At 41.6% G+C, this 72089-nt stretch overlaps 1 long non-coding RNA gene across 3 annotated transcripts; it reads right to left on the minus strand.

Annotated features, from left to right (window-relative positions):
- Nucleotides 1-9923: 9923 nt before the first annotated feature.
- Nucleotides 9924-41826, minus strand: LOC138762082 (uncharacterized). 3 transcript variants are annotated; one of them, XR_011356747.1, is made up of 5 exons: nucleotides 41721-41826; nucleotides 40030-40292; nucleotides 39381-39493; nucleotides 36078-36216; nucleotides 9924-10382 (listed from the first exon to the last, which is right to left on the minus strand). It is a non-coding gene; the product is annotated as an uncharacterized lncRNA (long non-coding RNA). The 3 variants fall into 3 exon arrangements; XR_011356745.1 differs by having other exon boundaries at nucleotides 39381-39526; XR_011356746.1 differs by lacking the exon at nucleotides 39381-39493.
- Nucleotides 41827-72089: the final 30263 nt, after the last annotated feature.

Raw genomic sequence — 72089 nt, forward strand, 5'->3', positions numbered from 1 at the left:
ATGCTCTTCTCTGGACCCAACACACAAATGGCATTGTGAAGAAAGCACGTTAGCGTCTCTTCTTCCTCTGGAGTTTGTGGAGGTTTGGCATGACATCGGAAACACTGAGAAATTTCCGCAGATGTGTGTTGGAAGTGTGCTGACTGGCTTCATCATGCTCTGGTATGGGAATATCAATACCCCTGAGCATAAAGCCCTGTAAAAGGTAGTGGACACAGCCCACGACATCACAGGCAAAATCTTCCCCACCATCGAGAATATCTACAGGGAACACTGCTGTCAGGATCCACACCCTGCACCCCAAGCTCTGCTCTGTTCTCGCCACTACCACTGGGAAAGAGGTATGGATGGCACAAGACTCACGGTCAGGGTTCAGGAACAGCTGATACTCCTCCTCAATGACAAACTCAATCAGGGACTTAATTAAGGACTCTTATCTTTGCTTTCATGATTTTTTAAAAATCTCTGTGTATTGCACAATCAGTTTATTTACATTTCATTATTTCTTCACTTGTGTATGTTGAGTCAAGTTTTTTTTTGCGCTGCTAATAAGTGGCGATTCTGCCTCGCCTGCAGGAAACAAAACGTCCCAGGGTTGTTTGTGATATCATTTATGTTCTCCGACAATTATTCTGAAATCTAACTGTGACATGGGAATAATTTAACATAAGTGTCAGGTCAGAACATGAGAATGCTTTCATTGTCACATGCAAGGGCCCATAGCTCTGTATGCAGATTTAAGCATATTTGGGGAAAAGCACCTTCAAAGTAATATCAAGCTTAAAACAATCCTTTGTGCAAAAAGAACTGATTACTTTATGCAATACTATCCTACAGCCAGCAAAAGACAATGCTGAGGCCATCATCTGGGCCAAAAATAACCCCCAAGCATTATGATGCTTCAGTTATGTCTCAGTATGATCTAATATTGCATGAGATTTTTAGCAAGAGATAAACAAGAAAATTAGCAAGTGCTGAATCTAAGCAAGTGGTGGAGAAACTCAGCAGGTCACACAGCATCCAAGAGAATTATTGCATTAGATATTTTGCTAATCTTATAACATTGATGTTGATTGGTCAACTGTTCAAACAAGGCAGAGGATGAAACGGAAACCAGAGGTGAATGATCTTTGAAAGGCGAGTCTCAGCAGCTGGTCTCTTCTGCGGCAGCAAATGTTCATTGAAACTTGCTTTGAGCCAACAAATTGGGCTACTGAATAGCTCTTATACTGAATGTGAGAAGCTGACTGCTTATGGATTACACAGAGTGACCAAAGTGAGAGGAAAATTACATTCAGATCAGAAAGAGGTAATAACATTTGCAAACTTTCCCCTATTTTTTCTGATGATTAGTTACAGATCACGTCTTTTAGAATAAAAGTCTCTTTCCCACAAATGCTGCATCAATGAAAGAGGTAAACTATCTCATTATCTCAAGACAGCCAAAATATTAAGGGCATCATGTCCAAACATTGTGTTCGAGTGAGCTTTGTGGAGATTATCTAATGAAGAAGCCACACCATCTGTAGAAAATGCTCTTTATGAGGAAGAAAACCGTCTTTTTTAACAGTTGTGAAAATAGCTCAATCAAAATAAATATATCCAATTTCGTAGCATGCACATGAGCAGATCTTATGCATGAACTGATGCGAACCCAAGTCTAAATGAAGGCAAAAGCAATTTCATTATACTACAATTGTACTACAATCAAAATTGCATGGTAATGGGGACATAAGGTGGTGATACTGGGAGATTTGCAAAATGACAAAACTCCAGGGAGAACAATTTAATATAAATTGATATAGTCAAATCAAAGGTAGTAACATGAGCCTTTGTTCATTGGCTTGGCAGAGATAAAGGTGTAGATTAGCAGGGCGCAGTCTGTCACATTGGCATTTACACAAAAATGCTGGAGAAACCAGCAAGTCATGCAGAGTTCTTTATGTAGCAAAGATAACTATATAAAACCAACATCTTGGGCCTAAGCCCTTCATCAAGGTATTAAAAAAAAGCAGACAGGCACCTGGGGGGAGGGGTGGGGGAGGAGCACAGGCCCACAGGAAAGAGGTCATCTATGGATGGGAGAGCACAAGAGAACAATGCTGAGAAGTGATCAAGGAGAAGATGGCTGTCTAAATGGAGAGGGATGGGGTACAGAGCTGGAGGAAAGGAGACAGAAGGATGTGGCAGAGACCAACAAACTGATAAATTCTTTTAAATTACTATGAAAAAATATGTACATTTCAATATTAAGTAACAGCATTTCCATGTGAAGTCACAGAATACACAACAGAAGAAATGAGATTCATGTCTATCACCAATGGTCCTCCAGAAGACATCACACAAAAATATGGTCCACAAATTTGATTGCTTGTACAATTTATGAAAGCAATGGATGAAACACCATTTTGCCACCTTACTATTCAGTTTAAAATGGGGAAGCAAAAAGCTCAGTTCGTGTGGTAAAAGAGATTGAAAATACAGTTAATGAAAAGTCAATCTATGATAAATAGTAGCAGTATTATAGGAGGCTCGATTGGCATGGTGGTTAACACAGTGCCTTGACAGCGCCAGCAATGAGGACTAGGGATCAAATCCTGCACTGTCTGTACGGAGTTTGAACGTTTTCCCTGTAACTCTGTGAGTCTTCTGCAGGAGCTCCGGTTGCCTCCCGCTGCTTGAAACGTACCAGAGATATAGATTAATTGGGTGTAAATTGGACAGCACAGACTCGTGGGCCAAAAGGCCTGTAACCATGCTGTATCTCAAAAATTTAAATTAAAAAAAAATTAAAATTATTTCTAAGCTATGCAACCATCTCACTAAAAGATGTTCGTTATAGATCAAAGAATGGCAGTGGTTTGGTATCATTAATAATATACCTGTGATGCATGAAGGATCAGGATAAATTTGAGTATAGTTCCTGCACAATAGAGCCAATTATGGTTACAGATCAGATTTTAAATGAACTGAATGGTTTCTTGTTATGTGTATCCATATACAGTGAAACATTTTGTTTTGCCTGCAATCCAGGTCAACCTACAGTATATTTAAATACAGAGGAGAGTACAATTATAATAATAATCATGGTGGACTCTGGCGGGACACTCTTTTGCTTCTCTCTATCTGACTGTAAGTCTGACTGAAAGAGGCGCTAAGGCAATTCCTGCCAGTGGTGAATCTGTCTGCCTTGCAGCAGGCAAAAAGGAATTTCATGTAATTTGACACAGCTTTATTACTATGACAATAAATTAAATGTTGAATCTTACGTGCAGAATATAATGTTACAGTAAATTCAAGAAGTGCAGGGCATAGTATTATTGGAGCAAAGTCCAGTATGTACAGATAGACCCTTACTTACAATGTCCCAACACATGATATTTCAAAGTTACGATGGTTCTGATCTGCCATTTTTTTGGCAAAATCTGGCTTTTTTTAAGCGAAATCTCGTTTTTCAGCAAATCTTGCAATTGTTTGGCAAAATGTCACTTTTTTACGGTGAAATCTCGTGAGTTTGTTTTTCAGCAAATCTCACGGTTTTTTTTTTCCCAGCTATTCTCACATTATTTTCCCCAATTTCAACTTACAATAATTTAAACTTGCACTGCAAGCCCCGGAATGAAACTCCATCGTAAGTAGCGGTCTACCTGAGAGAAGTACAATTGAAGAGTGCATGGGCATCAGGTTTTAGATATTTTAGATCCTTTCAGGAGTCTGACAGCAGCAAGAAAGAAACTGTCCTTCAAGGTCATTAGATATAGATACAGTATATTAGACCTATATGATCTATAAATTCATGATGGGCAAAAATGCCACAAAATGCCTATGTGGAGCCACCTAGGGGCCAAAATGCTCTTCAATGGACATATAAATACTTCTACTGCAAATTGCAGTGGCTGTACTCTAACAATCTCTGCATGGTTCTCTAGCTTTTGAGGTGATTGATGAGATGAACATGAGGCAGAAGGTGTCCGATAGGTCAGACAGGAGGGCAGTTTGTGTGATGGTCGCCTCTGATGCACAAGCTCAAAGTTCTCACAACATTCAAATTGCTTCTACTCCACTTTGAACGGTCGTGGGCATGGAACTGCCCGTTATCAATGAGAATGTCTCTTTTATTTCACGGAGGCTTTGAGCCCAGACTGCATAATTTTTTTCTTTTCTCACATAATCTCTTCCCATTATAAAGTAATGAACAGATTTTGTTTCAGCATCTGGGGACACGTAAGCAACATATTTTGTCCAATGGAACCAGCTGACCATAATTATGGCTTCTACGCTGGTGACGTTGGGCTGAGATAAAACACTAACAATGATTTCCTTATCCTTCCAGCAGATTTGGAAGATTCTATAGAGATTGCAATAATATCTTCCGAGAACCTCGAGGCAACTGCTGTGGTACATTAAAGACATAAAGATGGCCATGGGTCAGATGTTTGCCTGTTTTGGCTTTTTTTGCGTTTACCTCAAAAGGGGTGCAGGCCTGAAATGTTGATAGCATAGGGGCACTGTGAAACCAGCTGAGTATCTCCTTTCTGTGTGCTTTTACAAGGGTTAATGTCATCCAGTCTGGGTTCACATTTTCAAGATCTTGATGTGAACCTTTATTGTCAGGATGCAAAGTTTTACTGTGGGGACAGGTTGATAGAGAATCCTTGTTTTGAAGACATTAAGCATAGGACCATTCTCTTACATATTAAAGTGAGCAAATTAACACTGGTTTGTAGCTTGACCTGACATGCATTTAAAGGCAGGAGTCATCTGCACAGAACAGCTTGGCTATCAAGGTTCAACTGGCCCAGGTTCTGGGCAGGAGTAACTTTAAGTTGAATAGTTCACTGTTAGTTCTAAAGAAAAGTCCATTCACAAAGGACACTTAATGTTATTTAATGTAGTTACTTAGTTTCCCTTCTTGAGCTTAGTATTGATAACATTTCTGATGTCCCCTAATATGGCCTTCTCTTACAAGATGTGCATGATGAAACTGTGGATTTAAGTCTAAAACTCTCCAAAAAATAGTTCATGTGAGATACCTTTTAGTTCTTGATATTTTAAAAATGGAGCATTGCCTTTTTAAATTGATTCTTGTAAATTTAATGAAGATATTAGCCCATTATAATTATGTGGTGGTACATCGCCAGCCTACGGCAGGGGGGCGATCTCTGTACCTGCAGGAGTGGACCGCCGGCCTACTGCAGGGGACGACCTCTGTACATGCAGGAGTGGACCACCGGCCTACTGCAGGGGCAACCTCAGTACCTGCAGGAGTGTAAGGGGACAGGACAACACCTGGCCGGCTGTCAATCAGTTGGCCTGAAGGGATCAAGCCCCACCTAGTCGGGTGTCAATCACCCTCCAGGATATAAGCCTGTGCCGGCCTCCCGAGACCTCACTCAGAGTTGCTGCAGCCGCAGCCAGCCTGGCTCTGTGGAAGTCTTTGTGGATTAAAGAAATTATCTTTGTGTGTGTCTGATTCTGGCTAATGGTGCACCACAGATTAAAGCAACCAAAGTGCTAGAAGAACTCAGTGGCTCAAGTACCACATGAACCGGCTAAGGGACCGTATTTTAGATTGAGACCATGCATCAGAAGCTAGCCAGTAGAAAGAAGTCGGTGGGAGGGGCAGGGGCTGGCAGGTGAGAAATGGAATCAGATGAGGTAGGGGATGATAGGCAGATAAAGCCAGGTGAGTGAGCAGATGGGTGGAAGTTTGAGAGAAGGGCTGGCAAGGGATAGATGGAAACAGAGGATGGAAAAATATGGGCCAATGGAGCCAAGTGGAGAGGAGGAAAGGGAACTATCAAGCCAAAAGCTGGGAGATGATAAGTGGAATTTATCACTACTACTCCAAGACGAGACGACCACTTTGTGGACCATATAGTTGTCAACTGGTTGCATGTCATTTCAACTCCCTTCCTTATTCCACCAACCCATCTGCCTTCAGCCTTCTCCACTGCCACAGTGAGACCAAATACAAATTAGAAAAATGACAATTCACATTGCATTTGGGTATCCTACAGCCCAATGGTGTGGTGTGTAGTGCTATCAATTAGACCCGACTGACCAGAAGTTGAGATTAATAGACATTAATCACTAAAAACTTGCAGTCATATTTTACCTGCTGTTGGCCCGATTTCAAAGCAGAACTGAGGGAGGAGATTGGGCAATGCCACCTTTATTAGGAATCCAGGAGGGAGAGGAGTTACAGTATCAGGGGCAGGCCAACCAGTACAATGTCTGCAATACATTGTTCCACCACATGGTTTGAATATGGAACTTTCCAGTTTCAAGAAATCAGATTATGGCTGAGTTGATCTAATACTTACAAGTATTTTGTAAACTGATGCTTCAGTTTACTGTATACTCTCTTAATTTCACGGAGCTTAACAGACAAATCTCTACTGTTCATGTCCAACCAGAAGTCCCTTTTGTGGGCTGTACAGTTTGCATAGCAGTTAGCGCAACGCTGCTACAGCACCAGCGATTGGGAATGGGGTTAGAATTCTTCGCTGTCTGTGAGGAGTTTGTATATTCTCCCTGTGTCTGCATGGGTTTTCCCCTGGGGCTCTAGTTTCCTCCCACCATTTGAAATGTGCCAGGGGTTGTATGTTAATTGGGTGTAATTGTGCGGCATGGGCTCCTGTGCCAAAATGGCCTGTTACTGTGCTTTATGTCTCAATTTAAAATGTTTTTATTTTAAAAAAAGTTTAAGTTTAAATATAATTATCGCTCCTGTCAAGCAAAATCTCAGTTTTAAAGTTTTCATAATTCTCTTCAAATCCTGTCGTAGTTTTGTCTCTCCCTATCTCTGTAATCTATTCCAGTCCTATATTCCACTGTTCAAGACTTTGATGACTGCCAAAGTTAATAACCCTGCCTTGGTGGCTGTGCCTTCAGCTAACACAGAGCTCAGGGTCTGAAATTCCTCTCCTCGTGCTCTCCATCTCGTTATCTTCTTTCCAGTTTGAACATTAGAACATAAAAAATAATACAAAAAGGAAGAAATCACTTTGACTCTAAAGCCTGACCCACCATTGAATGTAATAATGGCTGATCTTCATCTTCTCTTCGACATAGCCCCAAGTCCTTGATCTTTCAAAAAAATCTACTTCCTTTTTAAAATCCCCTCGGTGATGCAGTCTCCACACCCAGAGATTAATGACCTTTACAAGAAGTTCCGACATGCTTCAGTTTAAATGAATGATTGCCTCCGGAATTGAGATTCAAGATCTTAATTCATGATTCAAGATTATTTTATTGTCATGTAATAAAACAAGTAATAATATTACACAAAATTTGCTTTAGACTGCTGTAGGCAGACAGATTTGCCCTCAGGAAAAAAATTCTGGGCAACTCTTACAGTCAAGTCTAGGACATTTTGGCACCCATATTTTGACCTGGGACATTTTGGCCTCCACAGTTTGGCATTAACAATTTGGCGCCGTACATTTTGCCACCCACAGTTTGACGCTAGATACTTTGGTGCTAACAGTTAGGAGATGTCACCTCGGAGAGAGGGGAGTGAGATGACAATGTTGCTATCACGATCTATATTGCATAAAGTGGGGAGATGGGAGTGTAGAGATGTCACCACGAGTGAGGGGAGTGCAGAGATGTTGCCACATGTGAGGGGAGTGCGGAGACACTATGCCATTATATTTAATTAAAATTATATTAAATTAATAATTTTATATTTGTTATATTTAATTAAAAATATAATAAATTAAATGCCCCATCCATCGTCAATGCAAGTGCCAAAATATCTGGTGCCAAATTGTGGGTGCCAAAATGTTCGGTGCCATCGGCAACCCGAATTCCAGATCGGAACCTCCAACACAATAAGCAAGCCTCCAGCGCCTTCGGCACCCTCTCGCATCCAGGTTACGATACCTGGTTCCTCTTCAGCCAGTCTCCAGCAGTCCACAGACTGGTACGAGTCATTTGACTGCATCACCAGTAGCCAGCATCCTGCGTGGGTTCCTCACCTCAAGTCACCAACAGCCTACCTGTTCTGTGTGTTCACAACAGCCTGTGTGTTCTTCAGCAAAATAACCTCTCACTGGTCTGCCACCAAGGTTACCGTCTCATTGGTCATCTCCTCTGCTTTTCCTTCTCAAATGTGGGGTGGAATCCCCATTTTCCAGTGCCCTGCACCAGTCTTCTGCTTCCCTGGAGTCTGAAACCCTCGTGGCTGCTGCCAGACACAGGCGCCGCCATCTTGGTCCAAAACCCCGCTGTCAGAGGATTTTAAAATAAACACAATCAGGTACTTTAATAGGCTGTTTAAAGTCCGTACTGAGCCATCAGCAGGTTGCACAGAGTGTTATAACCCTTGGGGGGGCGGGGGGGGGGCTGTGTTTCCTTCCTCTCGGTGGATCCTCACCAATGGCAGCACTGCGTTGCAGTAACTCCCGCAGCACCTCCTTTTTTTAAAAAAAATTCTCCTTATTTAAGGCATGACTATGCCTTAAAAATAATTTCCTTTTGTTAAATATACTGTATAGTCTTCTGCTATAGTATGACCCCTCGCATTTGTGTGCAATTTTCTATCACATGGCTTCCAGGAAGTGATGGAGCTTTTTTACTACCTTAAAAGTGCTACATAAATGCATGCTTTCACATTAATGGCATTAAGCAGTTCCAAAAATGGGCTTTCTGGTGATTTATCTAGACAGTCAATAGCAGCATTGGCTACATGCTGAAGATACGACAACGGGAAAGCACTACAAGTTGGCCAATTTTTGGTTGCAGGTTATAATCACTCATCCCCAGGTCCCCGATTTTACTCACTGGTGGGTCCGAGCAGCTTACCCAACAATGCTGTTAAATGGGAACTGGATTCTACCAGTACCAGATGTTCCTAAACACAAATCCTTTACTAGATATTATAAGCTGGGGATCAGGAGTGTGGCCTGCTGATTTGAAACATCTTGAAGGAATAAACAAGCTCAGCTGATGAAAATTTGAAACAAAAATAACTTTCCAAAAATTTAACAGATCAAACAACAAATTTTAAGAACAAATGGAAGTAATATTTTGCAAAGGGTCTTTTGCGAAAACCCACACTCTCTCATTTTTCAGAATCAGTCCTGATGCATTTTTTGGTCTTGCTGGGGTTTCTTTTTGATCCGTGCTGTAGAGTTCCGCATTGAGTTTAACAGTTGAGTTACCTGAGTGTTTTGTATCAGCATTTCATTATAAAACCAGTTTGCCGCATTGTCGAGTATGACCATTGGGATTAAAGATAAATTTGTAACTTCATTACTTTTACATTAAGTGATCTATTTTCTTATTCTGTAAATACATCTCACCACCCCCATCTAATTGTGTTTAATAATTCAAGTGAAATAAATTTAATTCAGGAACTTAAAATATGTTACAATACACTTGATATAAGGTTTTACCTTTGATTAATGCAATAAATAAGCCACACAAGTGTGTGCAACGAAACGTTCATGTGATGACCCTTAATTTCTACATCAGGCATGTGGAAATTAGAAATAAACAACCATTTGGATCCATTCCAGATGTTAAAGGTAAAGTCTCCAGGAAAGACCTGACTACAAATGACCAGGAGATAAATTACAATCATTCTTTTTTTTGTGCCTTGGGTTTTAATTTAGTCTAATTATACTAGTTTCTCTGTGAAAAATAATGGGCTTTTTCCCCCAGAATGGGCTGAATAATGAAAATATAATTTGCTTGTCAGATGAATTATGTCACTAACTGCTAAAAAATATATTTTTTCTCTGCAGGTTAAATGATGACTTTAGGTGAGCATGAAATGGATCTCTAATGCAATATTATTGCCTGTCTTTATGTGTGGTAAAGTCTATCTCCGAGATCAACAACTTTGTAATATCGGGGTTTTACATAGCCCTTCATTAACATGTCAACATTGTTCCAATAATAGTCAGGCAGGATAAGGATATGATTTTAGATTTATTGACAGAGAACATTTATGATGTGGCATACAACCCAGAGATTCTTTTTTTCCTGCAGGCGCGGTAGAATTTCCACCAATTTGTGGTGCAAAAAAAAAACTGGTACACAGCCCATGCATGTAAACAAATAAAAAACTGTAAACAGATAATGAATGTAAACAAACTGACGGTGCAATACAGAAGAAATGAAAAAGAAAATCAATAAAGTGCACGAGTAAGAGTCCTCAAATGTGTCCCTGATTGAGTTTGTCTTTGAGGAGTCCGTTGGTGGAGAGGTAGCAGCTGTTCCTGAACCTGGTGGTGCGAGTCTTGTGCTCTTTCCTGTTGGCAGCAGCGAGAACAGAGCATGTGCTGTGTGGTATGGGTCTTTGATGATGGCTGCTGCTCTCCGACGGCAGCGTTCCCTGTAAATGTTCTCAATCGTGGGTAGGGTTTTGCCTGAACAAGAGAAGTCCATCTTTTATTTCTTTGATTAATTACTTATTCACTTATTTTCAACATGGCTGAAGGCAATTCTGGCCAGTGAAGCCCATACTAACAATTTACACTCAATTAACCTACCAACCCATAAGTTTTTTAATGGCATGAAGAAACCTGAGCACCTGTGGAAGTCTCACACAGACACAGAGAGAGTGAGAGATCTCCTTATAGACAGCATTGGATTCAAACTTGAGTTGCTGGCACTGTTATAGCTTTAACAAAAATAAACAGTAAAGGGCCATAATACAGCTTGTTTTCATTTATCTTATCCTCCCAGGCTACCACAATATATTCTGAGGGTCAGCAAAAATTTTGTGATTTGGTAGCATGTATAAGACTGATTTGCATTTGGAGGGAAGCCAGAGAAAGGGTCAAAACCTAACTCCTTTGAGTTACTGCCAGACCTATATTTCAGTTTCACTGTGGTGCAGTTGATGGATCTTCTGCTTCATGCTAAAGGTCATACTAGAAGAGCTTCCCCAAGAATTTTTACAATTCATGTCCTTTGAAAGACTTGGCAGTACTTGCCTCAGTTGAGATTTTGCAAATCCCCAAAAGCCTTTCCATGAGTAAGATCCATGATATTGGAGGAATATCTGAATAGGTTGGATATGCAGCTTACATTCATTTGTAGTCTTAAAGCTAATTATCGTTTGAAAGCACTCAGGGAAGGAATGGTGGGGGGTGATTACCAAAACTTAAAAGCACATATATATAGTCTTTATAAATTACCATAACAAAGCCAAAATTTGTGAGGCATTATGGTTTTGGCTTTGATCCCAAATGTCATAACAAATGATCCTTCTGAGTGCATTTTGTAGTTATGAATTTTCAATACTAGCCTTATTCAAGAAGTAATTGTTGGCTTGTGGAAAATTGGAGAATGTAACACTGTAACCATCTCTTGGATTGCTCATGCATGATATTGAAAGTAAATTACATTCTTAAGGAATGTGTTTGTACTGGAGGGACTATCTGAGTGTGACTCGGTCAAGTGCACTCCCTTTAATAATTAATCATGGAAATAAACGCTAATGAAATTTCCATCTTCCAGAAATGTGAACTGTTCAAATATTCTCTATTTACTGCAAGAAATTAACACTGGTTTTGTATGTTGCTTTTGCAGCTTTACCTAAAGTGTCATTTGTTTATAAATGTTTGGGTTTCCAATGAACGACCAAAAATGTTGGGTTGCAATGACTTTGAAGCCAACAAAAGTTGTATATTTTTTTTAAAGCGACAGCAAATTCACATGTGAATGCATTGGTAGAATTAAATGTAGAACTTCAAGAAATTGCTGTGGCTTTATATGTTACTTCTCCACAGGACATGATCTTTCCTAAGCAAGTTCATTGGATTCATGTGAATTTCAATTTTTAATGCACAGTTCTTACTTGTTATCTTAAATAATGTAAAAAAAAGACTCAACAAAGCACAAAGTCATAAATACTGCAGAACAATCTCCCTGGCCCTGAGAAATTAATGAATGAAGTATAATATCCTCCAGCCTTTATTCACAATAATCTTATTTTTTGTTTAAAATTTATTTCATATTTCAGAATTTAATCTTAATCCAACACCTATTTATCTCCACTTTTATTAAAATAATTGAAATGCTTTTCATAAATCTCCTGGTTTACTGCCCTTAAGAATTTGTCAATTCAGCCCCGGTATCAGGCTAAAAGTCACCTCGCGTAGAATCTGCTGAATGTTTGTGGATAGGTGTGTTCAAGATCAATGATGAGAACTGTCCCTTCACTGCCGACCATTAAATCTGGGCCAACAAACAGTTGGTTTACTCTGTGAGAAGTGATATCACTTAAATCCTCTTTACCAGAAAAGATTTAAAGAAACAGCCATTCGGAATTTGGCACATTATACTGGATTGGGCAATCTGAATGAATTTCTAAAGCATGATTCTTGGTACTGAAAATTTTATAGTAAGAATATGAATTTGAACAGAGATAATCACATTTTGAAGCTGGTGATTGTATCATAAACCTAAAAAGCTAATTTCATGCTGTATTTGCAATCATTGTGTCAGAATTTCTAATTAGTCATTAAAATCAAACAATTAATGCAAGTGAAGATGTTGGTTTTGTTCATTCTCGAGTTTCAGAACTAAGAACGTGATAAATCACAGGTGTTGATGGCACCTGGTGTAATTTGTTGTATCTGCCCATAGCTGGTGATTTGACTAAGTGTTTCAGATTTCATTAGGAGGCCTTCTCATTGATGTAACGGGTTGGTAGTAAAAATAAAGATAAAAGTAGAAAATAGAAAAAGCTGTCATTGACTTTTTATAAAGCAGTAGTTGCTTTAAAAAAAAGGCTAAAGGAGAATAGTTCAGTGTAAAATATTTGCCAGTCAGGTAATGCCTAAAAGTAAGGATTCTACTACCATGTGGCTTTCTAAATACTCCTTGAACATTACCATTGTCCCCACTTCTACCTATTCCTCTGGATGCTTGTTCCATGTACCCACCAAGATCTGTGTTAAGAAGTTGTCTCTTGAATCCCTTTGAAATCTCTCCCCATTCACCAAAATCAATGACCTCTAATTTTAGGTTAATTTACTCTGAGTAAAAGGCTATGGTTATTTATCTTACCCATGTCCTTCATCATCTTATATAACCTCTATAAGGTTCCCACCTGCCCTCCCCCACTACCCATCCTTCACCTCCTACATTCAAGGTAGAAAATAAAAACACACTGGAGACACTCAGCAGGTCAAACAGTGTACTTTATATTGCAAAGGTAAAGATGGATAACCAGTGTTTCACCTTGATCAAGGTGTACACTGTTTTGACCTGCTGAGTGCCTCCAGCATTGTGTTTTATCTCCAACCATGGTATCTGTTGACTTTCATATTTTATGAGGGAGAAAAGTCTCAGCCTATCCAATCTAAACAGAAAAGTGAGGTTGATTTTAAGGGTATACCAGTAAAATGAAATAATTCTTCCCAGTTGAAACCCACAAAACTTTTATACCTGTTTCAAGGACTCAGAGAAAGTCATGTACCCTTGCACGATTTTCTTGCTATTCTAATAATCAATTGATGCCAATGGTAATGTTTCACTCAAAGATCATCTCTGTTAAGATTTTCAACCAAATAATTCTAAATCACAACTGATGCTATTCATTGATGGGAGGACCAACTCCTAATAATGCAATCAAGGATAATTAAGTAAAAAATAAGAAATCGTCTGACCAAAGAAGTGAGATCTTAATCTTCCAGTTTCTCTTCCAGTTCTGACGCCAATATCTGGCCTTTGAAGGCTCAATCTACAATACAACCAGTACTCTTTCATCTAAAGGGGAGTGTTGGCAATAGGCCATTTCATACCAGGCCTCCGCCTGGAGTTCAGCTGCAAGCGTGGAGGGAAAACTTAAAACTTACCTTTCATAGATTGAGTGGTGCCTCATAGCGGCCTCCACATCTGATGGAGGTGGGGAGACTGGTACCATAGTGCCACCCGTCATAAATACGTGGCAGGGCAATGGCCATCTTCCCTACCCATACTCCCCCATGCAGATGAAACTGCTCTATGTTTCTCAGAACAGTTCCATCTGCATGGGGGATTATGGGTAGGGAAGATGGCCATTGCTCTACCGCATTTTTGAGCAGCAGTGAGTGGCCCCGAAAGCCAAAGTGACCTGCTGAGGCTGCCACAGCCCACACCAGCTGCCCCCTGATGACTCCCCAGCCGCCTGTCAACCCTGCCTTGAGGGGGTCATGGAGAGAGAGGAGTGAGTGGGGAGATGGGTCACGGGCTGATGGCGTAATCAGGCCACCCCTAACCAGTGGCTGTACATTCAAGACTCAGAGCTGGCCACAGCGCATTCAGAAAGTTAAGTCTCTAGGTGCAAGGGCAGAGAACCTCCACCTTTACAGTCGGGCATTTTCCTTGCTTGAAAGGGCCTAATGACTGAATCCACACTACAGTGATGGGAGGGAAGTAATCTCTTCCTCTGGTTTTAAACTGTGTAGATTTCTAAACCTAAACACATGCCTCCTAATACAAAAGACACATGGCAAGAAGCTTCCAGGGAGGAATTTGTGAACATGAACATCTATTGTGAACTCTAATGAGGTGAGAATGTTAAAGTCACATTAATCCGATAATTGAAATGTCTCCACATTCAAAGTTTATTTTACACATTGATACAATGCAGACAGAGCCAAGTTTTCAGAAATTGAGTTTGATCTTGACTTTGACTTTGAGAAACACGTGAACTTCTACAGTTTTCTGAGGTCATAGACAAACCTTGTCACCATTGAACTCAGTTGTTTTTTTTTGCTTGATCGTTTTAACTCAGCATTTGGAAGACTGCAAATGTCCTTTTTAACATTTAAACATTTAAATACCTTAAAATAAAAATAGATTAAATAGAATCCAGTCCAACAAGTGTTGATGCCAGCATTGGAGTAGAGCTTTGGCATTTGAGATCCAGAGACTCGTTTTAATTGGATTCCTGGTTGAATGCAGCAGGAATAGAACCCTATGAGTAGCCTGGAACAGGATTTTAGACAACAGGTGGAAAAACCAGGTTGCAAATGTTATGATTTAGAGGCAAACATGGTTATAAAGGTGGAGTCCAAGAAGGGGAAGTCTGGCTAAGTGTTCTTGCTTCTCCTAGCTAACTATAAGTTAAAAATATTAGCATATTTTCTGGACAACCTGCAGCTCCCAAGAGATGTTGTCCGACAAAACAAATCACCACCTCTCTCCAAGTAATACTCCAGTCACATCCCAATAAGGACCTTCAACCCAATCATGACGTTAAACCTATTATCTTGGAATTGAAGTCATTTTTTAATTGCTCTCCTCTTCCCTCTCTTGCACATTCTTATTGGATGAGGAGAGGTAAGCCTGATATGTCTCAGGCTTGCACTAATTCTAATAAGATTGACCATTTAATACCTTGCGGCATTTCAACCCTTATGGCGCTAGTGTTGGTTTCTAGTCAAAATATCGGTGACACAGAATTTTTGGGTTTTTTTATATAATTGCAACTGAGTGTTTTATGTATAATAAATTTAGTTTAGTTTGAGATTTAATTAATTTTATATAATGTTTTGAGTCTAAAGTCTAAATTGTGTTTAGTCTAAAGTGTCTTGTGTTTTACCCTAATGATGCACTAGTCTCCAAGAGCGAGATCTCATTTTTTTTTACTGTTGCTCATTATAATTGCCGCAGCTTTAAGAAATGATGCTAAGCTTCGAATTTGTATTGATTCCCCTGACCTTAGTTAAAAGTCTTGGCCTCACTTTTGTCTAGGGAGCTGTGACACCCACCCAGATAGTTTGGGTTTTTAGGGCATGGGGTTGAGTCGGCCTCACCTGTGTGGTTAGACAGCTTGTTCCTGCCCACGTGTCTCCCCAACCCATTACTATTCTGCGAGATGACTCTCTTGTCCAGTGTCTTGTCTTTGGTTTGTTGATTTTGTGTTTTGTGTATTTTTGACCATACCGATCCCACTTTCCTGTTCTCTCTCCACAGCCCCATGTCGATCCTCACACTGATCCCACTGCTCTGCCTCCACCGGCCTCTCCAGCATCCCGCGCCTGCCGCCCCATCGCTGACAGCCCACGCCGGCTGCCCCACAGTGTGGGGACTGAGACAGGGCTATGGGGAGAGCATGGGGCAGTGGGATCAGTGTGGGGGTTGACACTGGGCTGTGGGGAGAGCACGGGGCAGTGGGATCAGTATGGGGACAGCCCGCACCAGCCGTCCCAGCTCTGACAGCCCGCGTCGGCTGCCCCAGCTCTGACAGCCAACTGCACAAACCCTGACAGCCTGAAGGGACAGGAGCCTGAGTGCGCTCCAAAGCGCCTCCCATGCAGCTGTCCCTTTCAGATGGCCAGCACTGCGCTTTCAGCTCTGCCACCTGAACGACCATTCCACAGGTCTGAATCCGCTTCTGCAGGCACATTCTTGGTGGAGAATGCACCTGAAGAAGCCTTTAGTCAGCTGATATGTCTGTAATTAAGAAATAAACATTTTCTATGGCTACTTACATCATATTGCTCTGCATATGCTTGCTGTAAATTTTCCATTTCATCGTCTACCCAAAATTAACTAATATATCCTGGCATTAATGAATACCACAAAACATTTTATTATTATTATCATCAACATCTTGAAATATGCTCTAAAAATGTACAGGAGGATGCACTTAAAGTTGGATTTAAAAGTAGAGTCATGTCATCTATAGCCAGGATTTTTATTTTATTTTCTCAATAGTTCCCTTTCAAGTTGTGGTGGAGTACACATCTGCTTTCTCTTAGGGACTGAGATCAAGGTGGCTTTGCTCCCTCTACAGTTCTGGGAATTTTGAGGTTCTAGTGAGTCCTGCAGATTCTGCCTTTGGTAGGGTAGGAGGTGAATAACAGGTGGATAGTTAGCTTGGGAGGCTGTACATTTCTTCAGCTGCCAATGCTGGGCTTCCTTGTGCTCCTGATGAATGGATTTAAAATTTTCAGTGTTATCCCAAATATGGATGGCACAGTTGACATAGCGGTTAGCGCAAACCCTTTACAGTGCTAGCGATCGGGACCCAACCTGGATTCCAATCCCACGCTGTCTGAAAGGAGTTTGTACATTCTCCCCGTGTTTGCATGGGTTTTCGTCAGGGACTCCGATTTTTTCCTATCCTTCAAAAACGTAACAGGGGATTGGTTAATGTGGTGTAATTTGGGCATCTCAGACTCGTAGGGGTGAATTGGCCTGTTATAATGCTCTGTCTAATTTAATATACATTTTCTGTTTTCAGTAGTCACAAACGAGCCTGCAGCTGACGTGGACATTACCCTTCCATTAATCTTCGTCCGCGAAGCCAAGCCAAAGAAGAGAGAGTCATAGAATTTGCACACAGTGGCTTTGAATTATTTTGTCTATCTACTTTGTCTTTTTTCTGTCAAGTGTTTGGAATAGAGCATCTCTTTACAGAGTTTAGTGCAAGTGAAGCAAATGACATGATTTGCCCTTTAAAACTGACCAACCACACAACTTCCCTTCACATCTGAACTTTGATTGGTCAATCTTTTAACTATACTCAGCCTCTGAGCTTCTCTTGGAGAAAGAATGCCAAATAATTTTTTTCATGTCTGCTGTGACTGGGCAACCCTCTATTTTGAATCTCTGATCCCCCAAGACAGCAGTTAGGACATATTTATCACCTATTACTGATAGTGAATCAAGGCCTGCTCTGGAAGGTTATGTAATCATGCAAATTTAAAAGGTTGCCTAGGAAGTGAATTGCTTGACACAGGTGTAGGTCACCCTTAATTACCATTTCCAGCATAGGTGGGGAGGGGGGGGGTGTGGGGGGAAGGTATGGAAATCTCCATTATAATTTTATCCTAATTTCCAGGAATTTGGCATGTTTCATTGAAAGTATAAAGTGAACTCGTTTGTTAGTTATATGGCCAAGTGGCCTCATTGCATAATATTCAAAGAATGTACACATACTTGCATTATTTCAAATTAGCATTATATATTTTTATATAAGCATTCTTTGGCTTGGCTTCGCGGACGAAGATTTATGGAGGGGTATGTCCACGTCTGCTGCAGGCTCGTTGGTGACTGGCAAGTCCGATGTAGGACAGGCAGGCACGGTTGCAGCGGTTGCAAGGGAAAATTGGTTGGTTGGGGTTAGGTGTTGGGTTTTTCCTCCTTTGTCTTTTGTCAGTGAGGTGGGCTCTGCGGTCTTCTTCAAAGGAGGTTGCAGCGCACTGAACTGTGAGGCGCCAAGATGCACGGTTGGAGGCGATATCAGCCCACTGGCATTAATTCAGATTTATATATCATTCATGCACTCCTTGATCAGGACATAAACCAGTAGGATTTCCAAGAATTTTTTTTGGCATGCTAGCAAGTCTCTAACTGCACTTTAGTGTAATATTTCCAACAGATATTGTGAGAGTAAAAAAAATAGTATTCTAATTGTAACAGATTTGTGTTAATCTTTAAAATTAAAATCTTTAGTTATAAAATATATATTTCTTAGTAAAGTAAGTTATAGAGTTAAATATATTTCTAGTGAGGGAATTGCAGGCTGGATATAGGGTCACACATAGTTCACAGCACATTTCCAAATATACCATTGAACTCAACACATCTGGATAAACAAAGCCATAAACCTGAAGAAGTGTTCTTAATTGAAACTTAAGTGCCATGAGTGGGTCTTAAAACCATTTTAGTGTACATTCAGCATTATGCTGGCAGCTGTTTCAATACCTCAAGTACCATTTGGATGACCTAAGCCAGACTTTCCGGAGTCATAACCACTTAAACAGAGATGAGATCAAAAGTTTGTGGATGTGAAGAGGTCATCCATCATCAGTTGTGTTTTTGGACAGAAATGAAACTGAAACAGTAGTGATGTCGGGTCACGTGATTTCAGAGAAACATAAGTGAAGAAGGCTGAGACATGCTGAATCCAATTGGAAGAAATTGACCCTCCTGTGAAAGAAAGACACAGGGGTAAAACAAATGTCTCTGGAGGAAGAAGAAGATGCTGTTCTGTATTATATTATCCTTATCATAGGAGATACACAAAATCAGTGTCCCTAAAGAAGAGTTATTTCACTGTCTCTTTGACTAAGGAGGACAGTTTTCAAATTGATGATATAATAACCAGAAAAAAGTACTGTTGTGAGTTACTCCTTGAAAAGGGGAACACAAAATAAGTAGCTTTAAATAAGTAAGACCACTTCTGACTGTATCTTTAAGATAAAGAGGACACATTCATTGCGTAGAGCATAGATTCCAAAATCTCCAAGCAAAAGAGGAGAAGATTTATGTGAAGAATATCTCTCTGAAAGACAATTCATCAAAAGACTTTTGAGTTTAAAGAGATCTGAAGATCATAATTACTTCTAACTACAATTTTAAAAAGATCCTCAAATTCAACAAAATATTTGAAACTGGACTTTAAAATTGACTTTTTCAGATTCAAACTTAAACTATAATTGTTTGGAATTTAATCACACACTCACACCCACCCATTTGTGCATAGTGGGGTTCAAGATCGAGTTAAGTTTAGAGATAAGTAAGAAATGTTAGGTTATTTCTTCTTTTCTTTGGCTTGGCTTCACGGATGAAGATTTATGGAGGGGTATGTCCACGTCTGCTGCAGGCTCGTTGGTGACTGACAAGTCCGATGCGGGACAGGCAGGCACGGTTGCAGCAGTTGCAAGGGAAAATTGATTGGTTGGGGTTGGGTGTTGGGTTTTTCCTCCTTTGTCTTTTGTCAGTGAGGTGGGCTCTGCGGTCTTCTTCAAAGGAGGTTGCTGCCCGCCGAACTGTGAGGTGCCAAGATGCACGATTGGAGGCGATATCAGCCCACTGGCAGTGGTCAATGTGGCAGGCACCAAGAGAGTTCTTTAAGCAGTCCTTGTACCTCTTCTTTAGTGCACCTCTGTTTTGGTGGCCAGTGGAGAACTCGCCATATAACATGATCTTGGGAAGGCAATGGTCCTCCATTCTGGAGATGTGACCCACCCAGCGCAGTTGGGTCTTCAGCAGCGTGGATTTGATGCTTGCGGACTCTGCCAGCTTGAGTCCTTCGATGTTGTTGATGAAGTCACTCCAATGAATGTTGAGGATGGAGCGGAGACAGCACTGATTGAAGCGTTCTAGGAGCCGTAGGTGATGCCGGTAGAGGACCCATGATTCGGAGCCGAACAGGAGGGCGGGTATGACAATGGCTCTGTACACGCTGATCTTTGTGTGTTTCTTCAGGTGGTTGTTTTTCCAGACTCTTTTGTGTAGTCTTCCAAAGGCATTATTTGCCTTGGCGAGTCTGTTGTCTATCTCGTTGACTGCATGAGGTTTTCATGCTCTGCTGGGACCAAGGAAAGCTGCCTCAGGACCTTCATGATGCCATCATCATCACCCTGTACAAAAACAAAGGCAAGAAATCAGACTGCTCAAACTACAGGGGAATCACGCTGCTCTCCATTGCAGGCAAAATCTTCGCTAGGATTCTCCTTAATAGACTAATACCTAGTGTGGCTGAAAATGTCCTTCCAGAATCACAGTGTGGCTTTCGCGCAAACAGAGGAACTGCTGACATGGTCTTTGCCCTCAGACAGCTCCAAGAAAAGTGCAGAGAACAAAACAAAGGACTCTACATCACCTTTGTTGACCTCACCAAAGCCTTCGACACCGTGAGCAGGAAAGGGCTTTGGCAAATACTAGAGCGCCTCGGATGCCCCCCCAAGTTCCTCAACATGGTTATCCAACTGCACGAAAACCAACAAGGTCGGGTCAGATACACCAATGAGCTCTCTGAACCCTTCTCCATTGACAACGGCGTGAAGCAAGGCTGCGTCCTCGCACCAACCCTATTTACTATCTTCTTCAGCATGATGCTGAAACAAGCCATGAAAGACCTCAACATTGAAGATGCTGTTTACATCCGGTACCGCACGGATGGCAGTCTCTTCAATCTGAGGCGCCTGAAAGCTCACACCAAGACACAAGAGCAACTTGTCCGTGAACTACTGTTTGCAGACGATGCCGCTTTAGTTGCCCATTCAGAGCCAGCTCTCCAACGCATGACGTCCTGTTTTGCGGAATCTGCCAAAATGTTTGGCCTGGAAGTCAGCCTGAAGAAAACTGAGGTTCTCCATCAGCCAGCTCCCCACCATGACTACCAGCACACCCCCCCCCCCCCCAACATCTCCATCGGGCACACAGAACTCAAAACGGTCAACCAGTAGGTTATTAATAGTTTAATAAAAACTATTATTTTGAATTTACCATTGGTGAATTTTCCATTCCCGTTCCTTTGTTATTACTAATAAGATTGTATTAGTTTGTATCAAATTGTTGTTTAAATTTGGAGTCAGAGGCTAGTCTACTTTTAGAATGAAGAGCAACTAGGTTGTATGAAGTTAGGGAAAGTCCCTGTGAACATTTTGTTTCATGTCACATGGAGGGTGAAAGTAGTGAGGTGGCAAAAGAGGCCCAAAGACATCTTGCACACCCCCCCTCCCTCCCCGCGCAATCAATTCAAATGCCCAGAGACTGTGCTAATACTGTCCACAAAGCCTCAGAAATGCAAGCATTTGCAGAGATAAACCTCTGTGCTTCAGGACTCAGGAGGTAAGATTAGGCAAATATCTGAACCATCTTAACACTAGTAACACTATCAAGATACGGATTATGTTTTAGGTATTTTGTTCAGCACAATTAGAAAATGTGATGAATATTTAAAAATACTCAATGCAAACAGATATTTCTGTGTTTATTGAGGGTAGGAATATCACTAGTAAGAAACCAGAGTGCACTTCGGAAATGCAGCACTCAATCTCAAAATTAACCTAAGCCAGATGTACTTGCTAAATACACACATTTATTCTCCTTTAACATTTCTTTTGTTTAAACTTCATGAGAAGATCTACAGCAGAGGTTTTTCATCAGCTGTCAATTTTATTTAGTTTAATTATCGGTTTAATGGCTATATTTGCTAACTTGTAAATGATTGAACTTTGTCTGCTATTCCCACAGAGGTTGGTTCCATACTGTCCAAACTCATTGACAAGCAAACTAGTCAATTAGTCTTAAGAAAACTGCACCAGGCAACCATTAATTTAAAGGGCCATGTACTAATTCACTATTCCCTCCATGTCTCCATTTTGGAAAGAAAACTGATATTTAAAGAGACAAGTATGTGTGACAGCAGATTTTTAATTTGATCAATTTAACTGATGTACCATTAAGTCACCAAAGGCTGATATTGTGATACGATCAGTCTTTTATTAACTAAAGACAGGAATTACATCAACTTCATAGATTGATCGAAGCAAAGAGAAAAGGGAACATGCAAGGTGCTATGGGTAGGATCAGTCTCGGGAGGCGTGTCCATCCAACAGCAGCCAATCATGGCACAACAGTGGCTTACCATATTAACATAATAAGTTGATTATGACCTATTCTCAGCAAAATATCATTTGCCGAGCCAAAAAATCTCAACTTTAATATTTACAGAGCTAAAAAATAGCAAAGCATTATATTTCTTTCATACTAAGCCAGTAAAAATAAAAATATATAAACTATATTAATTATTTAATGCAACAATTAAATGTCATCTGCAGCCAGGATAAATTAACACAGCAAAAGTATACGGTAGGAATAGTGATATTTTGCTATTCCATAGAGTAGCTTGAAGTTAATAGATATAATTATTCTCTAATCTGTCTAAGGCCTCATGTCCAGTCCAGGTGTGTCCCAGAACATTGTCGAAAGGCAGGAAGGAAATTGTTGGAGCTTTAACGGACATTTTTAAGTCATCACTGACCACAGAAGTTCCAAAGGACTGGAGGATTGCAAATGTTGGGCATTATTTTAACAAGGGTTGTAAGAATAATCTGACTAACTACAGACCTGTGAGTCTGATGTCAGTAGCATGGAAACTGCTGGAGAGGACTCTGAGATAGTATCTATTAATTGAATGGCCAACACAAAATCAGCAATTTGTACATGGGAATTTGTGCCTTTTGGAAGAGTTTATTTTGAAGAGGTGGTGGAGAGGATGGATGAGGGTGAGCAGTTGATGTTATTTATATGGATTTTACCATGTCCCACATGGTCGGTTGATATAGATGGAAGGCCATCCAGCCAATTGGATAAAACATTGGCTTAGTGAAAGGAGTCAGAGAGGTGGTAGAGGGCAGCTTTTCAGATTGAAGATCTATGACCAGTAGGGAGTGCCTCCAGGTTCATTACTAAGACCTTACTTTTTGTATATAAATGATTTGGACAGGGATGTTTGTGGCAACACAAAAATATGTGCTGTGGTAGACAATGAAGAAAGTTACCTGGGTTAACAACAGAAACTAGATGGGGAAATGAGCTAAGGAATGATAAAATGCAGTTGAATCCGGAGAAGCGTTTGGGTAAATCAAATCAGACCAAGACTTGATCTGTTAGCAGCAATGCACTAATAAGTGTTATGGAGCAGAGGGACCAAGGGGTGCAGGTACATCTTTTTAAAGATGGCAGCACAGGGAGACAGAGCCGAAGAGAGCATTTGAGGTGCTTCATCAATTGGGGCATTGAATACAAGTGCAGGGATGTCATGTTGAAGTTATGCAAGTCATTGGTGAGGCCACACTTTGAATATTATGTGAAGTTTTGATCACCTAGTTGTTGAAAAAGATATAAAATTGTAAAGAGTACAAAAGAGATTTACAGAATTGTGGCCAGGATTAGAAAAGTTCAGTTATTGTGAAATACCAAAATTAAACTAATTTAATTCGAGCACAGGAGCTGGAGAGGAAATCTTATTGAAGTCTATAAAATCACGAAGGGCATGGATAAGGTGAATAGTGATGGTTTGTTTTCTTGAGTAAGAAATCTAAGATGAGAGGAATGTGGAAATTAGAAGGGACATGAGTGACAGTTCTTCACTTATAATGTGGTGGGCATATGAAATGAACTGCCAAAGTGGTAGAAACAGGTATCTTAGCTTCCATCAGGTAATACTTGGATAATTGCATTCATGGGAAAGCTTGGATGCAGGCAAATGGGATTAAAGCAGGATATTTCTTAAATTCTGTGACTCTAATTAAATCTTCCCTCAGCTACCTAACTTGACACATTATGGCTTCAACAATGTTAAAAAAGTTGGGATTCCAATTGTGTAGCTCAAATTTCCAGCATTTGTTTATCTCTTACTCTTTTTTTCCTCCTCTGGTATTTCTGATGTTATTCATCTCCTCCTAGATATATCCCCATCAAACATACTTTACCATCTTCTTTCAGCCAATACACCATGTCTTGTGTCATTCAGTCTCTCCGGGTTGCACCATATTCCAGACCAACTCTGTTGTACTCTCTACCCCACCTGACTTGCTCTGTGGTTAAAACTTGCCTCTAAATTTTTTCCCCCATTCTGTTGAAAGGTCTTCAGTGTGAAATATTGACTCTGCTTTATCTTTCTACAGAGGAGGATTCATGAAAATGCTGACTCAGGTGGACAGGTTGATTGTTAGCAGTATTTTCCATTTTTATTTCACCATTTATTTGTCGCCTACTACAGTATTAATCAATAACTAAAAACAAACAAAATAAATCAATTAAATAAACTTTCCACAGGCAGTGAGGCAATGACTGCTAAATCAACTCTGTGACTCAAATATATGTTATTTATTTTAGTATGTGTACATATGTACTGTGTATATGTATCATTTGTCTAGATGTATGTTACATGTGTCCTGCACTATTCTGCACTATGGACCAGAGAACACTGTTTCTTCATATTGTACTGGTACAATAGGATGACAAATGAACTTATTAAAATTTTCTTTAGTTATAAATTTGCTTTATAAGTATCAAAAGTTCAAATGTATTTATAATCTAGTAAACAAGTAAAACTATTTTAGATTTAAAATTTACAATTTTACATCAGAAATTGCCTCAAAATGTTTCAATGACATGAGCCTGCTTTTGGGCCTGCACTTACAGGTACTTTAGCTCTGTTCTACATACAAAAAGAAAATAATTGGAACTGAACATTTCAAACACCTTCTGTTTTTGTACAAAATCCAGAAGAGCCAATAATAACTCAAAGTATATGAACATATCTGAAAGAAAATGCTGGTTCTTCCTGACAAATTGAGAAACCTGTTTGTGAGGCAAGGACTGCAAAATGTCCATTGACACCACGTCTCCCAGCAAAGGGTTTTCTAACAGCCATTGAAAGGCAGTCCTTATGGGAAAAGTTACCAAATTCTGAATGTTGAGTATATTTCAAATAATTCATGATAAATTGTGACCTACCAATGTTTCATGGAGAATCTTTTATGCCACTACAGGAGAAATATTTGAAGAGGAAGGGTATAAAATTACAAGGAAGAGAAAGGATTAAAATAATTCATTTGTGAATGTTTCAAGTAGATTTCTCTGTGCTATAATCTGCAGAAGCACAAAAGGAATATACACTAAGTTATTTGATGCAGTTTCCTGAGAAGCCAGATCGAGGCTAATGATTGAGGCCATTTGAAAAGGGTCATAGAGTCACACAGCAAACAACAGGCTCTGGGGCCCAACTCATGCATTCTATCCAAGATGGCAGTCGGACTAATCCCATTTGTCTGCAATTGACTGATATCCATTTGAACTTTTCTTATCCATATATCTGTCCAAATGGCTTTTAAAAGTTGTAATTGTGCTTACATCCATCTGGTAGCTTGTTCCACATATGGACTTCCTCTGAATGAAAAAGTTAACCTTCAGTTCCCTTTTCCAAAGATCATTTTTATTCACTTTATCCACGTCCTTATGATTTTATAAACCTGTGATGTCATCCTTCACTCTCAAGAACAAAATCCCAGCCTCTCCAACCTCTCCCTATAATTCAAGCCCTCAAATCCTGGTAATATCCCAGTGAATTTCTTCTGTACCACATCAACTTTTTGGTAGCCTTCCTGTAGCTGGGCAACCAGTTATGCACACATTCCAAATATAATCTCATAAATGCCATGAGGTTCCAATTCCTGGAAAGTGTGCCAAGTCCTTTCTTCGCCACCCTGTCTACCTGAGTCACCACATTCATAGAGCTATGCACCTCTACACCTAGGTCTTTCTGTTCTACAAAGTTCTTGAGGGTCCCACCATTTCCTGTGTGAATCCTGGATGTTGGTCACTGGGGTCAAAACAATGGAATAGTTTCTGATGCCAGCATTATATGAAAAATAAAGTTAATATACACACTTAGAAGTTTAGTGAATATGTACCTTTCAATTATATTAGTACATCGTGGCAGCCCGCAATTGCAGAGATCGGGCCGGCACATGATGCAGCAGCAGACGTGAACAGAGATCACTAAAGCGGCTCCCAGGACAACCAACCAGTGGGGGGGTAGAAGCTGGGGCAGCATCAGACCAACAACTCTAAAATGGCATTGGTCAAGCTGCCCAGCTAACTCTACAGAAATAAGCTGGGGAAGAAGACCATTCATATGCATGGATGTACCCACCCCCTATTGTTATTCATAGGGCTGACCCAGTCAATCAGCAAAAACGGCGGGAACTTGAACAGTATAAAAGCAGCCTTTCCAGCCCTAATAAAGGAGTGAGCTTAACCTGCCACACTGTGTGTGTGTGTGTGTGTGTGTGTGTGTGTGTGTGTGTGTGTGTGTGTGTGTGTGTGTGTGTGTGTGTGTGTGTGTGTGTGTGTGTGTGTGTGTGTGTGTGTGTGTGCTTCTTTGTAGCAGTCAGCTACAACATGTAAACAAGAGCAGTGTTGAGGAGAGAAGATATATCAGACATTAGTTGAAATATTTGCATCTAGACAAGCTCTTAGAAATCTACGAGAGAAGAAGATACAAGTATTTATTATTTAGGCACCAATAAGAAATCTGGAAAAAAGTGCAAAGAATGAATTATTGTACTTCACTAAGTTGTTTTAAAGAGATGGAAGGAACTTTAACCTAGGTGAGAATATTTGGTAACAAGTCCAACACATGGACTTTTGAATTGACGTGCACATATGTCTAAAAATACACAGAAATGCTGAGGGAACTCGGCCAGTCTCGCAGCATCCATAGGAGGTAAAGATGATTTATTAATGCTTTGGGCATGAGCTCTTCTTCAAGGTATAAGCAAAAAACTGGAAGACATCTGAATAAAGGCATGGGATGGAGTCCAGACCAACAGCCAAAAGGTGTTTATTGGATATAATAGGAAAGGTGTGAATTGATTTAGGCTCTGTGAAATGGGACAGAGGGAAAAGGGAAGAGAGAGTGCGACAAAGCTGAGGGAAAAGGAGAAGGGAGGGTTAATGGAAATTCGAGTTGTCGATGTTAATGCCATCCAGTTGGAGATGAGATGTCATCCTTCCATTTTGCAGTTGGTGCCTTACAGCAGTGACACTTTGCGTGCAGCTCTGATAAGAATAAACAAATATTCCTGTTCAGAACTTCTAAATTTCGAACAAATAACGAGAAACATAAAGTCAAACTCACACAACGACATCGATGTACTAAGATCGCTGGCAGACCTTGGAATCCGCATAATCAGTAGTCTCAGTCAGAGGGAACCATTAAACGGCTCAGGCAAGTACAACATTCGTACCATGGGAGTTTTAAACAGCCAGAGATTGGGCCATTTAAACTTTGCAGGAGTCGCAGACAGTAGATGCTCAGTACATTAAATCATCGCTGAGGATTTAAAGGGACAGCGCATAGACCAGTGAAACACTCTGGGAATTACCAGCAGCATACCAATGGGCCAGGTAAAGAAGACCCGACCACATGGACATGGTAGGGGTGGGGTGGGGGGGGGTTGGTGGTGCTACATGTCAGGCTGAGATGCCGGAACCTGAAGCTTCTGTTCCCTACCATCCTCCTGGCGAATGTACAATCCCTGGAGTGCAAAATTGATGAACTCCAAGCCAGACTTCAATATCAGAGAGTCATCAGGGAGCACCGCATGATGCGCTCTACAGAAACATGGCTAAATGCAGACATACCGGACCCAGCACTGCAGCCCAAGGGCTACATCCTCCATCGTGCTGATCAAACACCAGCATCTGGAAAAACCAGGGGAAGCAGCATTTGTATCATCAATTCATCACAATGCACAGTTGTGCCATGATGGTTGTGTCCCAGTCTTCTTCCTCTGATGTAGAACATCTGGCGATCGAGTGTCGTCCATTCTACCTGCCGAGGGAATTCACTGCCATCATCCTGGTCACAGTGTACATTCCGCACCAGGCTAACATCAGGTTGGCACTGGAAGGACTGAGCATTGTAATAAACAGCTATGAGACAGCACATCTGGATGCCTTCCCGATCATTGTGGGAGTCTTCAATTCAACCTGAAGTCTCTGACAAACTACCACCAACACGTCACATGCGAGACCAGGGGAACCAACACGCTCAACCACTGCTACACCACCATGAAGAACACATACTGAGCCATACCACAACCACACTTCAGCAAGTCTGATTACCTGGGTGTACTTTTGCTCCCAGTGTACAAGCAGAGACTGAAGACCACAACACCAATGGTGAAGACAGCGAAAGTGCAGAGGAGCATCTGCAGGACTGCTTTGAATAAGTGGACTGGAACACATGCAAGAACTCATCCATAGACATGAATGAATATGCTACAGGTGTCACCAATTTCATCAAGACCTGCGTGGATGAATGCGTGCCAATGCGCAAATACCAGGGGTTCCCCAACCAGAAGCCCTGGATGAATCAGAGAATTCACAACCTGCTGAGTGTGAGAATAAGATTGTTTAAGGATCAGGATATTTACAAGAAGTCCAAGTCCAAGAAGCCACCTCTAAAGTCAAGTGGCAATTCCAGAGGAAGCTCAAGGCAGATACACACCAGTTCAAGCAGGGAGTGCAGGTCATTACAGCCTTTAAAGTGAAGGCAAACACAATAGATGACTGTGATGTTTCATTACCTGTTTTGAGAAGAAGAACCAAACATCCTTTTGCACCAGGATGCCAGGTTCCGATGTAAAAGGTTGCACTGACCCAGCTTTTCTTAGTTCAGTGTGAATGACCCAACCTGGCTTTAAACACGAGGCATTCACATGCCAATTACATGGGATCACTGTATAACAGGGTCCTTGTTACAAGCAAGTCACCCTTCACTCCTGCTTTCTGAGTGGAGAAAGACTTTTTGCACAGTAATGTGCCCAGGGTCATTATAGTGGCTGTTACTGAATCCTGAGGCATTACTCCAGACCCTAATCTGTATTTTTTTTGAAACCACCTATGATATGAGGCAGTAGAAAATTCCTTCATCACTAACTGCAGAAAGATATCAAGGATGGCATTGACAAGGAGCAATGTGTTGCCTGTGGAACTGCTCGAACAAACAATTCTCTTTATACATGGTCAAATGAGGTGGCATAACTAATAGACCTGATGCCTCAAAGATCCAGTGACCTAGGCTTAATTCTGACCTCCGGTGCTGCCTCTGTGGACAGATGTTATTATTGGGTTAAGCATTTAAATGTCAGAGATGAGGTCACAGAATTTAGAAATAAAAATGATAATGACCTGAACATGTTAATGTACGACGTTAAAGTATAAGTAAACAAGAGAGATTGCAAGAGAGATTGTCTTCCATGTTGAGTTCCTCCAGCATTTTGTGAGCTTCTATTAAATGTACTGCATGTACTGCCTCGTTTCCTATTTGCTATTAGAAGCTCATATTGACGGGTGCATGGGAGCATGGATGTGAGACCCCAACTTAGCCATTATTAAGTTGTGTAATATTTGTAATACATTTCTGCAATGTGTGCTGAGTTGCAATGATGGATGAATTGCTGCTAGAGCAGACATTAGAAATGGCCCTCTGAATCCTGAACTATCCCTAAGCAAATTAGCCGCAATCTATTAACTGAAATAAATGGAATATGTTGCACAACTCTGTCAGCGGTAATTGATGTTCCATATGTGCAGTGGCCACAACTCACTTGTTACATCCTCATTCAACTGTTAGCCAACTTGTGAGCTGTAAATCATTTCCTCACCCTTTCATTTATGATAGCTGTGCTTGCAAGGTTTGGGAATCTATCGCCTTTGTTGGTATTGCCAGTATTGAATTCGAATCATTTTCTTGTAGGTTGTCTCAAAATGCATTGGACATAGATTCATGAATGGTGAGTCCATAGCACATTTTAGTAGTCACTTTCATTTGGGTTGGTGAAGAAGGAGGATTGTGTTATGAAATGTATTAGATGACCTTGCAATTGGGGGCAATGGTTACTTGGCAATGTTCATTTTCACAAAAGTTAAATGCAGTATTTTCCTTAAGTTATATCTGACATGTCTGAACTATGTTCCAGCACTGAGCATCAAAATGATATTTTATTTACCACACTAAGAAAATAATTATTTATACATGGTCAAATGAGGTGACATAACTAATAGACCTGATGCCTCAAAGATCCAGTGGCCTAGGCTTAATTCTGACCTCCGGTGCTGCCTCTGTGGAAATTGCTCACATTCTGTCTGACCATATGGGTTCCTTCCCTATGCACTGATTGCCTCCACTCCCCAAAGCCACGTGGACAGTAGGTTGACTTGCCCTTATAAATTACTCCTAGTGTGCACTTAAGTGATAGAATCCAGGAGCTGTTGATGGGAATGTGAGGAGAATAGATGTGGGAATGGTTGCTTGGTGGGGCCAAGAACTTGTTTGAGTACTGCATAATTCTTACCATAAGTTCTGATAAACATATTGTTAAGGAAGAAAAGGTGCAAGAAAGGAAAGATACATAATACTCATGGAGAGAAACCTTTATTCTCTCGCTCATTGTGGATATTATTCTGCTTTGACTGCCGATGAATTTTTGTCACATATTCTCAGTGCTGGAACTCAGCACAGTTGGATGAGTGTTAATTGGTTTTCCAAAGCATCTCTCATTTTAACTGCTGTACAGAGAAAAAGTAAGAAAAATTGATATGTTTGAAATCTAATTATATACATTTCTTACTGCCAAGTTATTTTGTAAGAATATGTACTTGTTCCATAACAGTAGAAACAATTTGTTCTTAGCTTGTCAATGTCACTGACCATGCCAACATTCATCATCTATCTCTAACTGCCCCTCTGGCTGACTGGGTTATTTCAGAACATAGACATTCGCATTGTCCCCAGTCACACATTGACGTGGTTTTGTGACAATCTGATAGTTTCGTGGATACAACTACTGATAATGATTTTTTTTTTAAAACTCTGTTAGATTGATTTGTCCTGCATCACCATGCTGGGATTCAAACACAGGATTAGGTGATGCCTCAGGATAAATAGATCATGCCTCTAGATATATTCTTGCAGTTTAAACATGGGGAATGAACCAATGATCAGCACTCTTCAATTAGTGCACATGCAACCTGAAATGATTAATTTGCCAGGTGAAGAGAGGAAAGGAAAGTACCAGAAATTGCATGCTGCATGAGTCTTACCATAAATTCTGATTTTATTTTACAGTATTAGCAGTGGGTTCTCAGTAATATTACTGGAAATTAACAGAAGGAAAGGGGAGTATTTCTGCTCCTTGAAAGAACAATGGCTACGTGGGAAAAACTGAGCAAATACTGCCAAGAATCAAGGGAAACAAAGCAGTCAAGTATAGGGACACCCAATTATGGAGCAAGAGATCAAGGGTAAAACTTCGCGCATAAAACATATCCAAAATCCAAGATTTGTTAGTGGCTGCAACAGATTATTTGTACTCACCTCTCTAATAGCGACCCTAGACCAATCAGTCAACATAAAATCATGCATTGAGCTTTAGTTTGTAGATCCTGGGAAAGCTACTTAGGGAGCATGACAGCATTTGTCTTCTGAGGCAGTTTGGATGGACAAATCTAAATCATACCTTTAATTTGATGTCTTGTTGGTCAATAGACATTCAGAGTCAGGCCCAAACACAAGTGGTATGGCTAGAAGCCATTCTCTTTCCTGATGATAGCTTGTGGATCCACAATATTGCCTTCACCAAGACATATTGAGGTATGGGCAGGACTGGCAACTCAATATACCAAGGTATTGAGTTTTCATGCAAGGCAGTTGGTCAAAAGCTACATTACTTCAGTCTTGAAGGATGATATCCTCAACAAAGGCAGCACGGGTAAACAAAAAGGATGTTATCACTTTGGAGATATATTGCAGAGACCTTCCAACAGTCAACTGGAGATAGCAGAACTGGTGACAAATCTTAGAGCAATGCAAATAAAAATGGACATTCCGCTAGGGGATTTCCTGAATATTAACTGTGATTGGACTTCGCTTTGAGGACACAAAAGTAATGAAATTTTGAGGTTTGCCCACAAGAATTTTATAGCACAGCGATCAAAGGAGCATTATTGGGCCTTATCCTGGGAGATGCAGCTGATCAACTAAAGGATCATTTTGGAGAAAGTTACCATAACTTAATATACTTTAAAGTGGTTACGGAAAAGGATACAGATGGGGCAGTAATAAAGATCTTATCTTGGACGAAGGCCAATTTCATTAACATGAGGGAGGACCTGACTGAGGTAAATTGGAAGCATCTACTTGCAAATAAGTCTACATCTGTACAGTGGGAAGTATTCAAAAGAGACATACTAAAGGTTTCAGGCCAATGTGTTCCTGTAAGTGTAAAAGCCAGGGAAACAAAAATAGGAAACCCCAGATCTCAAGGGATATCGAGCGATGGATAAAAAGAAAGCATGTGACAGGTAAAGTGAACTAATGATGTGGGAGGCCTCCTGAGATGATTGAGCAGAGGGGGCTTAAAAAATCAAATTTGGAAGGCCAACGGAGTCGCAAAAATCATGATACAAGTAAGGTCAATATGAAGGCATTCTTTATGTGTATTAATGGTAAGCTCATTAGCTACTACATGGGTAAATTGAATATAAACAAGGGAAGCAAACTTTCTAGCTGAAGGTATATTGTTCTCCATAAATAAAAAGGAAGTTTTTGATGCCTTAAGAGAGTTTAAAGGTGGATAGATCTGCAGGACCAGGTGGGATTTGTCCCGAGCTGCAGCTGAAAGCATGAGAAGATGTTCTTGGGGCTCTGGCTAAGATTTTTAAATAATTGCTGAAAACAAAAGAAGAGCCAGATGACCTTTTAAAGCTGGGAAGCTGGATAAAGCCTCGTAACAATAGACCTGTGAGCATAACATCAGCCATGGGGAAGAAAGTAGAAAAAAAAACTCGTCATAGGCTACAGAAAGATATTGATGTGTTGATGATATGGGCTGAAAACTAGCAGATGGACTTTAATCAAATGCAAGGTGACATATTTTGGAAGCACTAATGAAGACATACATCTTGAATGACATTTAGGGAAGCATTTTTAAAATGCAGGAATTTTCTCCTTTAAATGTAAATTTACTCTTTTGCTTTTGGTACATTGTTTATACACTTGATCTTGCTTGGATGATTCTTGCACTGGATTCATAGGACATGTTATAATTATTTTATCTTTTCTAAAATATTTTTTCATCTATTCACAGTCTCATCAGATAAGTAGATAAATCCTGTAGTCCTAACAGTTTTTTTTAAACAAACTTTACTAGTGTGATAGTACAGATCTATCACCAATGTACATAGTATATATAGTTACTGTATCTAGACTGTGCTTACAGCGATTGGCTGAGAGCTAAGCCACACCTATTGTCTGGGCCTTAAAGGGTTGTGTCCCTAGCCAGGTCGGATCATACCGGACTGGTCAGCCACCTGTGAAGAGCTCCGGTCTTTTGCTAATAAAAGCCTTGGTTTGGATCAACAAGTCTTTGGTTCTTTCGACGAGCTCTACAACTAGTGTGTGAAATTTATTGCCAAAAGTTTTCAGTGTGTGAGGGAAATGGTGACACATTTACCAGATTAGTAGAATCAGTTCTGGATCATTGACTTAGAGGGCACCATTCTCATTTCCACCTTGGCTGTTGGGAACTCTAAATTCAAACAATAGGAAAAATTGTGTTGCCTTTTTATTTTCTTACAAATGTGAATGTGCTCTCATTTTCCATTATTACACTTTTATTTCCCACACTTAACCTGTGCAGATATCTTTGGAGACTCTTCTTAATTTCTTCAAAGCTCATCTTCCCCCTCAATATTATGTCAGCATTACACAGTCCTTTCATCTGTATAAATAATGGAAGGTTCACAAGTTATCTTTGTGGGAGTGCTTTAGTAACTGTCTTCTCAAAGAAAATCCTTCCATCCACTGCACAGTATCTGTAACCCACTAGCATCAGGAAAAAGATACAGGAGCATCAAAATCAGGGCTGCCAAGATGGGGAATAACTTCTTGCAGGCTATGAGATTGATAAACAGTATCCTGTAACTGTGTAAATCATCCAAAAAGATTTATATATATTTATTTTGATTATTTTACATACATTACACAGTCCTTTCATCTGTCTAAATAATGGAAGGTTCACAAGTTATCTTTGTGGGAGTGCTTTAGTAACTGTCTTCTCAAAGAAAATCCTTCCATCCACTGCACAGTATCTGTAACCCACTAGCATCAGGAAAAAGATACAGGAGCATCAAAATCAGGGCTGCCAAGATGGGGAATAGCTTCTTGCAGGCTATGAGATTGATAAACAGTATCCTGTGACTGTGTAAATCATCCAAAAAGATTTATATATATTTATTTTGATTATTTATGTGGTATTATATGCTGTGTGGTATGTTTTTGGTGCGTACCATGGTCTGGAGAGATGTTCTTTTGTCGGGTTATCAGAAGATAATAAACTTGAATTTCTGCACCAATGCATTCATTACCTCTGCCCTCTATACTCTTTTTTTGAGTCTTAATTTAGCTTGCATTTTCTATATATTTAAAACTAGAATGCTTAATATTTGATCACCATCCTCAACATCCATTGGAGCGCTTTCATCCCTAACGTCGAAGTACTCGAGATGGCAGAGGTCGACAGCATCGAGTCCATGCTGCTGAAGATCCAGCTGCGCTGGGTGGGTCATGTCTCCAGAATGGAGGACCATCGCCTTCCCAAGATCGTGTTATATGGCGAGCTCTCCACTGGCCACCGTGACAGCGGTGCACCAAAGAAAAGGTACAAGGACTGCCTAAAGAAATCTCTTGGTGCCTGCCACATTGACCACCGCCAGTGGGCTGATAACGCCTCAAACCGTGCATCTTGGCGCCTCACAGTTTGGCGGGCAGCAACCTCCTTTGAAGAAGACCGCAGAGCCCACCTCACTGACAAAAGGCAAAGGAGGAAAAACCCAACACCCAACCCCAACCAACCAATTTTCCCCTGCAAACGCTGCAACCGTGTCTGCCTGTCCCGCATCGGACTTGTCAGCCACAAACGAGCCTGCAGCTGACGTGGACTTTTTACCCCCTCCATAAATCTTCGTCCGCGAAGCCAAGCCAAAGAAAGAAAACTAGAATGCTTAATATTTGATCACCAAAGACATAAAAGATATAGGAATCTGACAAGAAAGTGGGGACAAGGTCCAGCATGGTTTAATCGAATGCCAGCTTAGAGTCAAGGGGCTTATCTCTAATTATGTTTATAATCCTGTAAATTTTTTATTTTTAGTAAAAAAACATGATAGTGCCCAAAATAAATAGCTTGAGAAAATGGAGATCAAACTTATTTTGCTTTCTTTCACTTGCACATATTCGGCATCTCAGTACTTAATAAATAGGCCTTATGCATTAAGAATATGACTGAGGCCCCACCAAACAAAATGGACACGGTGTTGAAAGCCAACCAGTTACACTGTGATTCTGTCATTCATCTGGTTGAATAAGCAGTTGCTGGCATCATAAGTGTGAACTCATGATTCTAACGATTGACTACACCCACTAACAACACCAACCCCTCCTGGGACTTGCCTGTGTGTTTGCCGCTAATGAATCTGGCAGTCTGAAACTCATTTTTTTCATAGCAATTGCTGCTATGGTCAAATTTTGTAGTGATCACACGGGAGAATAATTTGCAGGCAGGGTGCATACAGCAAGCTCAAAAATAGTCTAAAAGGAATTTTTGTCCTGTGATTTTTAATTAAGGAGTAACATGTGCATCTTGGCATTTCTCGTTATAATCATTTAAATCTGATATTTAAAACAATTTTCACAAATGGTGTTATTTTAGAAATAATGCAAACTCTACGAACATTTACATTCACACCTGCTGTTGATTGACTTGTTTCCTCTCCCTGTACAGATAATGCTGGAGGGTATTAAGTAGATGTCAAATTATTTCAAGCTGATTGGTTCATGATGATATCAGGTGGTAATGTGGCTGAAAGCTTTTCTGTTTTAGGCCTCTAGAGCAAAGGTAAAAAAACGTGAACATCATAAAATGTTGCCACATGAAACCAAGCCTTTGTCATATCAGGATCATAAACCTGAAAAATTCAATGCCACCTCCATTTCCCTGATGGCAACAAAGCTTTAAAGATGGGGAGAAGGTGATTGACAATACAATACATTTCTAACATATTTTCCTACATGCACATTGAGGAGGAGCAACAATGCTCCTTCTCGACCTTTAGGTCAGAATCTGCCATCCCCCAGACTGAGCTTTCCAAACACCAAGTGAATTGAATTGAATTTTGTGTGTTGTCGCATGTACTGAGGTACAGTGAGCAAGTTTGATTTGTGTGTTATCCAGGAAAGACAACCCATATGTAGGTTCAGGATGCTAGTGTTTTAATTGTTTGGATAGAGGTCTTCAGTACTGCAGATGGAGTGTTGTCTCGTTTTCAGAGCTGTTTCATTCCTATGGAATGTTTCCAAATGCGTAGATTTTATGGTGATGAGAGTGTCAGAAGGAAGCCAACATAGATTCACTGTTCAGCATTTCTAACTCAACATACTTAGGAATGGCTTCAGCTTTATCTCTGATGACCACATGCTGGGTTTAGCCATTCTTTGTGGATGGGGCCATCCTGGTAACCTCCTGCTGTTTTATTTCCACCATTGCACATGACTACTCTGATCCATTAAGATCACCTTGTTTTGTTTATTGTACGGTGTTTTTGTAATCATGCGTGCACACCAGCAAAACCGCAGTTTAACTTCAGTAGCCATGCATATCATTAGAATGGATATGCCTGGTTCGGGTACTGGTAAACCATTAATTTCCGATTGAATCAGGGTTGATCCCCTAAGAAGGTTCAGTGGGGAATGTGACCAGCCATAAGGTTACAGGTTATGAAGGTGTATTCTTCCATTCATGAACACTCAGTTCTGAAATGCCATAACTGTGTTGAGTCTATCCTATTTTGACCATTGTCATGCCACATTAGACAGTGGGTAGTACCTGGAATACAAAGGTAAGAATGAGTCTCCACAAGAATTGTGTGGTGTTCACTTCACCCATTACTGTTCTGGACCTTACATCTGTCAAAGATAGGTTGGTGATGATGAGGGCAGAGATTTATCCAAGTTGATTCCCTCACTCCCTGTGCAGTCACAATGTGGCAACTATATCTTTCAAGCCGTAGCCAGCTCAGTGAGAGGTACTGTGGCTGAGGCAAACCACTCAAATATTGACACTGAGGCCACTCACCTCGAGTATATTCTGTGACTTTCCAATTTTCGGTGCTTCTTTCAAGTGTTATTCAGCATAGAAGAACAGTGATTCATCAAATGAGGAAAGGATAGTAAGTGATAATCTTTCACCTGCACATTTCAGAAGTCGCTTCAATATCAGCTGTTTAAACTGGTTTCCAATTAGTGACTTGGTCCCAATGAATAAAATACTTCATCTGCCATTGACCATCACAATGGAAAAATATACTTCATTATGAAAATAATATTATGCTGCAAAATTAGGATGCTTTCTTAACTTAGATGGCATAGCACATTTTTTAGCAAGATAAGAAATTGCAGCCATGTAAATATGAGTTAATTGAAAGTGAGTCAAATGTTATTGGAGTTATGACAATTTCAAAGATTTCCCCTTTCACAGTTCACACACTCACTTCTCAAACTTCAACTTGTTTGAACAAGTTTGATGGAGTTTCCCCAAAAGGTGTTATTTTAATCAAATCGAGCGTTCACGTTCAAGTCACAAACCATTCTAGTTTGGAAGTAGAATGCTCATGTTCATGCTCAAGGCAATTAGGGATAGCCAACAAATACTCAACTAAACAATGCCCAGATTCTGAAAATAAGGAATAAAAATGTAATCAATTAAAACATCAATTCAGCAATATGCTATTATTAGCTTTTCTGAAGGACCTATGGCATTAATCTATTGACAAAAATCTAATTATTAAAAATAACTAGATTTTAGATTTTTTTATTATTAGTTAATTTTATGGGCGTGTTCAGGATTAAGGTTTCCCTTCAACATTAACCCAATCCAGGAATTCTAAAGAAAAAGATATCTGTGTGGAGAAATGGGAGAAAGGTTAAACTCCACCTGATGCTTCTATTCCAGTGCAACGTTTATGGGAAAAAAATAGTAATTTGATTCAGTTTCTGGTATATTTTGAATGATGGAACAAGTTTCAGATTAACATTTGACTGTTACATCTCCTTGAACCTATGTATATCGATCTCAACTACTTTCCACTCTTTGCCTAGATTCACATGAGCGGTGTTGGCAAGATTTTATCCATGGCTTCTCATTTTGATAGATGGTGTCTCTTTAAAATGTAGTTGGCTCTTTGAAGCTAAAATCATTCCAAGATACCAAACTGCAGATGATAAAAGAATTGTTATGTATCTTCAAAAAAGAATATTGTGTAATTTTTAGGTGATAGCAGTTTAATTGGATAACTCCTCTAACGTCAGGTGATACCCATAGGGTGCTAGAAAGTGTTGCTGAAGTCATCTCAGTCACTTGTGCCTGTGACTAGTTCAGGGTGGAAAAGAAGACTGAATGTAAAATAATGAGATCATGACTCTAAGTGCTTATTGTCATTTTCACAAGTACATACACTTACAGATGCACCTGAAGTCGGACTTGGTAAGGCCACATGGTATGCAGAACACTCCAAATTACCACAATCCATTATATAACATAAAAATATTATAAATATTATAGGATAAATAAATGGATAGTCACAATTGCAGTTAGTGCAACAACAAAAAAAACTGACTTTCCAATAGAGCAGGTGAACTTTTGATGGTCCCAAAGTAGTTTATGGTTTGTGAAGTGTGGGGAGGATCAAAAGCTTGATGATTGTTGGAAAAAAAACCCTATTCAAACCATATAAATAACATTAAAAGGAGATGTTGCATGAAATAGGATGGGGCCATGTAAAGGGAGAAAAACTGAGGGTAACAATATTTTGACATAAATCAGTTAATTGCTAAATCTTTGGAAAGAATGATCTCAACACTTCTAAATATCCTCAAATATATCCTTATGATGTGCAGAAGATGTACATGGTATCTAAGTAAAAAGAATTCCAAAACCTAATGCACCAATAAACTTGGTTAAAAATAAACAAAGGGTTTTCTATGGAATACATACCTGCAAAAGACCGTTAGCTGATAATACCGTCCTAAAAAAATTTTGAATATTTGGAAGTTCGTGGGAATTGCTGCAGAATATTGAGTGCTGCTGCTCCAACAACTCCTGTCTTTCTGTAATAAATTGGATACCAGGTGGCTCTTTTACTGTGGAATGGAAGAATAACACACTAATTTCAACACTTTATTGTTATTGAAGGTGAAATCTGCCACAGGCTTGGACAGCCTCATCAATCCATACTTGGCTTTGGCAGCATTGGGTCCAGAAGGCAGGGAATTATTTTTTTTTTGCTGTAACCAAACAGTCATCATTTTTGTACAGTGTCACCGGCTGCACATAAGAGGCAGAAAACAGATAATCAACAATACAAGAGCTTCACCACCAGATTTTCCATCACAATTTGATTCCTTAGACACACAATGGAATGTTTTGTGTCAAAACACAACTCAGGACTTTTAATATGCAGCAATAAAAGAAAAACACATTGAACCCTTCTTAGTTTCTCTAGTACTTTTGTGTATTGATTTATAATCACCATGTCTGCAGACTTTCCTTTTTTAGGGCCTTCTTGGTAGTTATTTATCCCTCCACTACAAGCACACGGTGGCTGCCATGTATATCAAATACAAAATGCGCTATGGTTACTCACCCAGGCTACTCCAACAGCACCTTCCAATCCCATGGCCTCTTCTACCAAGAAGGTCAAGATGCATGGGAGAACCATCAACTGCAGGATCCCTTCCAAGATGTTTATCATTCTGATTTACAAATATACGTCTGGTTGTTTATTATCACTGGGTCCAAGTTCTATAACAGCCTACCCAACTGCTCCTTGGGGTACTTTCATCTGAATATCTGCAGCCAGTCAAGAAGGTGGCATCTTCATAAGAAGAATAAATGCTGGCCTTGTCACTGAGGACAAATCACAAAATTTAATTTAAAACTTTTTTTTGCTGAATAACACACCCAACTGTTCTGAAAGTAATTGGAATACAGGCAAATTATTTTTAAAAAGTAACATTATTTTTCCCAAATCAATGTATTTTTTTAAAGAAATTGAGTGCTTTAACAAGTCAAAGGAGATGAATATATAATTTTCAGATAACATCAATGTTTGTTTACAGCTGGATAATTCAAAATCATTCGCAGAGCTGCACAAGCCTAATACTGAAGATAATTCAGTTTTAATCTGTTAATGGTCAGCCTCCATTAAGAGCATAATATTTAATCTTATCAAAAGATCTGCATTAAGACACCATTCATTAAGATTAACAAATGTACTTTTAGAGATGCCTTCAAACAGTCTGTTAATGTTCTTTTTATTTGTTCTATCAATATTTAAAGAACAGAAAGCTATGGTTAAAACAAAATGATTTTTCAATTTACATCAATGATGAAAATCTTGGATAATTTATATTAAATAGTCAAGTCAAGTTTATTGTCATCTGATTGTACAAATACAACCCAATGAAACAGCATCACCTCCAGACACAATCAGTGAGGATTGGTAAGAACAACTCCACATGCTCCATCAGTACTGGGACACCACAGGGATGCGTACTTAGCCCTCTGCTCTACTCAATTTTACATCTATGACTGTGTGGTTCGGTACGACAATAAGACCATCTACAAATTTGACAATGATACCACGGTCGTGGTTTGTACAAAGCAAAGTGATGAGTCAGCATACAGGGGGTAGATTGAAAACTTGGCTGAATGGTGAATGACCAACAAGTTGCCCTCAATGTTACCAAAGCTAAGGAGTTGATTGTTGACAGGAAGTGTAAAAGAGATGTGTACAATCCAGTGATCATTGGGGGATCAGAGGTAGAGAGGGGAGCAAATTTAAGTTCTTGGGAGTCACTATCTCAGAGGATCTTTCCTGGACCTAACACACTAATGGGATCATGAAGAAAGCACGTCAGAGCCTCTACTTCCTCAGGAGTTGGCAGAGGTTTGATCTGACACCAGAAACCCTGGCAAATTTCTACAGCTGTGTGATGGAAAGTATGCTGATAGGCTGCATCATGGTCTGGATTGGGGACACCAATACCCCTGAGTGTAAAGCCCTGCACAAGGTAGTGGACACAGCCCAGGACATCACAGGCAAAACCCTCTCCGTTATCGAGAAAGTCTACAGGGAATGCTGCCGTCGGAGAGGAGCAGTATTCATCAAGAATCCACACCACCCAGCACACGCTCTGACGTCACTGTAGCCATCAGGAAAGAGGTACAGGTGCCACAAGACGTGCACCACCTGGTTCAGGAACAGTTACTACCCCTCCACCATTAGACTCCTCAACAACAAACTCAATCAGGAACTAATTTAAGGACTCTTACTTGTGCACACAGTCAATTTGTTTACAGGTGTTGTCTGTTTACAGTTTTTTTATTTACATGTATACACCGTGTACAGCTTTTTTTTGCATTACCAATAAATGGTAATTCTGCCTTGCCCACAGAAAAAAAAGAATCTCATGGTTGTTTGTGATGTCATGTATGGATTCTGACAATAAATCTGAAAACTCCAACAGTCTTCAAGTTTGCAGATTACATGACAGAGTTGGCCATGTCAGATCTATCGAGAGTATCCTGGCCAGCTGTATCACAGTGTGGTGCGATTGCTGTACAGCAGTGGTTTTCAAACTACCCCATCCCCCCCCCCAAACTCACATTCCACCTTAAGCAATTCCTATGCCATATGTGCTCTGTGATTAGTAAGGGAATGCTTAAAGTGGTATGTGAGTGGGAAGGGAAGGGGTTGAGAACCACTGCTCTACACCCAATTGTTACTGAAATATTTTGCTTGAGAAAAATTGTCATTGACCCTTTTCCTTTGGCGATATGAAACTGTTCACATAACGAATCAATTAGGTACAATTAAACCAGTGGTTTTTAAACCTTTTTCTTTCCAGTCACACACTCCTCTAAGCAATCCCTTACTAATCTTAGAGCACTTAGGGCATAGGGATTGCTTAAGGTGAAATGTGAGTTTAGGGGCAGTTTGGAAACCACCGCTGTAGAGCATTGGATCGGAGGTCAATCCACAGAACCACAAAAGTGGCAGAGAGGATCACTGGGATCTCCCTCCTCCTCCCCCCATCATCACCACCTTAATGTGAATTTTCCTGGATCATTGTTTAAAGAGGGCTCACAAAATCAGGGAGGACCCATACCACTCTGCACATAAGATCTTTCAGCTACTCCTATCAGGAAAGAGATACAGAAGTATTAGAGCCAGATCCCCCCAGGCTGAGGAACAGCTTCTTCCCACGGGCAGTGAAACTGCTGAATGAAGGATAAAAACAGCTCTCCATGAATCTACTGTTTATTAAGAATATTTATTTTAATATATGTACATAGTAATGTGTATATGTAACGTGTCTCTGTGTGTTATGTCTGTATGCGTGTTTTGCACTGTTCTGCACTGTGGACTAGTGAACAGGTACAATCGGATGACAAACACTTGATCTCGAACCTGAGACCAGCATCTGTAACTGCAACAGTAGTTCAAGTTCAAATTTATTATTCAACTGTACATATATAACCATATGAAACAGCATTTCTCCAGACCATGGTGCAAACACATACACAGTCATGGATTTTCTTCAGTTTCTTCAGCTATTGTTTCCTCTGCACTCCACATTGCACAATGTAAGGCTTCATCCGGGCCCTTGCTGACACTGGCCACTCATGTTGGGATAAAAAGTAAAACACGAAAATCAACAGATGCTGTGATCTAAGTAAAAATGCAGAAAAGCTGGAGGAACTCAGCAGGCCTCGTAGCGTCCGTAGGAGGTAAAGATATATTACCGGCGTTTTGGGCCTGAGCCCTTCCTCTAGGTGTGTCCTTGAAGAAGGGCTCAGGCCCAAAACACCGGTAATATATCTTAACCTCCTATGGATGATACAAGATCTGATGAGTTCCTCCCACATTTCTGTCTTTTTAGTCCTTTTTGGGAGTTCAGATTAGATCTTGGGGATTTCCAGACCAAACCCCACAGCTGTTGTTGCTTTCACAGGGAAATTTGGAGCCTCTATCAATGTCATGGAGGTCAACCAATGTCCTCTTGGGAAACTGAAGCCCCTGAGTCATATCAGTTTGGAGGACTGATTCCTGCTCCTCCTGGCTCACTTTCAAAACTGTTGACGCTTGTATTATCTTCTAATTTCAGTCATTCTTGCTTCCCTAAGGCACAAGTTAAAAATAAAACAATTGTTAACATGAGTGCATATTATGGTAACCTTATGTTCTTATAAGCAGCTCATTATGCATGAGCAGATTGGTCACCAACCTTTTGTTCAACCTCCACTAAATACAGAGACAGAATGGTTTCACTCCTGGAACATTTAATGTTTAAACATTCAAACATCTAACCTTGATCCCAGCCTACACCTCTTTGGAACATGTAAATCAGCCCACATTTTCATGTAAACTTTAATGCACTCTCTCTCTACCTGTAAGGGGTGCCAGATAACACTAATGGTAACTCTTTGTCTGAATTAGGGCAGGCAGAAGGCAATTTCATGTAATATTACATGTTCTCTACTATTACATGACAATGAAGGAATCTTGAATCTTGATCAATTGATTTATTTACAATTACCAGGACTATCTTTTGAAAAATATACAGTTTGATTTAATTACTTGAATTTGAATCCCTCCAGTTGTGATGGGATTCAAACTCATGTTGTGAATCAATGGTCCAGAACTTTGGCTCCTGGGTCAGTAATTACACCATGATGCTACTGGACTCCTGTCCATTGTTTTTCCTCCTCCACACACACTCCCTCTGCATTTTACAGAAGAGCAGCTGATCATGTACAAACAACAGAAGCAATAATACCTCAAGGACTGAAAACAGTGAGAAAAAGTGTTCACTTCTGTAATATAAACATTGTGGTGGTACGCTATTAGACAGGCGAACTGGCCTCGCTTATCACGCACGCAGCGGGGCAGCCAGCCAAAATGGCGCCATCGGGGGTTTCCTCCCAACCTCGGCACTGGGCTCAGAAGCCCACACTTGGCAACCCACGTGATGCCCCAGTGACGTCGGGGTCCCCCAGCACGGTTCTCAGCCAGGTCCGGGCTGGGAGTATAAGACCAGCCAGGCAGCCTGCAATAAATCAGTTTTTGCTCACTGAACTCAACCCGTTTGTGCGATCCTTTAGTTAGCAGTGTAGCCGCCACTACAATTGGTGACCCCGACAGGTTCAAATATCTTTGAACACAACATGAATGGTATAGCCATCAAGCTTCCTGACTTCTGGGTTCAGGAGCTGGAGACCTGGTTCAGCCACGCAGAGGCTCAGTTTCACCTCCGCTAGATTTCATCGGATTCGACCAAGTTCTACCATGTGGTCGCCTCCCTGGACCAGGCCACCACCAAACAAGTGCTGGACCTCGTTCAGCACCCACCCGCAGAAGATAAGTACAGGAGCATCAAGCGGGTGCTCACTGGCTCCATCGGCCTCTCCAGGCACCAGCGTGCCGCTCGGATGCTGCGCCTCGACGCCTTGGGGGACAGAATTCCAATCAAGTTGATGGATGATATGCTCGTGCTCATGGGCAATCACATCAACTGCCCACTCTTCGAGCGCATCTTCCTTGACCATCTGCCTGAAGACATCCAGCCGTTGCTGTCCCAGGAGAGCTTCGTTGACCCTAGAAAGGTCGTTCAAAAGGCTCAGGAGCTATGGTTTAAATGATTCGCAGAGGGCTCAACAGTCCATCAGGTTACAAGTCATGGGCATGACCACGCCAAGCCTTCCTCTAGTGTTGCGGTGGAGCACCCGGCCCCTGCAGGGACCTTAAAGAACATAGCCAGAAGCAAGCCATCCACTTCAGGCCTCTGCTTCTTCCACCAGTGCTGGGGAGCCAAGGCTCGGAAGTGTCATCAGCCCTGCTCGTTCCAGGGAAATGAGCAGGCTGGCTGCTGTTAATGGCTGCACCGGCTGGCCAACAACACTATCTGTGGGATTCAGTCAACGGCCGACACTTCCTCATCGACACTGGGGCCCATATCAGCATCATCCCGGCCACAGCCATTGAGTCCCGGAACCGGCCCGATCTCCCCTCCGTGCAGCCAATTCGATGGAGATCCGAACATATGGAGACAAGACCGTCAACTTCCAGATCGGCCAGCGAAGTTCTCGTGGAGGTTCACCGTTTCATCCCTCCCAACCGCCATTCTGGGTGTTGACTTCCTCCTCACCCACGGACTCCTGGTCGATATTCAAGGTAGGCGACTGGTAGATCCTCATACCTTCCAATCCGTTCACCTCAACGCCTCCTACACAGAGCAGTCACAGATGGCCACGGTCAGCACCCCCAAGGACAAGTTTCAGCGTATCCTGGACAAGTTCCCGTTCTTCCTCAAGCCGCAGTTCTCTGCTGCCTCACTACGCCACGGGGTATTTCATTACATCCCCACCCAAGGCCCACTGGTCCACGCCAAGGCACGCCAGCTCCCTCTGGACAAGTCCAGATAGCGAAGGAAGAGTTCTCTCATCTGCAGGAGCTGGGGATCATTTGACGCTCTGACAGTCCTTGGGCCTCACCACTCCATCTGGTCCCAAAAGCCTCTGGCGGCTATCGCCCCTGCGGAGATTATCGACGGCTTAACGACACGACAGTACCTGACCGTTACCCAATCCCTCACATCCAGGACTTTACAGCCAGCCTGCATGGTGTGAGGGTATTCTCCAAGGTTGACCTTGTGTGTAGGTATCACCAAATCCCGGTGCACCCTGAGGACATACCCAAAACGGCCATTGTAACCCCTTCGGCTTGTTCGAGTTCCTACGCATGCCGTTCGGGCTCAAGAATGCCGCCCAGACTTTCCAATGCCTCACGGTCACAGTGGGCAGGGATTTGAATTTCATATTCATTTACCTGGACAATATCCTTGTCACTAGCAGAGTCTGGGCACTACACAAGTCTCACCTGCGCTCCCTCTTCTCCCGACTGGCCGACTTCGGCCTAACGATCAATCCGGCCAAATGCCAGTTCGGGAAAGATTCCATGCAGTTCCTGGGCCATACCATCTTGGCCAAAGGAGCTGCACCTGCCTCTATTAAGGTCGCTGGAGTCAGGGAGTTCCCACGCTCGGACAACCTCAAGGGGCTACAGGAGTTCGCTGGTATGGTCAATTTCTATAACCGCTTCATTCCAGGCACTGCGTGCATCATGCAACCACTCTTCACCCTCATCGCAGCCAAAGACAAAACACTTGCCTGGACTCCAGAGGCCAGCAGGACATTCGAAGCCACGAAAGATGCCCTCATGAAGGCTACCCTTCTCGTCCACCCACGCACCGACCTGAATATGGCGCTCTCCGTCGATGCCTCTGCCACAGCCATCGGCGTCGTCCTGGAGCAGCAGATGAACAGACAGTGGAAGCTACTGGCATTCTTTAGCCAACTTCTTTGCCCGGCATAGCGCAAGTATAACGCCTTCGATAGTGAGTTGCTGGGCATGTACCTGGCAGTGCATCATTTCTGCTATTTCTTAGAAGGCAGATCTTTCACCATTTTTACTGACCATAAACCCCTCACTCAGGCACTCGCTATGGCAAGAGATCCCTGGTCAGCCCACCAACAGCGTCACCTCTTCTTCGTGTCGGAGTTCATCACCGACATTCGGCAGAAGACGGGGAAAGACAACATGGTCGCTGATGCACTCTCACGACTGGCCATTTGCGCGCTGACACCTGGCCTCGACTTCAACCAGCTCACATGGGACCAGAAGTCCGACGAGGAGACGCGGGCCTTCAGGACTGCATCAGTTCCAGGAGCTCCCGACTCCTCACGGTGATGGCTCCATGGGCACCCTGCGTCCAGTGGATCCCTAGCAGTGGTGCAGGAAAGTCTTCCACCATATCCCTGTCCTTTCCCAACCTTCCATCAGTTCCATGGTCCATATGGTGACAGAACATTTCATTTGGCATGGGCTTTGGAAGCATATTGCGGACTGGACCAGAACCTGCACCCATTGCCAGATTTCCAAGGTACACAGGCACACCAGGGTGCCCGTACAAGATTTTGAACACGTCCGGGAATGGTTCAGCCACATAAATGTGGACATCGTCGGATCCTTACCTGTTTCCCGAGATAACCGCTACCTTTTCACAGTGGTAGACCGTTGGTCTACCAAGACGATCCCAATGCCAGATGCCTCCACGGACTCCTGCTCCAAAGCACTTTTAAACGGTTGGGTTGCCCGGTTCGGCATCCCGAACCACCTCACCAGTGATCGGGGCACCCAGTTCACCTCTGTGCTCTGGGCACAGCTCGCCAACAGGCTGGGGATTGAGCTATGTCACATCACGGCCTATCAACCACAGGCCAATGGGCTAGTCGAGCGATTGCACTGCCACTTCAGCACTGATGGCCCGCCTCACCAGCCCCGACTGGGTGGACGAGCTGCCTTGGGTGCTCCCAAGGCACCCAAAGAAGACCTACAGGTATAATCAGTCGAGCTGGTCTACGGTGCACCACTAGCCCTACTCGATGAGTTCGTCAGTGCACCTCACAACCCCCAGCGGTCTACTTCCCTGCTTCCTGGCCCAGTTGGACTCTTTCACACCCCCACCACCACCCAGACACGGCACACGGCCCTCTTACATCCCCAGCGAGCTGAATTCCACAGAGTATGTATTCCACAGCACCTCTACAAAGACCATACGAAGGGCCGTACAAAGTCGTCCAGCATTCAGGACCGACTTTCACACTGGGCAGCGGAGGTAAGAACTATTTACAGTGGACAGATTAAAGACAGCCCACCTCAACCCCACCGAGCCAGTCGTTGTGACCCAACCCAAGAAGCGAGGCCGCCCCGCAAAAAAGGATATTGGTGCCGGTTCTGGGGGGTGTGGGCTGTGTGGCGATACACCATTAGGCAGGCGAACTGGCCCCACTTGTTATGCATGCGGCAGGGCAGTTGGCCAAAATGGCGCTGTCAGGGGTTTCCACCCGATCTTGACACTGGGCTCAGAAGCCCACACTTGGTGACCCACGTGGCGCCCCAGTGACGTCAGGGACCCCAGCGCGGTTCTCAGCCAGATCCGGGCTGGGAGTATAAGACCAGCCAGGCAGCCTGCAATAAAACAGTTTTTGCTCACTGAACTCAACCTGACTGGTTGTGCGATCCTTCAGTTAGCAGTGTAGCTGCCGCTACAACATGTTCAATTCAGAATTATAATAAAGACACGATTGCAAAGCAGCATTTATGATATTAAAATTTCCCTCTTGTTTTTCTTTGGAAATCACCCGTGTAATTGGATCATATACTTGTTCGTTATCAGGCTTCTTTCTTGGACCATCATAGGCACCTTTTCAATGGAAGCATCCAACCATAATCAAGCCCTTTCTTCCCCAACCAGCTCCTCTCAGCTCTAACCTCATTCTTTAGATTTCTCCACCTCCTTTGACTGGATAAATGAAGACCCTTTTGGTTTTAATTTTTGGTCCAGTGCAGGGGTGTTATCTTAATTTTTATTAGAATTTGGCAAACTTATATGATTATGGTTGTTTTAAAACTGTCAGGAAATAGTTCAACTTTCAATGTATTTATAAAACAACAAAAATGAAATCAGTAAATACTAATACTTGTCTATTAACTGTAATATTAATTTAAAAAAATATACTACCATCACTACCAAGTATATCACACAAACAAATAAAACAGATTGGAAACCCATATAAGAACCTTGAAAGCAGTGCACAGCAAAATGAATGTGAATGTAAATTCTACATGGCTGTCTAACATTGATATTGATGGTGTGTTTAAAAAAGAACCAAGTAGACCTTAGGGGGTCTTTATTCAGATTTAAATCAGTTGAAACCTAAACCAAGAAAATCAAGCACCATTCATATTGCAGCATTCAGTGTTATAAGAAAATAGGTTTAAGCCTAATATTTTGTAAAATGAACAGTGGCTAATCAAAAATTGACCTGACACATCTGAGCATTGAGCTGTGCTGCCATTATATATTATTCAAGAAGAGTCAATGCATAGTGCTGTTATTTTTATCACAGCTGCTTGCCATTTTTGTGAATGACACAACATGCAGGGCTAAGAAAATCTTCATTCCGTTAATAGTCAGAAAATGAAGCCAGGTTTTGTAATGAAATCAAAATGTCTTTGATTAAGTACCATCAGGATCTGCAGAGAATTTTGCTTAATTAATATAAACGCAGATTCTGCTCAACACAGAGATATTAAGCTAAATTGTCTCATTTGAGATTTGGAACAAAGGTTTTCTGACTACCTTGTTTGCACAACGGCCAGAGAATTGTCTTGTGTTAATTGGAACTAGAAGCGTATTTTCTCGTAATAACCAGAGACAATCATATCAGTTTGGAAAATGAATTCAAATGTCAGTTCGAAACCTCAGCAGATTTAAATATTGAAGGAAAGCTTCAATTTTAATCATCCTTTTCTCATGTAAACAAAATATTAGTCCGAGAAAAATGAAATATCTTGTTCAATGGTTTTCTGAATTTAACCCATCATTCTGAAGCAGTCACAAAGAAATTAATTATATAACTATAACTACCTTCTGTCTGAAAGAGAGCCTGCCGGGCAATGGATTACAGATTTTACAGCACCAAGCAGATTTGCACTGATTTCCTCCTGAGTTTGAAGGGAGTGACTTTCAGGCATCTTATGTAAAAGCCTTAGTCAAAAACTATATACTGCGCCCTCCATAATGTTTGGGACAAAGACACTTTTTTTTCCCCTTTATTTGCCCCTGTGCTCCACCATTTTAAATTTGTCAATTAAAGTGCATATTGCAGATTTTATTCAAGGTTATTTGTATATATATTGGTTTGACCATATAGAAATTACAGCACTTTTTATACATAGTCCCCTCATTTCAAGGCACCATGATGTTTGGGACATTTGGCTTTGCAGGTGTGTGCGAGTACTAAGATATGTTTAATTGTGTCACTGGCACAGGTATAAGAGGGCTAGGCTTGTTTGTAAGCTTTCGATCAGCTTTGGAGTCTGTAGTTGCCATTTTTCAACATGAAGATCAAAGCTGTACCAATGAAAGTCAAAGAAACCATGATGAGACTGAAAAACAAGAAAGAAAACAGTAAGATACATCTCTCAAACCTTAGGATGACTAAAATCAACAGTTTGGAACATCATTAAGAAGAAAGAGTGTATTGGTAAGCTCAGTATTTGTAAAGGAGCTGGTAGGCCCAAGAAGACCAGCTCTGCTGATTACAGATGGATTCTCATCTTCATTTTTTTTATTCTCAAAAAAAATCCCCAAATGCCTGACTGATCAGAAATACTCTTCAGGAGGCAATTGTGGATGTCAATGTCTACTCTCTGTAGAAGACTTTATAAACAGAAATACAGAGGCAATACTGTAAGATGCCTCCAAAAAGGATGCCAATACCATCCTGTCAGGTCCCATTGGGTGACTTAAGTTGAAATCAGTCAGCCCTCAGCATTTGCAACTTGGATTGCCAAATTATTCATTTGCAGGATGAAGTATTTGGAGCAAAATCATTTTGCATTATGGTGATTCCAACATTGGAGGACATTATAAACAGCTACAATAGTATTTCGGATGCATGCTTCATCAATGTGATCTAAAATTCATGATTTGATGTGTGAATCAAACTTTAAACTACACACTGATCAAAATGGAATAGCCTCCATGTTCATTGCACCGCTGTAAACATACATCTTGGAACAGGATATTTTTGTCCACAAACCAGCATTCTCCCACTTTTCACCCTGTCAAAATGTAGTTATTTTCATGTTTCCCATTTCTATGCTCCCATTTTGTCCTGCTGTAGCAGTGCGAAATGAAGAACGAGGAGATGATCAGACAGAGTCAAGTTGAAGTTCAGTAAAAGTCGTTCACTCAGACAGTCACACGCAGCTTTTTAAACCCCAAGCGTTCCAAATGGCTTGACATCAGTCGGAACCTCCCGAGCCAGTTCAATTAAGCCTTTGGTGAGACGCAACGCTGCGTTATTTGCCTCAATGATTCTATCAAGAGGTGCATAATTTAAAAAAAATCCTGACATATCAGATCATAGACATTCCCCTGTTTAGACCAACAATCCCAGTCTAAAGTTGATAGTAAAGGTGAATACCTTGTCACTGTCTTCTGTTCAGACACATGATTGATTTTTTTTTAAATAGCAGTACTGCCGGAGCTGCTGTAACAGCAGTGCAGCAGCTGGTGCAGATCTGTGGAGAGTGGAGATACAGCACTCCCGCGGGGTCCAGCCATCTAGTCTAACTGCAGGTTTTGAATGGTCTGTTAAAGGAGCCGACTGTAGTTTTATTTAAAATACTGCGACTACGGAGTGCAGAAGAGTTCCTAATTGTATCAGAGGGCTTGGATCTGGGGCTCAGAACGATGGTTTGGACTGACTGTGTGAGGCTGCATAGGCTACAAGAGCATTGGGTCGAATCCACGGACACTCAGGCACTCTGGGGGAACTCTCCTTTGCTTTTCTTTCTCTGACTGTAAGAGGTGCTTCAGGCAATTTCTGCCAATGGCGAATCTGTCCGCCTTACAGCAGACAAAAGCAATTATGTGTAATATGACACTGTTTTTATTACATGACAAGAAATTTAATCTTGAATCTTGGTCCACAGACTGATCAGCATCTGTGGCCATTTTGATTCTGCATTGGGCTCTAGCATAAACCAGAAGAAGAGTGAGGAAATTATCTTCAGTAAATGGCCTGACCATCCCCTTCACAGTCAGATCTGATTACCTGAAGATGTTGGGATCTGGTTTCGAAAGACCAAGGCGTCCAACAAAAATTGGTCAGAGTGGTCCACTAGAAATTGGGTCTGTGGGGGCATTGCTCCCTCTCAATAACAGGGAAGAGCCTGGTCAAAGGTGTACAGGGTCGTGGTCGCATAGTTACCTTCGTTGACCACCGCTGATGATATAAGCGATACAACAAGCAGAAGGAATAGAGCACATGCGCGGGTGTGTTAAGTGTCAGTATACAAGTGATGAATCTCAGATGCAGGAAGAGAAGAGTGAGAGTGTCAGGATCACCCGTGTGTCATTGAGCCAATGAGAAGGTCAGAGGAGTCTAGCTGGGTGGTGTTTGGGGAGTCGAAGACTGCAATGTTGTGTCTAGTGAGTAAAAAAAATGTCAACTTCATAGTGTGCTGAAAGAAATGAGTGAGTGTATTCTTTATTTGTTTGCAAGCTGTGGTAAATCAGTGGCATTACATGTGGCACCATGCTCCTGGAAATGACAAGATCCAATTTCTTTGAAAGATAAAATGGGATTGACCATATGGATCACAGAAAATTATTATAGAGTCAATCATCAGGAAAGACCTTTTGGTCTGATTCATCCCTCTGACCAAAAGTCTATTTAAGCTGATCCCATTTTTCTGCCTTTGGCCCACATCCCTCTCTCATGCATGAACCTGTCATGATACTTTGGGAACACTGATTGCACCTGCCTCTACCACCTCCTCTGGCAGCTTTTTTTCATCATCAATCAATCTCATCTATTTTTAACTCCCCTATCCTTAGAAAAAAGACTGACAATCAACCTTATCTGTGCCCTCTATAATTTTATAAACTTCTATAAGGTCATCCCTCAGCACCCTGCACTTCCGTGAAAACAATCCCAGAGCCAACCTTTCCAGGCAGCATCCCATTGCGTCTCTTCTGTAGACTTGCTTTGCTACTACATCCTGTCTTTAGTGTGGTGACCAGAACTGTACGTGATATTCTATGTGTGGCCGAATCAATGTCTTATACAGCTGGAACATGATGTCCTGAATCTTATACTCATTTCCTTTATCTATAAAGTCAAGCAAACTAATTGCTTTATGTATATATATATATATATATATATATATGCTAGCATCCATCTGCCACTAGTCCTCCCAACTTTCAAGCTATGTCCCTCTGTATCCTTGCTATCTAAAATCATTGTTGTCAACTAACATTTTCACATCACAGACATTCTCATCCAAGTTAGTTTATGCATGACAATTAACAAAGGTTCTACTACTGATCCCTGCAGTACACCACTGGTTCCAGATTTCCAGTCAAAAAATCAATCCTGCACACTTCCCTCTGCCAAATCATTGTTTGACCAAGTTCAGCACAATCCCACTATCAGCCACATCTTGCCCTCCACACCAAATGTTTTTGGCAGGGATCAGTCACTCTAAGATTTCCTGCTCTACACTTCCCTCCTACCCACACCTCCACTCCCTTGGGCCTTTCTTGATGTAATCACAGGAAGAACAAAACTTGTCCATACATTTTCCCTATCACATCCATCTGAGGCAAAAAACAGACATTGCAGGTGAAGTAGAGCACATTGTCCAACCTGATCTACTGCATTTGATGTAATCACTATGGTCTCCTCTACATCACATTTGACTCTACATCACTGAGACCAAACACAGATTGGGTGGCTGCTTCGCCAAATACCTATTCTCCATTTCTGGGTCTAAGCTTGAACTTCCTGCAGCCAACCAGCCAACCATTTCAACTCCCTCAACCATTCCAACACAGAGATGTCAGTCCTCTCCCTCATCTTTCATCAGGGTGAGGCCAAACATAAACTTGAAGGATTACACATCATATTCCTCCTGGACAGCCTTAAACTTAATGTCATGAACATCAATTTTCCTAATTTTAGGTAACTCACTCCTCTATGTGGTCCCAGATAATTCATCTCTTCTTCTTCTTCTCCTGTTCTTAGTATTCTCCCCTTACTGTCCCCCCTTCCCAGTGCTCACTCGTTCTTTCTCCGCCAATCTCTCCATCTCTTGCACCTTCCATCCAATAGCTATCAACTATTGCCCTTCACCATTTTCTTTCCTCTTCATTTGCATAATATCATTAATACCCTAGCAATAATGCTAAAAGACTGGAGCTACTTTACAACCATAAATCTGACACATGCTCCTGTTGCTGGCCCGATTCCAGGATGATGCTGAGGTGGGGGGGGGGGGTGGGGGACTTGTTTGTCATAGCTTTTATTGGGGAATTCCAGGGGGAGGAGTTATAGGGAAGAGGCAGGCCAGTTATACACAGAGATACAGTACTAATGGCATAACAGGATCACAGTGGTGTCACCACAATCACCTCACCCCTTTTTAATTTAGTCCCGTTAGAGGGTTCCAACCCCAAAATATTTGCTTGCCCATTTTTTGAGTGCTTCCAGCAACTCATTGTTTGTTCAAGATTCCAGTAACTGCAGCTTTTGTGTTTCCCAGTTTTTGATCCTGTTCATCAAAACACTTTGTGCCCTAACTTTCCGGGGCAGCCTACTGTATCTGACCTTATCAAAAGTCTTGCTAAATTCCATGCATACTGCCTTGCTTCAGAAATCTTCTTAAAGAACACAGATTTGCGAGGCAGGATTTCCCATGCACAAAGCCATACTTACTCCCCCAATCAATTCCTGGTTGTCTGCGCATCTATCATGATAATGCTCAGAAGCACCAAGGTATGGGCAGTGATATCCAATGATGTGCACTGGCTAGGTGGTTGTCATTTCAATAAGTTTAAGTAATGTAAATGTGACCAAGTCCTCTCATACAGAAGACCATTAGATTGGATAGGAATGAGAGTGATCCATAGAGCTCATATTCCATTATTAAACAATAACATGGTTGACCTTTTACCTCAGCACCTCTTCCCTGCACTGTCACCTTAATTCTTGATTCCCTTATTCAGCAAAAATCTATCAATCCCTGTGCAGAATATATAGTAAAGTTTAATCTTCTCTTAACAAAACACTTTCTCCTCACATCTGCCAGAACCACTGATACCATATACAAAGAGTGTGATCCCTGCTTCTGGGTTCTTCAGCCAAGGGAAACGTCACCTCCACATCCACCCTGCCAAATTTTGTAAGCATTTTCTATGTTTCAGTGAGATAACCTCTTTTTCTAAACTGTAGTTTGGTTAAATATGCTTTCATAGTGCCTGAGAAGCCTATTTTAATGTGACTGAAATATCCCAGGCCCTGATTGTGGATCACAACTGCTGACTAAGACATTCAGCCCTCAACCGGTAAACTCATTGACCAGTGATTATTAATTTCCAACCTCCCCACCATCACTCCCCCAAACTACATGGTCCCTCTGACTCAATTGCCCACTCCTCTGACATCCAACAGCAGACTCTCACCTCAACCTTGCTGCATTCATCAATCTGACTTGCCTTCTTCATTTCCCTCATCACCAGTCTCTCTTCCCTGAAGTGCATCATATTCATCTGATTCCTTTGCACAGGGAAAGACCTTCACTGGTGTATGGCTAATTTAGCAACATCTTAGGCTGCAAAAACAAACAGAACCATGGAGAACAGAGAATGTAGACACACACACTGTTCTACTGTCCAGTCCCACTGCTAACAGCTCCATACAGGCTTTAAATAGCCTGTTAAAAAAGCTGATGGTGTTTTATTTTAAAACAGCCATAAGGGGTTGCAGTTGCCAGGGGAGCAACAGACTGGTGCAGGGAACTAGTAATGGGAATAATACCCCCTGTTGAGAAGGAGAAGCAGAGAAGATGACCCTTTGGGCGGAGACCACAGTGGTGGACCAGCAAGAGGCTCTGAGGCTGAAGGACACATACAGGTGGCGGGTTGTTGGTATCTTGTGGGAAAGGAACCAAAACAGGCTACAGTCTGCTGGTAACTTGAAGTTTAAGGACTCACTTCAGGCTGCCGGCTGCTGGAGACTAGCTCATGAGAACCAAGTACCGGAACTGGGATTTGAGAGGTTGCTGAGGGTAGAAAGGGTTCCCAAAGGACCCTGGGCCCTGAAAGCTTCCTCATTGTGTCATTGGTTTGGATCTGGGCTCGAACTGCTGATGGTCTGAACTGAACTGGTCTTGTGTGTCTGCAGGAGTCCTGGAGGCAAATCCACGGACACTCAGTGACACTGAGGGAACTCTCTTTTGCTTCTCTTTCTCTGACTGTAAGGGGCATTGGGTAATGCTAAAAGCAAATCTTTGTCTGCCTTATGGCACAATAAAGGCAATTTCATTTCTGCTTTATTGCATGATGATAAATAGTATCTGATTCATCTGCCAATGCATTTTGCAAGCAGTAGACTCACAACAAAAATATAATTGTTTGCTGCCAGCACATTTCAATGCATCACGTAAAATTGAGACCCATTGCTCCAAGTAATCTTTATTTTCCTTTTCCATGCTGTTATCATTCACCAACTTATAGGTGGTCCTATTAAAGGAAGAAGCTACTTTTTCACAAGGTACAGTATGAGTGAACAAGGATCATCAATTTAAAACTGATATTAATTCAGTAAGGAAATGGATGAGGAGAGGTATCTTTAGACAAAAAGTTGCTGACACATGGAAGACTTTGTCAGAAAGATTAATTCATACGGAGATCTTTGCACTGTTTCAGAGAAAGATAGATGAAAATTTGGAGCAGAACAGCAAGGTCCTTGGGAGAAAATAATCAGTGGGATTAATTTTGGATTGCTCTGGCAAAATGCTTACACAGACAAAACATAGAATAGTTTCTAAACTGCAGGTAGGAAATGCTGCAAACTTCTCCCATGGTGCCTGCTGTACAGCTAGATGACAATCAGGAGATCCACCTTAATTTTTTAATTGGCTTGTCCCGAGAAGGACATTGGTTGTTTACAGGAAACCAATCCTATAGATTGAAGTGAACAATAACTAACATGGAACATTGAGCAGGAAGAACAGGAAGATTTCCCCATATCACATCCTCTTGCTTCAATCCAGTCACCTTGACCTCTATTTATACAGTGGAACCCTGATTTAATGCAAATCTGGATATAAGGTGATGAGCCATTGGATCCTTTTTTATTGATCTTTCCAGAATCCTGGATTGAAAGAAATAAAAAGATGATTGCAAATACAGGCATTGTACATGCATTCTTGATTTTTTTTGAAACTGGTGTTTTTTTTTGTGAACCCCGACTTAACGTTTTTTTCACGATGCGATTTTTTTTTAACACAAGCTATCGCATTGTAACAGGGTTCCACTGTACTTACAAACTTCAAAATCCCTAACCCATGACTCCAGTCCCAAATCCCTCTGCTCACAGCAATCTCTCACCTGATGACAATGGTAAACCTTATTTTTAGCTCACCTGTCTCCTCTTCAACTGGAGTGATAATTAACCTTCCCCAGAGACAGCCATCACCCTTCCCATTTGATTCCATCAATCCCTACAAACAATGCCAACAATTCCATTCAGCGCAAATGAACCTATGCCCCCACTCAGGGCAAATCCAGATATTCCAAGAGCTGCACATCCAAAAGGCACTCATAGTCCTAATGTACTGAATAATACTATTCAGAGTTACCTATGACATGTCAGACTTAGTGCATAATCTTCAGATTTCTAAACTCATAGATTTACTGCCCCTTTTTTAAAATAATTCCAGTAGGCGTGGGCAGTCGATGATGGTATTTCAAACCTTAAGAGTTGCAAAGCAGAACTCGCTTTGAAATTAATATTTGAATAGACTTATGCATGGTGTAGTGAGGCAATAATTGTTTCTACTGTGAGCTCACATTGCTTTTTTGGGTTATATTTACATTGAATAGCGCAGCACAGCTGGTGCAGGTGTCTCACAGCTCCAGATACCTGGGTTTGATTACGAACTGTGTGTATTTGGCATATTCTCCTTTTAACTCTACAGATGTTCCCGATTTACTCCCATATCACAAAAACATGTTAGCTGCTAGGTTCATTGGTAAATGCAAATTAAGCGTTATGTGGCTGGCTGCTGGAGGAATCAATAGCGTATTAACAATCAGGATTTATTCTCATATACAATTGCCCATGTATATGAGAATAAATGCCATGTTAGCTACAAGGTGCAATGCTCAATAGAATTTACTTATTCTAGGCAAAATGTATAACCCTCAATGATAACATGCACCTCTTAATACCCAGTGCGTTGACCTCGTGAGAAATTTATCTTTCAGCTTCAACCATTGAATCTTCATCCTACCTATTTGATGCTTTAAATAAGACTGGAGTTGCCTTTTAACAAATGAACGCTCTTAACTTAGAATTCCAAGTTAGCCTCCAGAGTAACCTATGGTCTATATTTAGAATAAGGTAGAAGGCCTGTTCTCTTATGTAAAATTAATTCTGTGCTGACAAAAAACCTCTTTATAGATTGGGACAAAATTATCTGTACGCTTTGTGCTGCTGCCTGGTTCTGTTTGCTCTGCAAATTACATTTCATATTAATCTGATATTCTGGAAATGAAGCTATTCAAACAAATATATAACAAAAGAGAGACCAATCATAAAATGCATGCAAACATGGGCTTCCAATAATAAAATCTGCAGAGCACAAAGGAGCTAGAGAAATTCATCAGGTCACACAGCAAACATGGAAAGCGAAGGGCAGTCGGGTCTGAGCCCTTCTTCAGGAATGCCAAAAATCAGGCAAATGCCCAATTAAAAAAGTGAGGGGGAGGGGGACAAGCAGAGGAAGGAAAGAAGGAAGATGAGAAGTGATGAAGAGAGGGCAGAGAGCTGGGGAGAAGGAAGGCGAGGGGCTGGAGCTGGGGAGATGGAGGAAAGGGACGATGAAGGAAAGGGAGTGACAGCAGGAGGGAGTTAAAATAGGAAAGATTCAGCCTTCTTTTCTGAATTTGGTTCATACCTACAGTTCAAATGCTCAAACCCATTCAACATAGTCAACAATTAGATAGGGAGTGACTTCCCATCTTTGCAAAGATAGCAGAAGAATAGAGGAGCAAGTATTGATTGTAATAAATGAGCATCTGGCCAGATGTAAAGTTTCAGTACCCATATGGACAAAAGCAGCATTGGCTTCATTGTTATCTTGGCAGCAAATTATGAATTTCACACAACGACCTGGTAATACAGCATCTACTCCATTCCCAGAATATTTCAAAGCCCTTCATAATGAGTTTTCAAACTTCTATTATGCACAACAAGGTTCTACAAAAAGAAAATTAACACCTAACTTGATGAACTGTTTTGGGTAATTTTAGCTGCATAAAACTCATTCTTCTCCTCAGTAAGTGCTTTGGATTGAATTCCAGTCTGGTGGCGTGTATAACAAGCGATTCATATATCACCATGAATTCTTTGCTCCTGCTAAAAGTTAAGCATCAGTTCGTTTTATTTCCATGTGAATCAGCAACTAAATTTAGTTTTATAATTTTTTTTAAGATAGAACCCTGATAAATGCAATATTTCACTGGACCTCTCTTTTATGCTGAATTTGTTTATGTTATGAACTCTTAATGATGTACTCATAACAAATTGTTCTACCAGATTAATTATTTGCATTGGAAAAACACAATTCCCTTCCTTCTGCAACCTCAAAGGTCGTAAAGATCTTACTTCACTTTATTTCTCATATCTCATCAATAGTTGTGACAATGTATAGTATTTGCAACATTCCTTTAAAAATTATCATTCCATTTGCTTCCTTTACCCTCTGGAAATATTTAACACATAGAGACAAGTTTGCATATGTGCAAAATACACCTGCTACAATTAAACAGTGCATTTGCCTTTCTTCATATTAGCATAAGTACATTTGTTCTTTCCCAGAGCATATGTTAATATTAAACATTGCTGTGAGATCCAATTTATTATTCCCTTCAAGGTCCTAATGTACATTTAGAACTGTGTGCTAAAATAATGTGGAGTTATAGATCAGTGGTTTGATTGAAACCAAAACATGCATGTCTAAATTACAACTGGGTTTCATTTAAAGATAAAATGTTACTCCCTTCATTTTATAGTGAAGAACAATAAAGTACTGTATGTGTCATGAAGCCAATATAATCACGAGACATTGATCTAATTGAACAACAGCCGCTGACAGGTGAGTACATTGAAAATCAAGCCAGCAAAGAATTTCCAGACCCCACAGCAAATAATTCCAACAATATACCTATTAACATATGCTTGTAGTGGCCCATGGCCATCGCCGCAGGCCAACACAGAAGACGCCGTTCGAACACGGCAATCGAGCGGGCTGCACGAAGCAGCAGCAACCTGTTCCCATAGGCCACTGCAAAATGGGCTCTGCCAGCCAATCGCCGGTGATGGATCACGAAAGGGCCAATCGGTGCCTAGGGTGGCACAAACCACACCCGTCAATGACAACTGCAGCAAAACAAGCAGATCCAGCCAATCGCCAATGGCGGGTTGTGAAGATACAATCAGAGCCTGAAGGAACACAGGTCATGCCTGTCGGCCACATGGCAACCAGGGTCTGACTGATTATATAAGAGAGTACTTAAATGTGGAACTCAAATTCTAATGACCAGCCAGATTAGAATTTCAGCTTAATATAGAATTCAAACTAAAGTTTTTAATCAGAGAATTTAAGTTTGAATTCCAATTTCAATTTAATGTAAGTAATTTAATATTAAAAATAAATAGTACTTGTAATTTTTCTTGTTAAATTACATAGTCACAAAAACCCTTAAAGGAATCTCAACTCAATTGTCTCCACTTTCTCATTATTATTGCCAATACTAAAAGAGTCGAGCCAACAAATTTATAAAACTATTGTAAAATCAGATCCAGAAAATTAATTAAAATTTGTTTGTCAATGAACGGATCAGGAAACATCCATTTCAAAGTGTCAAAAGTCGCATCGCTCAGGACAACTATTGTGGGCTTTCAAATCATCTGGCAATTGTTTTTTTTTTCATTCATTCTAAGGGATATCAACTTTACAGCTGAGCCACCATTTAATTTCCAAACACTTGTTGCCCTTGGAGAGGAGATGCTGAGTCGCCTTCTTGAACTGCTGCATTCTTTGAGGTGTGGGTATGCCGCCAACAATGAAGTGGGGAAGAAGAAACAGGATTTTGAGCCAGCGAACTTGAAGAAATGCCAATATCAAGTCAAGTTTATTGTCATCTGATTGCACAAGTACAACCCAATGAAACACCCAACCAGACATAATACAGATACAGACAAGCAATATGTATGCAGGACAAATATTCATTGACACAAATAAATAAATAAATATTGTTTTGTAAATATGAGAGTCTCAGATGGTTCGTGTGAGCAGTTCCTTTCAGCATTTTCACTCCCAGTGGGAAGAAGCTGTTCATCAGCCTGGTGGTGCTGGCTCTGATCCTCCTGTATCTTTTACCCAACAGGAACAGCTGAAGGATGCTGTGTGCAGAGTGGAAGGGGCCCTCAAAGATTTTGTGCGCCCTTTTCAGCTAACAATCCCGGTAGATCATATCGATGGGGAGGGAGGGAGACTCCAGTGATCCTTTCTGCTGCTCTTATGGTTCTTTGCATGACCTCCAATCCATTTCTTTACATCAAGTAAGGATGGTCTGTGACTTAGAGGGCAACTTCCAGGTGGCGGTGTTCGTGGCTCCTGCTGTTCTTGTCCTCCTTGCTGGTGAGGTTGTAGATTGGTGTTGAAGGATTATTGGTGAGTTCCTAATAAATTCCTTAGATGTTACAAACTGCTGCAATTGTGCATGGGTGTTGGAGAAAGTGAATGGTTGTAGATGTAGAATGGTTGGCGTAGCGGTTAGCGCAATGCTTTCACAGCGCCAGCGATTGGGACTGGTGTTGCAGACCCGTGGGTGTCTGTAAGGAGTTTATACGTTTTCCCTATGTCTGTTTCTCCAGGAGCTCATGTTTCATTCCACCCTTCACAACGTACCAGGGGTGTAGGTAAAACAGACTCATGTGCAAAAATGGCCTGTTACCTTGCTGTATGTCTCGAATCAATTTTTCTTAAAAATGCTGGGGTTAAGTTTCTGTGTCCTGTGTGTTGTGGAGTTTCTTGAATTTTGTTGAAGTTGCACCCATCCAGGCAAGCGAAAATATTCCATCACACTCCTGATTTGAGTCTGGTAGATAGCGGACTGGCTTTGAGCAGTTGTGAGAAGAGCTACTAGTCACAGGATTCCTAGTGTCTGGCCTGCTATTGTAACCATATTTATGTACATGGATACTCTAGTGCAGTTTCTAGTCAATGATAACCCCCAGAATATTGTTAGTGGGGGATTCAGTGATGCTAATACCATTGAATGTCAGGGGGTGGTAGCTAGATTTTCTCATGTTAGGAAACATCATTGCTTGTGTGGCACATTGTTACTTAACACCTATTAGCTCAGGCCCAAGTTTCATTCAGGTTTTGATGCATTTGGTTGTGAACTGCTTCATCTGAGGAGACACTAAACATTGTGCAATCATTTGAACATTCTACTTCTGAAGTCACAATTGGAAAAAAAAGGCCATAAATGAAGCTGCTAAAGAAGGCTGGGCCCAGAGATGTCCTGTGGCTGAGACCTTCCAACCATCTTCCTTTTGCTTGGTATGATTCTAATCTGCAGCAGTTTTCTGCCTGATCCCCATTCACCAGTGTAGTTAGGCCTCCTTGAAGCTATCAAATACTGACTTGAGGTTGTAGCGTTATCGATCAACCACATTAGACAGAGATTTGCGTTTAATAGGCTTTAATCACCTTAAGACATCTCACTTGTTGCTGGCCCAGTTCCAAGGCAGGTTCTGAGGGAGGAGTTCAGGGGTAACAGTCTCTATGGAGATTTCCGTGGAGAGGTGTCACAAGTGCAGGGAGCTGGCCCCTACAGTACATTCATGCAGACAGTGCTAAAAGCTATACCCACCACAATCACCCCTTCTTTTAAATCAAAGTTTGGCGGGGTGAAGTGATTCAATGTCCATTACAGGTTCAGCCTGTCCGGTGGTCTCGTCTGTCATTGCAACCATCATAAGGTTTGGTGTGGCTCAGCCACTGGCTCCTGGGCAGTGTCTTGCGCGACAGGCTGTGCCTCTGGTGGCTTGGGGGAGCGGGGGTTGCTTGGTCTGGGGATTTGGCGGGTTGCCAGGCGCAATTAGTGGGGCCAGGTGGCTGGGGTTACCATGAGGGGATATTGATTGGTTGGTCAAGAGTCCCCTCCATGCTCCAGGAAACCGTGTCCTGCTGCTCATCCTGGTACTCCATGTAAGCATATTTGGAGTTTGCATTCAGGAGGTGGACCTTCTCAACCAGAGGGTCAGTCTTGTGGCATCTGATATGCCTTCGGAGCAGTACGGGCCCAGGGGTCATCAGCCAGGATGGCAGTGTGGTTCCCGACGCCAACTTCCTGGGAAAGGTAAAGAGCCTTTCATGCGGTGTTGCATTAGTGGCAGTGAAAAAGAGGGACCTGGTGGTATGGAACGTCTCAGGGAGGACATTGCCACTGGGAGATGGGCAGGCCTTTTGAGCTGAGGGCTAGAAAGACTGCCTTGCAGATGGTGGCATTCTCCCTTTCTATCTGGCCATTCTCCCAGGTCCAGCTCATGGCCATGCCTTTGGCCAGCAGATACTGGCACAACTCCTCACTCATAAACGAGGATCAACGGTCACTATGGATATTGCAGATGTGTCCGAACATAGTGAATATGCTGCCTAGTGACTTTATGACTGTGGCCGTGGTCATGTCTGGGCAGGATATGGCGAAAGAGAAGTGGAAGTATTCATCAATGATATTTATGAAGTATACATTCCTGTTGATGGAAGGGAGGAGACCTTTAAATCCATACTCAGGCTTTCAAAAGGGTGGGTGGCTTACATCAGGTGAGTTTTGTCTGAACAATAGAATTGAGGTTTACTCTCGGTGCAAACTGGGCTTCTCCGGGTCAGCTCCCCGATATCCTTAACCGATTAAGGGAGGTTGCAAGCTCTAATGAAGTGGTAGAGCCTGGTGACCCCAGGGGGATAGAGGTTGTTGTGGAGGACTTGGTTGGGGTCCAACTGCACGTTGACACATGTCCACCCGGACATGGCATCGGAAGACTTGTTGAGCTTCCTGGGCTGGGGTACAAGATCTCGTAGATGTAGGTGAACAGTTCAGTTTTCCACCTCAGGATCTTGTTGTTCTTAATTTTTCACCACAGTTTGTTATTGAACATAAAGGCGACATTGGTCAGTCAGCAGGGTGAATGGTTTGCTGGCCAGTTAGTGCCTCCAGTAGCGCACAGTTTCCACTATAGCCAGAGCCTCCTTTTCGATGGCTGAATGCCAAAGTTCTGGACTCTGGAGGGTTTGGGAAAAGAAAGCCACTGGCCTGCCCATTTGGTTGAGTGTGGCAGCCAGGGCAAAGTTGGATGCATCACTCTCCAAATGAAGGAGTGGATTCATCCACAGCATGCATCGTTGCCTTGGCAATGTCGCTCTTGATGCTGGTGAACACCCTTGGTCTTCTGCTGACAAAGGAAAGGTGGTTGATTTCACCATGAGGTGGGTTTTGTCTGTGTAATTGTGGACCCACTGGGCGTAATAAAAAAAGAACCCCAAGCATCTTTTCAGGGCCTTGAGGGTATGGGGCAATGGGAACTCCAGCAGGGGCTGCATGCAGTCCGGGTCAGGCCCAGTGATGCCATTCTCCACCAAGCAACCAAGGGTGTCCAGCCGTAAAGTACTGAACACGCAATTTTTTTGGTTGTATGTGAGGTTGAGGCTTTTGGCCGTCTGGAGAATTCTCTGTAGATTACCGTCATGATCCTTCTGCTCATGGCCGCAGAGGATCACATTGTCCAGGTGGAGACATGTGGCCTTTAGCCCATAGTCATCCACTATCTGGTTCATCTCCCTCTGTTAGACAGAGACTCCACTGCTGACCCTGTAGAGGACCTGTAAGAAGTGGTAGAGGCAGCTGTCAACCTCAAAGGAAGTGTGCAGTGGGTAAGGAGTTGTTCGTTGGCTGAAGAGTTCAATGGTTGAGAAGACCTGGTACTGGGCGTTCACCATGCGGGCAATGCATGGGAGTGGGTGGGCATCGAGCTGGGTGAAATGGTTTATGGTCTGGCTTTAGTCAATGATCATGTGGTGTTTCTCTCTGCTCTTAACAACCACCACCTGTGGCCTCCAGGGGCTAGTGCTGGGTTCTATGATCTCTTCTGCCAGAAGCCATTTCTGTTTTGATGAAGGCTCTGTCCCCAGGGCAGTATCGTCTGCTCTTGGAGGTGACAGGCTTGCAGATAGGAGTGAGGTTCTTGAACAGGGGAGGCGGTGAGACTGCAGGTCATGTTCGAAGGGGAGGTCGGGTGGTTAAAAAAATGGTAGTTGTGGACCATGAGGGAGAAGTGTGCCCCCATCAAACTGCATTTGGACCCTCTTGAGCTGACACTGGAAGTCCAATCCCAGTATGACTGGTGTGCAGAGCTGTGGCATGATAAGGAGCTTAACTCCATGCCCCACACATTCAATGTCATGGTGCAGCTGCTGTGGGTCTCAGCCGAGTGGGATTTTGAGACCAGGAAGATTTTACACTTTGCTGAGGTTACCATGCAGGAGTAGTGCTGCACTGAGCCTGGGTGAATGAAGCTCTCCTTACTCCCTGCATCAAATAGGCAGTTCGTGATCTCAATGTTAATCATGGCCGTGGCCAGATGAGGTGGGCTGTCCTGATCCAGGGTAATCGAGGCCAATGTCTGGTCGCTGTCTGATTCACTGCTATAGAGTTGGTTTGGGGATGCCCTCCAAGATAGCTGCCCCCACGCCATGCACGTGGTGCTGCTTCTCACCCCTGGAAGTGGTGCTGTCCTGGCTTGCCATCCCCATGGTACCACCAAGCCATTCACCATGAACAGAAGTGAAGCCGGAAGTGGCATGGTCCAAGATGGTGGCCGCTGCCAGCCACACACGGCACTGCTGGAGCAAGGTTGGAACCTGCATACCTTCTTGTCTTGTCCCTTCTTCTCACAGGAGCTGGGCAGCTCATGCGGGCATGTTTCGTGTGGCCGCAGAAGTAGCACTTTGAGTGCTCAATGGTGGTGGCAATGACCTGGGACCCCACATCCCAAGATGGCAGCATCCATGCTCCCCACGTGGCAGCTACATTTCCCGAGGAGAAGACCTGTGCATTCAGCTACACTGTCTCGAGCGCTTTAGCCAGGTCGATGACTTTTTGCAGGCTTCGATCACCCTTTTCCAAGAATCTCTGTCTGATGTGATCAGACTTGAATCCAGCCACACGTGCATCAAGTATCAGTTCCTCTAAGTGGACAGTGGCAGAGACATCTCTGCAGCCACAGGCTTGCCCCAGTTCCCACTGTATTCATCCAGGTGCTTGTCGACGACTGCCCAAAAGGTACCTGGAATAGATAACATTCATCAGAGTTCAATACTGTCTTTGTGGGAGCTCTGTTACAGCCAAGTAAGTAGTGCAGTTCCTTATCATCTGAAAAACGCAGTGGCTGACCTGAGTGAAGAGTGATCTCATTTGTCTTCCTCACTCTGCACGTCGTTGTGTCTCATGAAAGCGTTGAGACAGTGCAGCCATTGATCGAATTTGATGGAGACCTCCAGATCATTAGGGTCAGTGTCCAGTTTATCTGCCCGTATTACCTTGTCCATGGCCCAAGATTTGATTAAATTGTAGTACTATCGATTAACCACATTAGACAGAGAGTCATGATTAATAGGCTTCAATGACCTTAAGACATCAACACATCTCATATGTGCCTGGTTCCAAGGCAGGTACTGAAGGAGGAGTTTGAGTATAGCAGCCTTTATGGAGATTTCCAAGGGAAGGAGTCCAGGTGCAGGGGGAAGGCCAGCCCATACAGTACATTCATACAGACAGTGATAATAGCTATACAGTGGTTCCATCATAGAGGTCAAGAACAGCTTTTCTGTCTTTGCTTCTGCAAGTTAGCTCCTCTGTCCATGGTTGACCAAGAGTTCAGAAGCTGAGTGACTTTGCCTGAATCCCATCTGAGCTTCTGTACATATGTTCTGGCTAAGCAAATTCTATTTGATAGCCCTATCAATGATCTCTTCCTTTACTTGCCTGGTGATTGAGGTAATAAGCTGGGTAGGACTTTTTCTGTTATATATTGTGGGCAGGACACAACTAGGCTATCTTCCACATTATCAGCGTGATGGCTGTGTTACAGCTGTACTGCATTAGCTAGGCCAAGAGTGCAGCAATTCCTCAATTCTATTGCTGGAATGTTGTCCATGTCCAATGCTACATCTATTGCCTTTAGCTGTTTCTCAATATCAAGTGGTGTGAATTGAATTGGCTGGAATCTATCATTCTGAGGACCACTGGAGGAGGCCAAGATAGATCATCTACTCAGCACCAGCTGAAAATTTCTCTTTTGCACTGATATACTGTGTTCCCCAATCATTGAGAAAAGAGAACATTTATGGAGCCTTCTCCTCCATTGAATGGTTCACTTGTCCACATCCATTCATGATGGGATGCGATGGGGCTGCAGAACTTCATTCTGATCCATTAGTTGTCACTTTGCCTCACTCTGTCTGTTACATGCTGCTTATGTTGCTTGGCATGGACATGGTCCTTTCTTGAGGCTTCACCAGGTTGGTCCCTGGTGCTGAACCTGCCATCCCTTCCTGTACTCTTCAGTCAACTAGCATTGATCTCCTGGCTTGATGGTTATGGAAAAAAAAGTTATGCTCTGAGTTGTGATTGAGGATAAATCTGTTGCTGCAGGTGGCCCACAGCACCTTTGGGATCCCCTTCCTGAAGCTGCTAGATCTGTTCATAGTTTTCCCATTAAAATGGCGCTGGTACTGCATGCCACAATGAAGGCACATTTTCATCTCCACAAGAACTGTGCAGAAGTCTACCATGGCCAAGCATAATAGTAGTTATTACTCCAGTAAATTTTATTTTTCTCGGTGACTCAAGGCACTTGATTTTGAACAATCAATCAGACATATGTATCAAATGGGCTAAGACTTGGTTTTATTGTAAAACTATGAAACCAAGTCAGCTATAAATATTGCATCAGGAATCTTCCTCCCATTCTCTTGAAAACCTGACTTGACCAATATTATCATTTTCCCAGGCCTTCCCATCTTGACTTTTGCTATTGGTGCCAGAGGCCAGTCTAAATATTGGGTTTTTTTTCAATTGGTCTCAAGCAGTTCCCAACCACATCTACATCTTGCCCCTTCCACAATTCTAAAGCCCCTCCAGGCTACTGATATACAGAAAAATCTTTCATTCTAACCTTATAAAGTGTCCCATGATACCAAGAGAAGGTTTGTTGTGTCATTTGATAATGGTAATAAGTTTTTGGTCATATGCATAAGTACAATGTACACATGCACTAAAATTATTTTTTTTTTGCTGCAGACAGGTACATAAACTACAATGGTATATACTAAATAACCCGAGGACTGAAAAATATCATAATTCTTAAAGATAAATAGATACATCAATATATACCATTACAATTAGTGCAAGAAAAACAATGATGTTTCAATTCTACATACAGATTATTTTAGTGGTCCCAGAGTGAGGGTAGTAAGGTGAGATTCAACAGCCTGATTGCTATCGAATGAAACCTGAATCTAATCTAGTTTGGTTCAATAAAATAAAAATCTGGATGTATGTACAATGGATGGAGATCAATGTTTTAATTTTCCCATCAGGAGATATAGAATAAAATGACCTCTTCATCTTTGAAACCATTTAGATGTATTACATAGGTTTTTCACAACCCATTTTGATCTACTGTAACCAACATGCCAACATACCTGTAAAATAGTCATCCGAACTTTATTTATCAAAATTAGCAAATCTGTTTGCCATCTTTTCCACCCATCTCACACATAAAATTTCTTTGGCACTTTCTGTACTCACTTCAACCATAATGGACTTTACCCTGTTTAAAAAAAAACCCTTTTTCTATTACATCCCATCAACATTTGAGACATTCTTCACATCCCACCTACCATGTGCTAGTGCAGTTAGGCATCCAATTACAGTAAATTGTTCAGGCTCCACCATTCCTTGCCAAAACTTTCCTGACACTTATTGTTGGGCTGTGCTTAATCTCTCTGTTTCCATCTCCCCTCTAATTTCTTCTCTCCTCTCTCCCTTTCCCCTCATCCTCTCATTTTCACCCTTCTGCCTTGCTTCCTTCCCTTTCTTCCTCCTAGTTAATTTAATTCAATCTTACTAATAGTGTGATATCAATAAAAATGCTGCATAGAAAGATCAGTTGAAGCTAATCAAACTAATTTTACTGTGAAGTAAACACAGGTGGAAGAGCTCACATATCAGGTCATTCAAAGCCTGTATGTTTGCTCAGATTACTCCATATCCCACCCTTAAGAAATTATTTGACTAATGAATCTATGCTTAGTCTTCCGGTAAACAAATGCCTGGTTCAAAGCATCAAATGACATAAAGCCACACAGGCCAATTTCCAGTAAAATATCATCTCACCCTTAACAACAAGAGAAATTATTTAAGTATGAAAGAGAACCATGAAGAATGACAAGGATTTTATCCACAGTAAAAAAAAACATATTTCTCCTTGGCCAAATGGGTCCGAACATTTGCATTTAATTCAGACTAACATATGAGAGCACAGTATGTAAATCAATAATTCATGGCAGTTTAATAAGTCAACTTTGCTATTTTTAGGTGAATGAATTTTATAATGGCAACTTCTTGAGTAGAGGGCAGTGAAATTATTGATCACTGGAAACAACTCATTCTCTCATACCTCTGTTTTGGGTGTTGATCTGCTTGTGCTTTTGTACACAAAATGAAAACCCTAATATTCTATGAGTAACTGAATGTGAGGCCATCATAGAATCCTTAAACTAATTATGCAAACATTATTATTGGAGATGTTCTGAATTTAAAAGAAATGAATGATGTAACATCTTTCATTTTGTTATGGTGAAAGTGAAAAAAAATTTCTTTAAGAAACAAGCACAGATACGGAAGCATGTGATCACCAATATAACCATATAATCAGACCGCAATCTGCCTATTTAATTAGCTATCTACCGACAAGCTCCTCCTGCAATCTTCCGGTGACTAAGTGCTCTATTTTTTTCCATGCAATCATGTTTCGTTTCATAAATTCTGTTGAGTTAGTCTAAAATAAGCTTGTGACTTGGGAATTGTATAGTGGAAATTAATTTAAATTTCCATTCTATGCAATGCTGAGTTTGCAAATAAGGCGAGCTGCATTATAATGTAAATCACCGCATGATGCGCTGAGTGATTCAGCAAGAAGGGCAGTAATGCTGAGAGCTCATTGAAGAGCCCGAAGTTGAAAATGCTTTGGATCAGTTAAACTGTTGTGTCCTGTGGTCTAGGAAGATTGTACAAGCCTTAGGAGACTGGAGGCTACATCTTCTCATTTCTGTGAAAAATGATATTAGAAGTATGTTTCCTTCTGGCAACATCAGTTTTAAGACTTTACTAGACCAATTCCAAAGAATGCACTAGACGGATCCTTCCTCTCACTTTCAACTCAGTGGTTCTCAACCTTTTTCTTTCCACTCACATACTACTTTAAGTATTCCCTATGCCATAGGTGCTCTGTAATTATTAAGGTGGTATGTAGGTGGACAGAAAAAGTTTGAAAACCGTTGTTTTAATCGTACCGCATTGACTCGTTATGTGCACGGTTTCATAACTCCAAAGGAAATGGGCCAATAACAATTTTTCTCAAGCAAAATATTTCAGTAACAATTGGGTCTAGAGCAATGATTTTCAACCTTCCCTCCCCACTCACATGCACCTTCAACAATCCCTTACTAATCACAGAGTGCTGATGGCATAGGGATTACTTAAAGTGGTATGTCAGTGGAAAGAAAAAGATTGAGAACCACTGCTCTAACTGTTAAGACTGTTGATGCAGTATGTTCTCTTGCCAAGAGCCCAATGATACAATTCTTGAATTACCATGTGGTTCCAGACTAATTATAAACAAAGATACAACTGAACATAATATATCATTTTTGTCATGACGGAAGGAACAATGAAAATGTTTCAATTTAGCTTGGTATTGTACATTAATCATGAGAAAAATTTAATGACTAAACAAACTGCACAGGTGTAAGAATCTCACACAGAACATTGTTAATATAATTCTTCCAAAAAAATCAATGCGTTGTAGAACATGATTACATAAACCTGGTTTCATCCAGTTTGTATAAAGATAATAGCATATAAAAGCTACCTTTTGCTACAAAATAGTACAATCGGTCATTCGGCACAAACTTCAATGCAGCGTATTTACGATGCCATGATTGAAGCAAAAATAATATTTTCTGTTGCAAACAATTCAAGAAAATGTTTTAAACAAATTCAAGTGTGATTCTAAATGCAGTGATGAGGGGGAGTGCAGTCAGCTCCTAGTTATCCAGAGGTATGGAATAGTGTTCTTCCATGAGTAATAAAGAAACAGGAATAATGCAAAACACACCAAGAGATATACTGCCTATAGCAGATCAAGACCCTGCACCAGGACTGAAATGGAAGATAGCCAGTCTAAAGAGGTGAGGGGGAGGGATGAGGCAGGGCATGGCAGGTGAAAGGTAGAACCAGATAAGTTGGGCAGATGGAGCCACTTTGGGAGACAATGGCTGTCAGTGAAATCAGTGTATTATGACCAGAAAATTAGTGGGTGCTGGCTGAACTGAGATGATGCACGATGGATAACAGTGGGCACAGAGCTCTAAACATGTACAAGCAAACAAAAAATTTACAATGTAAGGACAAGTTAGCAATGCATCTTGGGTAGACCATCATACATTTACAGATCAAATATTGGTGAACCCACTTTAGAAGTGAGTGAAAATAGATAGATTTAGATTGATTTTTGAAGACGAGGGAAATTAAAGGTTATAGGAAATGGACAAGTAAGTTGAGGTGAGTCCACAGATAGATCAGC

Source organism: Narcine bancroftii, chromosome 4 (assembly GCF_036971445.1).
Source record: "Narcine bancroftii isolate sNarBan1 chromosome 4, sNarBan1.hap1, whole genome shotgun sequence".
Classification (NCBI taxonomy): Eukaryota; Metazoa; Chordata; class Chondrichthyes; order Torpediniformes; family Narcinidae; genus Narcine; species Narcine bancroftii.